The 69,613-nt window shown below is 32.2% G+C and overlaps 3 protein-coding genes across 3 annotated transcripts in view; all 3 read left to right on the forward strand.

The window, feature by feature from the left end:
- Nucleotides 1–11,352: 11,352 nt before the first annotated feature.
- LOC123219609 (dihydroceramide fatty acyl 2-hydroxylase FAH1-like) lies at nt 11,353–13,838 on the forward strand. Its single transcript, XM_044641612.1, has 7 exons — nt 11,353–11,437; nt 11,762–11,846; nt 12,075–12,167; nt 12,689–12,885; nt 12,969–13,074; nt 13,322–13,468; nt 13,572–13,838. Exons 2-7 carry the CDS (start codon nt 11,790–11,792, stop codon nt 13,662–13,664), a joined length of 693 nt encoding a protein of 230 aa, XP_044497547.1. The 5' UTR covers nt 11,353–11,437; nt 11,762–11,789; the 3' UTR covers nt 13,665–13,838.
- Nucleotides 13,839–38,056: 24,218 nt separating this feature from the next.
- LOC123218441 (dihydroceramide fatty acyl 2-hydroxylase FAH1-like) lies at nt 38,057–42,157 on the forward strand. Its single transcript, XM_044639900.1, has 7 exons — nt 38,057–38,292; nt 38,944–39,014; nt 40,088–40,180; nt 40,298–40,494; nt 40,650–40,755; nt 41,442–41,588; nt 41,796–42,157. The coding sequence occupies exons 2-7, from the start codon at nt 38,964–38,966 to the stop codon at nt 41,913–41,915; spliced, it is 714 nt and encodes a 237-aa protein (XP_044495835.1). The 5' UTR covers nt 38,057–38,292; nt 38,944–38,963; the 3' UTR covers nt 41,916–42,157.
- Nucleotides 42,158–66,547: 24,390 nt separating this feature from the next.
- Nucleotides 66,548–69,613, forward strand: part of LOC123218735 — a 7,922-nt gene continuing 4,856 nt past the window's right edge. The window contains exons 1-5 of the mRNA XM_044640326.1: nt 66,548–66,738; nt 66,817–66,872; nt 66,961–67,075; nt 67,670–68,694; nt 69,314–69,613. The exon at nt 69,314–69,613 is cut by the window's right edge and continues 1,304 nt beyond it. Of these exons, the coding sequence (XP_044496261.1) occupies nt 66,819–66,872; nt 66,961–67,075; nt 67,670–68,694; nt 69,314–69,613 (1,494 nt within the window). The 5' untranslated portion in view covers nt 66,548–66,738; nt 66,817–66,818. The remainder of the gene's footprint in view (nt 66,739–66,816; nt 66,873–66,960; nt 67,076–67,669; nt 68,695–69,313) is intronic.

Here is a 69,613-nt window from a genome sequence, read left to right on the forward strand (position 1 = left end):
AAAAGTTGTGAAAAGTTATAAAAGAGTAACATCGAAGAAATAGACCATGGTTGATTGTGCCACAAAGATATCGAAGTAGATGTTTGACCATAGACCAATGTTAAGTTATAGGACAATGTAGGAATTGAGATAACTTTTTAACATTGAAGACAATATTTAGTTATGTGAAGGAGAGATATTGTAAGCCATCAACTAAAAATCAATATTCCTTTTCAATAGTTAGAGAGGTACCATCTCAAAGCTTAGGTACATTGTTTAGAGACAATGGTGTATGGATGTCATTAGCATTAAGCATTTCCACTTTCTCCAAGAGATCATGTATGTATTTTCATTAAGGCAACAAGATTTTAGTGGATTGAGGAAGTACTTTGATGCCAAGAAAATAAGAGAGATCACCAAGATCCTTTATGGAGAACTTAGTAACAAGTTGAGCAATGAATTTGTCAAAAAGAGTTGCATTATTACCTACAAGGATGAAGTCTTTGATATAAACTAGAAGATTTATGGTCAAGTGCTTTTGTTGAAAGACAAATAGTGAAGTGTTGACTTTGTGTTGACAAACTCAATTGATAATAAAAACGGGCAAAGTTTATTATACCATACTAAAGATGCTTGTTTAAGTCCATAAAGAGCATTCTTAAGATGACACACATAGTTAGGATTGTTATTATTGATGAGTTAAATAACCATGAAGAAAAGCATTATTAACATTCAATTGTTTGAGAGGCCAACCACATGATAAAATAAGACTAAGTGCTAGTCAAATGGTTGTAGGTTTGATGACTAAACCAAAAGTCTTGTGAAATTCAACACCTAGTCATTGATGGAACCTCTTTACGATAAGATAGGCTTTATAGTAAGCAATAAAGCCATCTAGGTTCCTTTTAATTCGAAAGATCCACCTGCAACTAATAAGATTTTGAGTTGAGTTAGGAGGAACTAAATCACATCTGTCATTACAGAGAAAAGAATTAAACTCATTGAACATAGTCTTATGCCATTCTTGGTGTTTTAGGGTTTGAGTGATGATATTAGGTATGACATCGATAATAGGGTTATGAAGTGTAATAAGGTTGAGTTTTTACATGGGCTTGTGTATGTTATTTTTTGCTTTAGTCTACATTGGATGAATATTGGCATGTGGTGATGAGAGTGGTGGATTAGGCAAATTTGATGATTTTGAGCTTGAGGATGACTACGCTTAAGACAGCAAAGGGGTCGTAGCATCAGGGGCACCTTGTGAGTGGCTCAAAGAGGGAGTCATTGAAGTAAATGCATCATTGCCATCCTTGGAATGTATAGTCGATTGTGGTTGAAAAAAACTTGGAGTAACTATGTGATTAAGAGAATCAATCGAAAGATCAGATTGGGTAGTGAAATAATATTCTAATATAGTGTTTATGGGACGAGAGAGATGTAATTATTGTTGTAAAAATAGAAAAATTGACTCAACAAAGGTGACAATAAAAATGTATGGTTGAGAGTGTTGTACAAGTTTGTGAGAACTATATGGGTGAATCCAAGGATAAAATGGCACCTAAAAAATTTTAATTTGAGATAGTTTGGTGTACGCTCTAAACATTTTTCAAAAATGACATTATGGAGAGATTGGTCTTAGGCATGCGATTGATAAAATAAACGGCAGTGCTAAAAGCATAAAATTAAAAAGTGAGTGGCATGTGAGCATGATGGAGAAGAGTAAGACCAATTTTGATTATATGATAATGATGACATTCTGAGAAGCCATTATGTTCAGGTGTATGTGGTGGAATGCTAAGATGAGATATTCTATTTGTTGACTCAAGGAGTCATTATACTCCTATTTATTTGCATATGAAAGCTCACTCAAAAACTTATGTTCATATCTTTTACATCTTTAGTTAAAATGTCATTTTTCAAACTTACTGAGTTAAGACAAATTTTTATTAGATTTTAATAACTTATTTGAAATTATAAAGTTTTGTGGACTAAAATTTCATATCTCAAAGTTAGTTTTGAAAGAGTTTTCCAAAATGGGTTAAATTTTCACTTTTCAAAGTTTTAGGAGTGAAAATCAATTTTTAGAATTCAAGGGGTAAAATGTAATAAATTTGGTTGACCGAATTTGATCAGCCAATTTTTTTTATGGCAGCTTTCGAATTATCTAAAAGTTATGTATTTTGGCTTTCAAAATTTAGTTGATCAAATTCTTTTTAGGCGATTGAATTATGTTATGAATTTTCTAATAGCTAGTGTCACGTAGATGCTACGAAAGTGTCACATCACATCTGGTTGACCAGATTACATCCAATTGATTGAATTTTATGTTTTCTAAAAAATTAAAATGTCTAGTTTTTTGCACAACAGTAACTTTTCTCATTTTCCCTTATATAAACCTAATCAAATCCACTTGGAAAGGACTTTTGCCACTAAGAACTTTCATATATTTGAGAGCAAATCAATTTTCAGCTATTCATTTTTGCAAATCCTTTTCTTTAATCAAAATTCTTTCTTATACATTTTCTTAAATTTTTGTATTAGGTTGTACTAAGTTAAAACTTTGACAAACATTCTTTGAGAGAGTTTTTGAGTCTTGTCTTTTTATTAAAAGAGTGAGATTCACTCTTAGTGAGACTAGAGATTTCTTGAGAGAGAAAGTTGACTCTAGAACTTGTAAAGTTTAATAGCACCTTGGAAGTTATATGTATTGTGAAGAAAAGTTTGGTTGGGGTTTTGTCAACTAAGGGACATAGCTTAGAGGAGTGGACGTAGGTTGAGTTGCATCGAACCACTATATATCACTTGTTTGATTTTCTCATCCCTTAAACTCATATTTTGCATTTTATGTTGTTTTGTTTGTGTTAATTATTTGGAATATATCTTGACATTTTCACAAATTGCATTAAAAATAGTCATTTTTCATTAAATTGGTTTAATTCATTAATTTATAAAAATTGTTTTAAATTGTCTAATTCATCCCCTCTTAGGCCATTTGATCCTTCAATTGGTATCAGACTGAGGTTGCTTATTTTCATAAACTTAACCATTTAAAGCAATGGCCATGAACCTAGGAAAATCTTATACCGTTAATGAATGGTTTGCCTCCAATAAACCACTATTGTTTGATGGCACTGGATATACCCATTGGAAAAAACATATGCCTATTTTCCTTCAAAGTGACTATGAGTTGTGAGAGATAGTGCAAGATGGACCTTTTGTTTCTATAAAAGAAGTAAATAGAATACAAGTGTCTGAAACTAAAGAAGAAACAACTTCTTAATATAAGAAAGATATTGTCATTAATGCTAGAGCTATGAATGTTTTGTAATGTGCATTAAATGAATATAACTTTAACAAAATACAAGTTTGTACCTCGACTAAAGAAATTTGAGAATTATTGATGGTGTCAAATGAAAGAACTTCACAAGTCAAAAAGACTAAAATTAGCATGCTCCCATATGTATATGAGTTATTCAAAATGAATGAAATGAGACTATTAGTGACATGTTTGATAGATTTATTACTATGATGAATGAATTGAAAAATTTTGGTAAAGTTTACATTAACTAAGAAAATGTCAAGAAACATCTTAGGCGTTTGCCTCCTTCTTAGGATCCTAAAGTAACGATAATCGAAGAAGCAAAAGATGTCAAGACTTTACCTCTTGAAGAACTTTTGGGGTCACTTCTCACTCATGAGCTCACTATGAAACAATAACAAATTAAAGTAGAAAAGAAAAAAAAAAGCATCACCTTCAAATCAACCATCAAAGAGAGTGAAAAGTTTCTAGAAGAATAAGATGAGATATCAAATAATGAAGATAAAGATATTGCTCTCTTAACTAGGAAGATTGGAAAAGCTTTAAGATATAGAAAACTAAGAAGAAATGGAAACTTCACAAAAAGGGACGCTACTAAAGGTGAAAGAAGAGAAATATAAAGGAGAGAACAAGTTGTGTGCTATGAATGCAAGAAGCCAGGACACATCAAATATGATTGTTCCCTTCTCTAAATTGGTAGATCGAAAAAAAATGCAATGAAGGCTACATAGAATGATAATAATGAAAGTGAATCCTTAAAATAGGATAATGAAGTAGCCAACATGTGTCTCATGACAATCACAAATAATGAGGTAATTAACTCTAGCTCATCTAATGCATTTGATGATTTAGATAATATAGATGATGAGTAGATGAAAGCCCCATATATAAAAAGTTAGAAGATACATTTGAAGAAAGGAATAAAAAATTTGCTCTTTGTATGTTAAAAAATGCAACTCTTAGAAAGTAAAATTTAAACTTAGAAAAAGAAATGAGTCTTTAAAGAAAGAAAATGAATTTCTTAACTAAAAAAATCTTTAAGTTTAAGGGAAAAGAAAGTTAAGAAAACAAGTGCTCCTATTTTGAAAAAGAAAAACAAAAGTTTAAAAATGATCTTTGCATAACTAAAAAGGAAAAAGAAACTATAGAAAATGAAATTAAAGCTTTAAAAATATGAGCAAAAGATTTAAGTGAAATAGTTTAAAATTCAAAAATAGAAAGGATATTTTTAGTAAAATGCTTAGTATACAAAGGGAAGTTCTAAACAAAAGAAGACTTGATTATAAACCTTTTATCAAAGCAAAATATATAAAAAATTATTTTGTCAAGGCCTCAACCTCAAGCGCATCAAATATAACTTGTAATTATTATAGCAATAAAGGTCACATTTCATCATCTTGCCTAATTCAAAAGAAACATCATATGGGCACTAAGAAAATGTGGGCTCTTAAGGAAACAAAAACTAACCTCCAAGGACCCAACATGATTTGGGTAACTATGACGAATTTTTTAATGTCTTATTGTGTTTAGAAATGGAAAAACAAAAGGAGGAAAAGCAAATGGTACCTTGATAACGCTTACTCAAGACATATGACCGGAGATATTTCACAATTCTTAACAATAAGCAAAAAAGATGGAGGACATGTCACATTTGGAGACAACGTGAAAGGTAAAATTATTGGCATTGGAGATATTGGTAACAACTCTCATATTATTACTAAAAATGTTATTTTAGTTGATAGTCTTAAACATAATCTTCTTAGCATTATTCAACTATATGATAAAGGATTTAGATTTATTTTTTAATCAAATAGTTGTATTATAGAAAATATGAATAATAGAAAGCTAATTTGTATAGGAAATAGAGATGAAAATGTTTACACTATAAATGTAGAAAATACATCTCCTGAAAATCTATGTTTCTCCACATTGCACAAAAATAGTTAGTTGTGGCATAGAAAATTAGGTCATGCTAGCATGGACTTGATTTCAAAAATCTCCAAGAAAGAGCTTGTCAAAAGTCTTCCAAAAATAGATTTTGTTAAAGATAAAATTTGTGATGCATGCCAATTTGACAAATAAACAAAAGTTCTTTTAAAAGTAAAACTCATATTTTTACATCTAGACCTTCACAACTTCTTCATATTGATCTTTTTGGTCTTTTAAGAACTACAAGCCTAAGTGGAAAACATTATGCTTTTATTATTGTTGATGATTTTTCAAGATTCACTTGGGTAATTTTTCTTGCATCAAAAGATGAATCCCTCTATGCATTTTCAAAATTTGTCAAGAAAATACAAAAAGAAAAAGAAATGCATGTTACTTGCATTAGGAGTGATCATGGAGGAGAATTTCAAAATCATTTGTTTGAAAACTTTTGTGATAAGGATGGTATAAAACATTAGTTCTCTTGTCCTAGAATTTCTCAACAAAATGGTGTAGTTGAAAGGAATAATAGGATAATATGAAAAAACTTAACTCAATATTTTTGGGCAGAAGTCATAAACACCGCATGTTATGCCTTAAATCGTGTTTTAATAAGACCACCCTTGAATTAAACTCCTTATGAATTTTGGAAAAACAAAAAGCCAAATATTGGTTATTTTAAAGTTTTTGGATACAAGTGCTTTATTTTAAACACAAAAGAAAATTTAGGAAAATTTAATTCAAAATTGGACATTGGCATCTTTCTTGGATATTCATCATCTAGCAAAGTATATAGGATGTTTAACAAAAGGACACTAGTAGTTAAAAAATCCATGCATGTTATTTTTTATGAATCTAATCCTTCAACTAGTTTGCAAGTTGATATTGATGATGATCAAGTTAAAAATGAAGACCAAACAAAATTTCATGATTCACCAAATAAGTTAAGGATGAGACAAAACAAGAGCCAAAACATAAAAAAGATAAAGATCTCCTTAAAACTTGGAGGTATGCAAATGTTCATCCTAAAGAATTGATAATTGGTGAGGAAACTCAAGATATTAAAACTAGATTATCTTTTCAATATTTGTAATAATTTTGCACCGGTAGCTAGACTAGAATCTATTAGGATGCTTTTAGCATTTGCATGCAATTTTATTTTATATCAAATGGATGTTAAAAGTGTTTTCTTAAATAGATTTATCATGGAAGAAATTTATGTTAAACAACCTCCCAGGTTTAAAAGTCAAGATTTTTCAAACCATGTTTTTAAACTTTAAAAGACACTTTATGGTTTAAAAGAAGCACCTCAAGCATGGTATGAATGATTAAGCAAATTTTTGCTTGAAAAAGACTTTTGCATTAGGAAAGTAGATATCACATTCTTTATTAAGCTTAAAGAAAATGATATACTCTTAGTTCAAAAATATGTTGACGATATCATTTTTTGTTCTACTAATATCTCTTGTGTGAAGAATTTTCTAATCTTATAAGCAAAGAATTTGGAATGAGTATGATGGGAGAACTCAAATATTTTCTTGGACTTAACATCAAAAAAGGCAAAAAAGGCATCTTCATCAACCAAGCATTATACATTAAGAACTTATTAAAGAAGTTTGGCATAGAGAGAATAAAAGCCTTAAGTACACCAATGAGTTCAACTATCAAGCTTACCAAAGATGACCAAACATTGATATCAAAATGTATAGAGGTATGATTGTGTATCTTTTATATTTAACTGCTAGTAGACCCGATATTATATTTAGTGTGTGCTTATGTGCTTGATTCCATTCATGTCCCAAGGAATCTCATTTAAAAGCCATTAAAAGTACTAGTGGTACTTGTCATTTTCTAGGTCATGCATTAGTTTTATGGTTTTCAATAAAACAAAATTTTGTAGCTTTATCGACCATGGAAACAGAACATATTGTCGTAAGTAGTTGTTGTGCCTAAGCCTTATGGATGCAACAAACCTATAAGGATTATAAAAAAATTTCACAAGTGCTTTGAATCTTATAAAAATGTCATGAACATCAAATTTTTTCTTTGGGTTATCGAGCCAAATGTAATGAGTGTGATGATCTATAAATATCACATGGTATTTAACTAGTGAAATCCAAACATCAAAGTGAAGTAATTCTAGAATGCATGAACTAGTAAGAGATGAGGAAGAAAAGAAAATTTTGTGAGTTTTATTGCAATGACATGAATTATATGAGAATTTAGATAAACTAGACACTAACATAGGTAACGTTTTGGTTGACATAAGATGACTCAAAATGGAGAATGATGGATGACCCAAGTGATGATGTCATTGGTTAGTTGAAACTTTAAGAAAGGAAAAGGCTACAATTAGTTGTGTAGATGGTGAAGAATAAAGCCACTTGTAGACACCATCCTTATTTGCCCCTTGTAAAATGATTGCCTCCATGCGAATGTCCTTCACAAAAAAGATGTAGGTGAGAATTCAACAGAAACATTATTACTTAAACATAATTGGAAAATAAAGATCAGGTTTTGTTTCATGGATGGAACACAAAGAACATTATTTAAATGAAGTAGTTTAGAAGATGAAGGTAAAGATGTAGAACTGACCTGGATGATTGGAAGATTAGTACCATTTCCAATCACGATGTTGTCATGGGTGAGTAGTTGGTGTGAAGAGACAAATTTTAAAGATTAGAGGTGACATGATGAGATACACCAAAGTTGGAGAGCCATCCAATGGTTGAGGGTGTGGCATGGGTTGCAAAGTGGGTTTGGGGAGTGTAGGCTAACGAGGTTTTGGATTGTAGAGCATGATTCCAAGGCATATATTTGTATGTAGAGCATCGTTTTGCAGAATGTCCTTGTTGGCCACACAATTGACATTTTCCAAGGTAAGGTCGAGGGTTTAGGTTTTGTGGGTTGGACTATGGTGACTTATATGGGAAGTGAGAAGTATAGTGTTTTTCTGGGAGAACTGGTGATTTAACTTGTAACATTGTTGAATAAACCAAACTATGATTTTTTACCTTGTATCTCCTTATCCGATAGCCTATCCACAATACACCTTGAAGTTGTTCTACTAACAGAAAATGCTTCATCATCTAAATGTGAGAATGAGTCTTGAGAAGCAATTCTAAGCTCTAAACATCCTATAATAACCAAGTCAAAAGCTGGTTCATTGCCACCTCCAAGAATTTTTGCAACCAGTCTAATGTGTAGTGAATTATTAGAGCCAAGAATGTCGTTGAACCTTTTAATAAACCTCATTGGTTTCAGGTAATGAAAGATGAGTTTGAAGTTTTAAAGAAGAATCACACACATGAGAGTTAGTCCTATTACAAACCAATATGAGTGTAGTTGATAATAAATGAGTGTTCAAGACAAAGCTAAAAGTAGACAGATCATTACAGAAGTTTAAGGCTAGATTGGTTGTAAAAGTATTTCAATAAACTCTTGGCACTGAAGACCTTTACACTTTTAGTTCAGTTGTAATTAAAACCTGTGACTTTAAGGATTATTTTCACACTAGTTGTCTCTTTAAATTGGTTGATTCATCAAGTAGATGTCAACCATGCTTTCTTGATTTAAGTTTTAAAAGAAGAAGTTTATATGACTCAGCTTAGAGGTTTTGGTAATCTTGAAAAACGAGACCATGTATGCAAGTTAGTCAAAGCCTTATATGGTTAAAGATATGTTGTTGTTGAAAAGTTTCAAGAAATCTTTAGCAAACATCAGTTTGTTTACATAAATCAAGAGGTGATAGTATATATCTTGCTTTATGTAGATGATATTTTGTTGACAATAACATATCAAGAGTGACAGTATATATCTTGCTTTATGTAAATGATATTTTATTGGCAAGAACAAATTCAAAGTTCATATAGAACTTAGTGGTTGACTTAAATATGAGTTTTGCTTTGAAAAACCTAGAAGAAGTAAACTATTTTCTAGGTCTAAAGGCACACAAGAATGAGGCAGGTCTAGTGTTATGTTAGGCTAAATATGGGCATGATCTTTTGGTGAAGACAAATATGTAAGATACCAATCCTTTTACTACTCATATGGCTGTTGGGTTAAAATTGTTTCTAGAGGACAATGAATTTTTTGAAGAAACAACAGCTTATAAGAGTACTACAGGAGCTATTCAATACATGCTAATGATTAGGCCTGATTTATCCTTTGTTGTCAACAAACTTAGTCAATTTTGAAGGCTCCAATAGAACTACAATGGCAAGCATGCAAGAGAATATTGAGGTATGTAAAAGGTACCTTGAATTATGGGCTGGTGTTCAAAACTGCGTCACTTGTGTCAATTTGAGGCATATGTAGATGCCGATTGGATAGGAAATTTAAGTGATAGAAGATCAACTAGCGAATATTGTGTATTCTTTGGAAGGAACTTGGTGCAATGGAGATCAACTAAAGCAGAATAACAAACAGTAAGTCAAGCATCCACTGAGCTAGCCTGGATAAGAAGTCTGTTGGCAAAAATACAAGTGCAGTGAATAACTCCATCTGTGGTATGGTGTGATAATTAGGGAGCAAGGTCTCCAACCTCAAATCCTATGTTTCATGGAAAAACAAAGCACATCAAATTGTATGTGCAATACATTAGAGAACAAGTGACAACAAAGTAGTTATTAGTGCAATTTGTGCCCTCAGAATTTTAGGTGGCAAATATTTTAACCAAGTCTATGTCTACTAATCGTTTTTTATATGTTGCCAAACAAGTTACACCTAGAAGATTACAAAGGACAGGATGATCAACAAGTGCAAGCAAAAGAGACATAAGAGGTGGAACAAGAAGCAGAGAACAACCAAATTGTAGAGTCTGTGGCTTGTTAGCTTATTATCAGAGAACAAAACAAATACTGTCACTAAGGAAAATTTTTTTCTATTTTTGTTATACTCGATGTGCTTTTTTTAAGGGAAGAGTTGTTTTGTTTTTTCCTTATTTTCTTGATACAGATTTATTTAACGGAAGAGTGTTATTTTTAGTAGTCAGTTTATGTATCTCAGCCAAACAACAAGGAAAGGCAGGGAGACTTATGAGTAGCAGTCTACTGATTGATTTTTGTTTTATAGCATTAACTTTCTGGTGTATATTTAATTTGAGGGAAGATGTGAAAGTCAACACTGCAAAACGGTGAGTCTCATGGTCTAATGAAACGTTGTGCTTTGGGAATAAAGGGATACGATGTCGTTCAAAAGTAAGAGTGTTATCGCTTGAATAAAAAATGAACAAAAGCAAGAAAAGGGCATTTAATGAAGAGCAACTATTCCATTACCTTTGGAAGGAACCTAGCTGTAGCGGAGAGATCCAATGATGACTAAGATCGAAGATGATATTGCTAGACGAATTTGTGAACGACGGAGAGTAATGAAAAATAGTTGTTGACAGCAGTCAAATCATTGTAGTCTATATATATCTATATATAGGGAGCACATGTAAAACTTCTGATTTTTTCTTGGTTTTTGAAATATAACTCTGAGGAATATTTAGTATTCTATCTTGCATGAAAGTTTCTTTAGTTGTTGTGTTTATTTCTCAAGTTGGATCAAGTTTTGGAAGCTCAACTTCTTGGTTTACGGTTGAATAAGAATTTGTTGTAATTGTTTGAGGAGAATTGAGAGTAGAGGTTTTTAACAAGTGAAGAGGCATTAATTTCTTGAGTTATACGTGAGAAATATTATGTTGAGATTTTGTGCTAACTTTGAGTGGAAAAAGGAAAAGGATGATTTTGAGATTGAAAATCAGATTGTAATGACTGGAATGAATATTGTTGCTGACTATATAGGTTACACAACTAAAGACTTTTAGCCTGGAATAATCTGGTTTTTTAATGAAAAAATATTTTCACCATTAATAAACCCACCCCAACGAGCATTTAAGAAGGAAAACAATATTTTATATATATATATATATATATACACACACGTATGTATTTCTGTATGTACACGTGTAAAATTAAATTTCGATAATAATTTTAAGAAATAAAATTCCAGTCTTAGGAAAGAGAGAAGTTTGAATAAAGAAGAAGAATGGCTATTGGTTGGCATAAGCGGCTAAAAATAAGTTGTGAGGTGTAGCAGCAATTTCGAAAGCAAATGCAACTCAAATTGGGAACCGTGAAATAACATTAATAATGGAAATCCATCATTTCTGTAAAGCTTTTCTTTGCCTGAACATCTCGCTGCTGGGTCTTACTGTCCATCGCCTCAAAGGTTTATTTCAGTTTTTCCATTAACATGAACATTTCTACTTCTCATTTCCATTAACATTTTATATATTTCATGTTTGAAATTATATAAGAAAAGTATATTTATATCAGGCCAATTGATTTAAAAGTTCAACATTTGGATCTTTATCGTTCCATTTCATTTGAAATAATAAAGTAGATAATGCAATGCATATGTCAATTGCTAATTTACAATAGGAGGTATTGGCTTCATGATCCTGCATGAGTGTTGATGTTATACATTCGCTTAATTTCATGCCTTATTTTGGTTCTAATTAATTATGTTTCCTTTGCTTGTTTGATGGATTAGTAGCTAAGTCGCGTCATAAGTTGCTAAGATGGTCGCCAAGGCTGAGCCTTTCGCTGTGGATTTCAATAAGCCTCTGGTTTTCCAGGTCTGGTCTCATTGTTTCCGTTGATATCTTTCTCCTTGTCATATATTACACATTGTTTAATCATTCCCTTGATTCTTGCTTATGTACTTTATTATAATTGATTTCCCAGATTCATTGGTGCATTTCAATAGAATTTTGAATTTCTTAGATTTGTCAAACGGCATATTTTGGCAATTTATTCGTAAGTTACACCAGTGCTTTGATTTTTCTTCTGTTTTCTTTGGGCAGGTTGGTCATCTTGGAGAAACTTATGACGATTGGGTTCATAAACCTATTACTAGCAAAGAAGGCCCCCGATTCTTCGCTAATGAGATTCTTGAGGTGTTGTTTCAATTCTTGTGCTTAAAGTTTTCCATACAGCTAAAAAATTCTTATACATAGAGTACCAATGAGGAAAAAACAAAACATATGAACAATGTAATAAATATGTTAAGCTCACTCTCACCTCACACCTCTCACCTGTCATAACAATAGAATTATATTCACTCAATTTTGAGTATCAAGATAATATGTCATTATACTCAATCATACGATAATAAATCATCTGAATATCTAATTAAATCTTCGAAATTAAGTTCAAATAGCATTGCTCTTTGTGTATTTAATTGTGTCCAACAGTAAGACGGTGAATAATGTTAATAAAAGAGAGATCCGCATTTTGACTCATGAGCTAGATTTGTGAATTCCATGTTAAATGTCTCAATCAAGATGGGTACACAGATGATATTACACCTCTTTTATAATGATTCAGATATTGTCTTTTGCCATAACTTTTCTTTTTTTTTTTTTTTAATATGAATAAGAACTGGGTCAAGCTTTTTTTTATCCTGAACCTGAAACAGCTCTTGACTCGCACAAGATGGTGGGTGATTCCAATAGTTTGGCTACCGGTTGTATGTTGGTTTGTTTCCATCTCTCTCCGGAGGGGCGTTGCTCCTCCCCAGGCAGCCCTCTGTGTAGTTGGCGGCATCTTCATCTGGACATTGCTCGAGTACACTTTGCACCGCTTTCTTTTCCACAAGAAAACAACAACCTACTGGTCTGCTTGCTCTTTCCTTCTCTCTTCTGTGTATTTTCACAAAGTAGCATCACAGGCTAAAACTGGCCCCACTATTTGTGCAGGGGGAACACTTTCCATTACCTTATTCACGGCTGCCATCACAAGCACCCCATGGATGCACTACGACTCGTTTTCCCTCCTGCTGCCACTGCAATTCTATCTTTGCCAGTATGTTATATTCTTTTTGCAGTTTAATAACCTAATTTGTCTATACAAATAAATAAGTATACACTTATATATCATCATATAATTAAGTGTATTCTTATTTCAAAATTATTTGATTACATAATGACACATATTAAATATATGTTAATTTATATATTTAAAATAGATACATATAACGTTATTATAATAATTATCCGACATTGGAACCTAACCCACCAAAATAACACAATCTGAACGTATTTTGCTTTAGGTGTGGACCTTGTTCAGGATTTTATCACCTCCATCTCTAACTGCAGCTCTATTTGGAGGCGGCTTGCTGGGATATGTAATTTATGATTGCACGCATTATTACTTACACCATGGGAAACCCTCAAAAGGCTTCAGTAAGCATTTGAAGGTAACAGTTCATTGAATTATTTCTCTTTTCTTCTTCCTTGAATAAACATGGATTCCAATGAATATTTTTTCACAAATCGGTTTATGTTTTTTTTTTTTAACAGAAATATCACTTGAACCATCACTTTAGAATCCAGAACAAAGGATTTGGCATCACTTCCTCCTTATGGGATGTGGTGTTTAGATCGCTTCCTTAACAAAAGCTGCAAGTAAATAGTTGAACCTACTGGTTATGGAAGAGTTAGAAGAGAATCTATGTATAAGGACAAACCTGCCTTACATTACAGTGAGATTTTCTAGTTTTAGTTCTATGGATTCTTCAGGTTTTGAAAGTTACTGAGAGTTCGGAACTTTAAAACTAATTATTTTTATAAACGCAATATTACACTTTTAATAATTAATTAATTATTTTAATAATTTGTCATTTATTTTAGGGAAAGGACTATTTCCCACCCAAGTTTTAGCCCTCTCTCAAAAGTATACTCATCCCTAATGAAAAACTCAAACACCCACTCATCTCTAGATCGCCATTAAGTTTTTCGTTAAATATAGGGGTAAAACCGTTATTTTATTGTTTACATTCAAGTTATATAATTTTATCTATTTTCCCCCTCTGATTTTAAAAATTAACTTTTACCCCTATTCTTGAACTTTGAAAAGTGACTTTCACCCCCCTAAATCCCTAATTTTTTTTTTTTTCAGTTTCCCTCAGGCTACGAGTGACTACGTGGTTGGAGGGAGAGTGACAAGCATCGTTTAGATCTGGACGACACTCGTTCACCTTCACTGGACGACGAAGCATTATCCATTCTATGGACAACACTCATCGTCCATTTTGAACGACGAAACGTTGTCATGTTGTCTAGAATAGACAACTCTCCGTCGTCCAAACTAGACGACACTCGCCATCCAGAATGGACGACGCTTCATCATCCAAAGATCTGGATGACGAAGCGTCGTCCAGAATGGAAGATGTTTTGTCGTCCAAAGATCTGGATGACAAAGCGTAGTCCAGATTTGGATGACAAAGCGTAGTCCAGATCTGGATGACGAAGCGTCATCCAAATCTAGATGATGCTCATCATCCAGATCTGGACGACGATTGTCCTTCTTCGATGATGATCGTCATTCAGAGGTAGTCGATCTCTGGATGAAAACTTCTCTGCCGTCGCCAGAGAAAGTGGTTGTATTTCAGAGGGAAAAAGTGAATTTTTTAAAACTTAATTTAAGGGACAAATATTAGTTTTTCAAATTAAAGGGAGAAAATGAGATAAAATTTTAATTATTTAATATTATTGATAAAATAACAAATTTGCCCCTTAATCTTAACAGAAAATATGTGGGTGGGTCTAAACAAATTAAATTTTGGATAAGTATTTAGGTTTTTCATCAAGGATAGATATATTTTTTAGATAAGATTAAAACTTGGGTGGGACATAGTCCTTTTCCCCTTTATTTTAAATTTCTTTATATATCAATATCTGATTGTCACCATGACAATTTCCTAAACGTCTCTTTGTGGGAGGTGATTTTCTCCGCTGGTAGATTAATACAATATTTTACATTAACTCAATAAAGAGACAGTTTGGTCTAACCATTGGTAAGACCAATGGCCAACACTATAACCAATATTAAATTTAGGGATAAAATATTTAGATATGATTTTAATATCGTCTCAAAATATTATTTTTAGAAATAAAATTAAAATGATTATTTTCAAAAATAAAATTATAATTTTGTCTCTAATAAGTTAAGATTTATTTTTTAAAATATTTTTAATATCGTCCCAAAATGATAATTTTATAGACAATTTAATTGTTGTTCCATAATGATAATTTCCAAAAATGTAAGATTTACTTTCATAAACGATTTTAATTTTGTCTTAGAATGTTAATTTTATGAATTATTTTATTTTTATCCCATAATAATAATTTTAGAAGATGAAATTAAAATTTTATCCCAAAAAACATAAGATTTATTTTTAGGAATGATTTTAATTTCGTTCTAAAATGTTATATTTATTGATAAAATCCTAATTTTATCCCCAAAAATATAAAATTTATTTTTAGAGATGATTTTAATTTTGTCTTAGAATGTCACTTTTAAAGACAATTTTATTTTTGTTCCACAATGATAATTTTAGAGGATGTAATTAAAATTTTGTGTCCAAAAATATAGGTTTTATTTTTAGGAACGATTTTAATTTCATCCTAAAATGTTACTTTTAGAGATAAAATCTTAATTTTGTCAAAAAAACATAAGATTTACTTTTAGGGACGTTTTTAATTTTGTCCTAGAATGTCATTTTTAGAGACTGTTTTATTTTTATCCCAAAATGATAATTTTAGAGGATAAAATTTTAATTCCATCTGAAAAAATATAGGATTTATTTTTACGGATAATTTTAATTTCACCCCTGAATGTTACTTTTAGGGATAAAATCATAATTTTATTCTCAAAAACGTATAATTTATTTTTAAAGGTAATTTTAATTTCATCTCAGAATGTTATTTTTAGGGATAAAATCTTAATTTTGATCCTAATAAGTTAAGATTTATTTTTAAAGATATTTTTTAATACTATCCCTAAATAATAATTTTAAAGATGATTTTATTTTTATCCCAGAATAATCACTTTAGTACATGAAATCTTAATTTTGTCCTAAAAAAGTTAGAAAAATTTTTAAAGATGATTTTAATTTTGTCTTAGATTGTTACTATTAGGGAAAAAATATTAATTTTATCTTTAGATGATTATTTGAAAGAACGAAACCTTAATTTCAATCCTAATAGGTTAAAATTTATTTTTAAAAATATTTTAAATATTATCTCAAAATAATAATTTTATATTAGAAACTATTTCAATTTTAAATTTTAATTGCGTCTCTAAATAATTATTTTAAGATCTCAAATAATCAAATATAAAAATTCTTTAAACAAATATAATAACAATAAAAACACTTACGTGACTGTCACTTGCTTATTTAACTTGTTGTGATCTCCTGACCACGTGTCATCCCTACATGACTCACTTTTTATTTGCCTATAATAATAATAAAATATATAAAAAATCTTTAAAAGTTTAAATAAAAATTCAAGTGCTTTCTCCAGGACCATACTCTAGAGCCTCTCGAACCATTCCATTTTTCTTTCAAAAGCAGCATCATTTTTGTTCATGCCTTGTCGTCGTTAAGATCTTCAGTTGATTCTTTCGTTTTAGTAGATTCTCTTTTACTATGTTTTAGTAGATTCTGTTATTTGAAACTCTTATTCTTTTGTTTCAGCTAATTCGTTTAATAGGGTATTTCATGATATTAGGTTTTTCTATTATCCGCTTTAAATGCTCTCTGAATCGGCTCATCCTGAATCTTTGCACTCAAAGCCTTTTTATGACTTCCCTCTATATTTGATTTCTTTTTTCAGTAGCTTCTTGCCTGTTTTCTCCTTGATATTTGTTCTTTAATTGGCTAATTACAGATTTTCCTTGATCAATGGATATCTTAGAATAAATGTTTTTGTTTTTTTCCTTTCTATAATATTGTACATTCAAGTAATAATGGCAAACAAAAGTTGAAGAGAATTCAGTCATTTTTCTTTAAATTATTATGCTCTTTTATTTCATTCATTAGTATCGCTTATTTATTCTTCTTCTTTCTGTTTTTAATTCTTTCTTTGATTCTACAATGGTACTCAATCTTTACAGAAATTAGATGTTAACACTACTGATTGTCAATATGTGAAGTGCGTCTAATCCTTCTCTATTCTTTTTGTATCCAAGCAACGTCACCAAAGAAAAATAAGTATCTTGCTATATCATTTGCAGGGATAAGGTCTTCAAACAATAAAAGATTCTTAGTTGAGTTCTTAATCTTTTTCTCTCTAAATTTGCATGTTTCTTTGTATAATATAAAGTGGGTAGTTACATTGATTTTATTAGTCCTTTATTTTGTTAAGTGGTTTTATTTTTGTCACTTAATAGGTATTAATCATGGATAAGACTCGGTAAAAGAAAAAAAAAAGGTCTAAAAGATATGTGGAAGCAGTGAGATCTTTTATGAAATTTGTGGGAAATAATTTAGGTAGAGAATGTAATATTAGATTTCCATGCACAAATTGTTTGAATTTATACATCTAAAGACAAAATGTTTTTTGTGATAACCTACTTATTCAAGGGATAGAGACCGACTATAGTAGATGGATCGATCATGGTGAGCGCTCTAATTTTGATATAGGAGCTAGTTCTCATTCTAATGGTTATGATAATGAAATGGAACATCTAATGATGATGAAGAGGATGATGGGATCCATGAAATGTTAAATGACTTTGAGATATTAAGAGATAATTGTATGGGAAGTGGTTCTTGTGGCAATGTTCACAGTGAGGCAGTAGGACATTCATCTACAAGCTTTGGCATTGTTTCATGCCAAACTAATTTTGTTTGTTGAAATTTGCATTTTCTTTCCTTTCTTTATAGGTTTAATCTAGATAGATGTTAATGTTTTTGTGTTTGTGGAGATCACGTGTGTTGGTTTTTTATGTTTTAATATTCTTAATTTCCGTGTGATTGATGAAAACAGTTAAATTGCATTATTCCATTGTTAAGTTTTGTCCACTTAATTGTTGAGAAATTGAGGAAAGTAAGAATAAAGTAACATTTGATATTTTAGTTCTGAAAATAGACTTTTGATTCTAGTGGTAAGTTTTCTATTTTTGGTGCATAAACAAATATTCAATAATTATCTTTTGATTTATTTAATGCTTGAGTTATTTGTTGTGAGACATATTGATAAATTGTTGTTTTTATAATTGGTTTAGCAAAGCCAACATGACCCAAGGTAATTGAGAAGCTCATATGATGTAAGTACTGTAAACTATATTTTTTTAATTGTTGAGTTTGCATCTTTTGGTAGTTTCATGTGGTGTATAATTTTGTTATTACTGTTTTATATTTAATATTGTTAAAGAATAGGTAGTCTGACAAGATAATTACTAGTGTTTATTGCCATTGCATTATAATATTTCCCACACATCTTCTCGAATAGCATATGGAGTGATTGGATGTGCCAGTAAGTATCCCCTTCTTTAGGGGTTGTAGAGATCAACTAATGATATGTGGCTAAATCATGACAAACTATGCTTACTAAATAAGTAAATAATATAATGGGAACACACTTTAAACTTTCCTATTTTTGCTTCAAGTTGTAAACTGGTATTGATGTAGAAGAGATTAGCAATATTTTAGCTTCTCCAAAACATTTATAGATTGCTATTTGTATATTGCATTCAAAGATGAAAAAATTGTCATCGACTTATTGTACAATTAAGAACACAAAATTTTGTATATAAATGTGTGTTTTCTGAGACCAAATAAAGTTATTTTGGATGAAAATTAATTCTTTTATAGACAAAAAAATATTTGTCCCAAAATGTGTACAATTGAGAGTTTTGCTACCATTATGGGAAGACACTGACACATTGTGCGATCGGATAGAGAGCTCTTTTGCTTTGTTGTTCTAACCATAAAAGAAAACTCTATACATATTATAAGCAATAAGGGTTTATCAACTATGATTAAAAAAATTAAATCATACACGTGATCAATACAAGAGTAAACAAATGGCTAATGTTACAGTATAACTGAATAATTTAAGTATTTAATCTATTTTTATCATAACAAAAAAAGGGTCATATCTTAGTAATATCTCACAAAAACATCATGTTAACTATTGATATATATAATTGTCACTTTTGGCATTAATATAAAATTGAGTAAAATTATGTATACTCCTTTTAAATATATAAATATATATATATTTATATGTGTCATTATTTGATTGAGTGTTATTTTATTTTTAATTCAAAGTTTTTTAATCATATAATAACACATATAAGTATGTATATATTTTTGTATGTAAGATAAATATAGATAATTTTATTGTATAAAATTATTTATTTCTTATCATAATTCTAACAAGGCCAAAAGACTTATTCTCATCCAAAGTATAGTGAAATGTCAAACTTCCATTCTCCAACATTCAAAAATTCAAACACCCACCCATGAACTAAAATTTGTTAAATTTTCGGTTAGAGTTAAAAATAAAACCGTCATTTAATAATAATATTTTAAAAGAATAAAAGCTTATATCATCTTACATCCATAATTTGGAAAACTAACTATTTTCTCTCAAAATTAAGTTTTGAAAAGTGGCATTTCCCCTCTATCAGGAGTTTCAAATTTCGTAGATCAATGGCAGTCGATCTCTCTCCCTTCTTGTGTTATCTCACCCTCCAACATTTTCCCTTTGACTGATGATAAAGCCGACTTTGTCTAAATGACAAAGATCCAAACGAAGAGCTACTATTTGTCTAAACTGCATCTAGATTTTGTCGAATCCAAATGTCATCGATCTAAGGGAAAGCGTCAGAGAGAGAGAGATCAGCAATCGTTCACCGAAAATTCACTAGCAAATTTTGAAACCCTAAGTAGGAGAGAAAATATCACTTTTCAACATTTAATTTAGGAGAAAATTGTTAATTTTCTAAATAAAAAGATAAAATGATATAAACTTTTATTTTTTTAAATATTATTGTTAAATAATGATTTTACTCTTAACTCTAATTATTAAATGATGATGTCAAGAGACCTTCAAACAATTAGTATTCGAAGATTATGAAAATCTAGAAACAATGAGACACAACACTTTGCCGTTTATGATAGAAACAAATATAATAAATGTTTAATCAGTATTTTTCCATAAGATTTGGTGCAAAAACACTTTTCACCTGCAGTTGGTATTAATACATTTTTATACTTAAATTATATCTCTATTAACAAAAAAAGTATGATAAAATATAGAATTACCATAATGCCCTTTTTAGTTGATTTTTTGTTATTACATATTTTTATTGATATAAAATTATTTAAATGCTCAATTTATAATTCACTTACTTAATTTATTCTTATTTATTATGTATTTTTTTAGTTGATTAAAATTAAAAATAAAATTTGATATATGAAGATAATAACTAAAAATAAAAAAAAGTTTAAAAGTAATATATTATCTCAATTCTGAATTGCATTAACATTAAAAAAAAAACAGCAAAATTGAAAGAATTTCATCATTTACAACATGACAACAAACTGAAGAATAAAAGACTGAAATCTTACATTGATTCTTAATGATATAATGTTTACAAAAATTACTAACAAAAATATGTGAATTATATCAATAATAGTTTCAACTATACAATAATTTTTTATCTCAGAAGTTAGCTTAGGTGATGTAAAACATTAGCATTTGACTAACATGATCCCCCTCTTATATGAAAAACCTAGACTGAATAATTTGAAACCGAATAGTAAGTTACTACAACAAAATAAAACTCTGAAATACCTGGTGACCCTTAAGGTGAGTGCTTATAGGATAAAATGTCACCAGCAACAAAAACTTAATCGGGAAATAAAACAAACACCTTTGGTGCAAGAAACAAAAAGCTCCTCACTGATTTATTATCAAATACCCGGTATGCACAGAATCAAGACAACCCAATCAGCTTTTCCGATAATAATCAAACTCCAATTGACCACATATATAACAATCAATTCAACTTCGTTCTACATTCAATCAAACAAAACTTAACTCAAACCCAATTAACACCAATCACCAAATACAAATGGGACTTCATAAGGGCAGCAAGTGGAAGGTGATAGGGATGACGAGTATTGATAGTGGTGATAGAGATGATGACAACAAAATGCAAAAGTCTATATAACAATGGTTTCAGTTTTACTAATCAACCCTTTATTGACAATGGTTTTCAACAAAAATATGCAACTCATGGGTGAGTGTTTATAGGATGAAATGTGAGTGCTAGAAAAAACTTAATCGGGTAATAAAACAAGAGAAATTGAAAATTTTACCTTTATTTTAATTCATGTATACAAAAATGTCACTCATTCTAAAGCTTAAACAAATATACCACAACAGTAATCAACTTCCCTCAAATACCCCTATCTAATCTTTCATACAGAGATTCTCTCTTTTCTTCTCTATAACTTTTTTCTCTTTTCTTCCTATTCTTTCAAAGTGATAAAGAAATCATGCAGAGAGATCTTCTCTCTTCTTCCTCATCTTCAAAAACAAAAGAAGGAAAAAAAACTGAATTCTTCATATTAAAAATTCTTCAAAGTGAGGATATAAAAAAAAGAGTAACCAACAAAAACTTAACCACATCCATTTTATACCCCAGAAGAAATTACGATCGAAAAAGATCATTTAGTAGGATTTAACTGAAAAAAAAAAAGATTGACATTTAACTAAAAAAAAAAGTAAAAAAGGGATGGAGCGTGAACTGGTAATAAGGGTTGGTGTTGGCGTTAACGCCAAGGGTTGGCATTGATGCCAACCCTGAATATATGTACATGAGGGTTGGTGTTATATGATATATAATATTATAATATTATAATATTAATATAATATAATTATATAATTATAATAATATAATATAATTAACGCCAAGCCAACCCTTATTATATATTATATAATTATAATTATATTATAGTATAATTATAATTAAATGGTTGACGCCAATAGTAATTTACTTCTCCAAAATACCTCTCTTGAAATGACCTATACAGAGAATCTCTGTTTTCCTCTGTAACTTGTTTTCTCTTCTTCCTCAACTGAGGAAGAAATCCCAACAACATGACAATAAAATATTGGTATTAATGGAAGGAAGAAGACATGTGATTGCATAATAAAACCCATGAGAAATCCATTATAAAAAATTCAACTTGGACATAAGGGAGGGAGAGACGAAAATTGCTAAATTTATTAAGAGAATTAACATCTGTTGCAAAGACTTCATAGCAAAATCATCCACGTTTAGGTGAGTATTGACTTAACCCTGTATGTTATGTGTTTTATTTATAAATAATTGAAAATATAATAAGTATGGTATATTCATGTTCATAATAACTTCATGTAAAATTTAACTTTATTATGATTTCATGTTGTTAGATTGTTTAAAGTTATTATTTCATGTTGTTTCTATTGTTTAAAGTTGTTATTATTGTTTAATGTTGTTGTAATAGTTATAAAATACCAAAATACAACCCAAAAAAGATTCTAGATGACGCCAACCCTTAGCGTTAACACCAAGCCCCCTGGTCCTAGTGAGTTTATTTTTTTTCTTCCATTGCACTCAATTTTTTTATTTTTTATGCTTGTTTATTCCAATTTGGAGTTTCTGTGTGTATTGTTTTCCTTGTCTTGACAGAGAGTTACATAAAAAATTATAATATTGCCACTGTCATTTTTTTCATGTTTTTTATTGTCTTGCCTTGATAAATTTTTGTTGATCAACTAATGATATGATAGTTTAATGTGTTGTAAATACGTATATATAAAGCTTGATTGCATTGGTATTGCATTTGGGGCTTAATTTGAAAAAATGGTAAAGTAGTGTAATTTGGAGTTTTTATGTTTTTTAGGTTTATTTTTAGTCAGGATGGAAAAAACTGCATTTAAGATTCACTATGGGGGCCAATGGGTTGAAGGTGATGATAATGTCGCAAGATATGTTGGTGGGAATGAGAAAGGGATTTGTATTGAAACAAATGTTAATTTTGAAAGATTTATTACAAGAATCAGCTATCGTCTAAGACTCGATCGAAGTCAATCAAATGTGCGCATATTTACACTAGGTGATATGGGTCCAATAGAGATTGTAGACGATGATGATATGGAGTTTTTTATGGTTGTAGCAAGAAGTTCACAAGGATACATAAAACTTTTTGTTATTGAGAGTCAAATTGACGGAAGGGACAATCAACAAGGTGAAGATGTTCATGAGGAAGAAAGGGAAAATCATCTGACAGATGAATGGGCACATCCACAAAGTTTTCAAGAGTTTGGTAGGAATTATGGTATTGATGATGATAATGATGACAATATAGATAAGGATTATAAAGTAGAAAGTAATAAGGAGGAAGAGGATGATGATAATGATGATGAAGACGAAGAATTCTCGGGGTTTGATGATGACATATACGATGTTCTGAGCCAAGACGTTAGCAGAAGTCAAAGTTATGTTTGTTATAATAGGGTTGAATGTAGCACAAGACGTCATGGCTTTATGAATATTGGAGCATATCTAAGTCACATCCATAATCCAAATCCATTTCAATGGGTTCATGAGCCTGCTGTTGATGTTGAGAATGCAGGTATTACTAACCGAGCAACACAAAGAGGCAACTATTTACAAGTAATGGGTTTTTATAACTCCAAGGTAGAATTGAGAGCATTATTTTGAACGTATGCCTTAGAGACAGGAATTCAATAAAAAGTTGGTCACTCCAATAACATACGGTATGAGCTTAAGTGCGTACACCCACAATGTAAATGACAGGCACAAGCGACGAGAGAGCAAGACAGAGACTATTAGGTCTTACGACGTATGGATGAGACCCACACTTGTTTGCAAGATCAAATATTGCCACATCACAGGCAAGCTGGTGTAGAATCGTTAGGTAACATACTTAAGTCAATGTTTGTGGTTGATCGTATTTATCGTCCAAAGGAAATTATTTCAAACATGGTAGATAGGTATCGAATTGACATATCCCACACGCAAGCATGGCATGCCAAAACATATGCAATAAATGCACTACAAGGATCTTCGGAAGAGTCTTTCAATATATTACGTACGTACTGTCATAATTTGGAGCTTAAGAACCCAGGAACAATGGATCAAAATAGTTGAATAGAATTACCTCAACATATATTTGTTAGCCTATCAATTTTATGTTTATATTTGAATTTTTTCCCATACCGTGTTTCAATAAAACAATAATAAATTCACTATACAAACAATAATAAAATGACATCATTCATACAATAATAAAATACACCATACAAAAAATAATAAAATGACATCATTCAAACAATAATAAAATACACCTTTCAAACAATAATAAAATGACATCCAATTCATATGCATGCCCATCCATCTATGCCTTAATCGAAATCCTCAAAGTCTGCATTTTCACAATCCAATTGAATTTAATAAATACAACCAATTTAGTAAAGTTTGCTAACATATAAATAAACTCATAAACACTAAATACTTACTGAGGGCCCTTCCTTGGAATATGGTTGTAGCCACGTGCTTTCTTAAGCTCCTGGAATGTGTCGATGTGAAATTAAATGGCTAATCTTGGGCAAGGTATTCCATAAACATGAGTAAAAAAATGCCACAGTCTCTACTTTCAACATCCTGTTTTGGCACATCACAAGTACACCTGTATTGTAATGTCAGTGGAGCATCTGGTGGTTGAATTCCCTTTAATGTATAGAAATTACTCACCTTCATTAGGTGTGTCAGTGTCCCAAATGGCATCAATAACTTCTTCACCCTCTCTAAGCTATTAGTATATTGGGTAGAGTTGTATATATACAACTTCCAATCATTGATATCCAATATGCCACATACCCAATGTTGGTTGTCAAAGTTGAGCGGAATGAATACTTGCCGACCAATGAAGAGAAATAAGTACCAATAATCAATTTTATCCTAAATAACTTACAGTTGTACACCACCTTGTCAACACTACTCTATGGCCAAAATAATTCAATTGTCCGAAGGCATGAGATACCATTAATTTGATCTAGAAAAAACATGGGTCATTCCATATTTGCACCCAACTGTTTAAACTCACTGTAACACTGTGAAAAAGTCTAACAAACTGGGTTGAAACAGTCATCTAGTTACCATCTGGATAAGATTTACAGAGTATACCCATAAAAGCTTCGATATGCTATGTACACAAATAAATCACATCATAAGTTGAACGTGATAACTAATATGAATAAATACAAAGGAATGGTACATACCGTGTTTTCTAACCATTGCCCCAGTGTTACAATTTGGGTCCACCATGGTTTGGGCATATAGGCGATCGTTTCGGATGGTCCCCTAAGGAAGACATGTCGAGTCTCTTTATCTGACGCTTGATGATACTATAATGTGAACTCTAAATAGGACTAAGCCAATCGCGGGTATAGATGACGACATTCAGTTATGGGCTATTTGTTCTTTTTTCTCTTATTTGAATTTGTGAATAGACTTACCAACTATTTCCCTTTTTGTAGTACACATCCGAAAGCTGACACTTTTTAGTTGTCATCGGCTTCTGAACAATTGTTGGTTACTCCTGCACTTGTTGTTGGACATCATCGTCTGATGATTCGTCTAACTGGAAAAAGTTAACAAATTTATTTTTATCATTATTTTATAATTAAGCAATTGAAAATAAAAATTAAGTAATACAATTAATTGAAAATAAAAATTAAGTATGATGGATAATAACTTGTACTAATTCTGATGTTTGAACATAAGAATCCTCAAGTCCTACAATTCGATTATTTAATGATGTCATTTTTTCCTGCATCTCCCCTCGTAGCTTCGATGTTTGTTATTGCCATTGGTCTTGCATCTCCCCTCAAAACATCGATGTTTGTTATTGTCATTGGTCTTGTAACTTCCCTCGAAACATCGATGTTTGTTGTTATCATTAGTCTTGTAACTCCCCCCGAAACATTGATGTTTATTATTGCCATAGGTCCTATAACTCCCTCGAAAACGTCAATTGTTATTGTTGTCATTGGTCTTGTATCTCCCCTTGAAACATCGATATTTGTTATCACCAATATGATTGTATCTCCTCACAAAACGCTAATGACTATCGCTCCCACTTCACGCGTATCATTGTACCGTGCTGGTCTAATTATTACTACATCTGAGAGTTGATGCCTCTTCCATGTTCCATTAATATTTGTTGAAGATGGTCGTATAAAACACCACTGTATGATGTTTCATAGACCGTCTTACAGGCTTGTTTATCTAGTGCTCTCGAGAATGGGAGGCATAGGAAGTAGACCTCCGTGGTAGGGAAATAGGTATATTAGGTGTGTCCCTATGTGACTGGTGAGGGTATGTTGTGCGGGAAGATGACACCTATGGAAGAGATGTATGTCCAATATAAAACGTCCTAGGAACCATGGGTCTAGCACCTCATGATAAAGAAATTCGTACGGAAGTACTAGAAGATGATGAAGACCCTCTGAGGGCTGTCTGAAAGACAATAGGACGGTTCGACTGGATGGCATCATCATCGTCTGAATGCATAGATGGTGTGTGTTCTTTCATAAACTCCAAAGATCAAATATACCACTCAAAGTAACGCTCAATCTCGGTCGGATGTAATACAGTTGTAATATCCTCCTAGAACGTGAAAGAAATTTATAAAATTTATTGAAATACAAAACAGAATAATAAAATATAAATTAGCAACATACCAGAGAAGCATCCCAAAGTATCGATATGTCATCCCATGTAGGTAGTACAATTGTTTTCCATTTTAGGATACGGGGGATTCAATCATTTGTTTCCAAACGGATATAAGGCGATAGATTTTGAATCGTCTTATAAATCCAATACTACACAATGTACAACATTTATGGTTAGTATTTACAATACTCAATATAAATGTAAACTTTATCTATTATATGATACTTACTTGAAAAGCAATTGGGTATCCCAAAATAATGTAACTGAGAAGTGGGAGCAGACTTGTGTACGGTGGGTAATGTTCAACACAATATTGATATTTGTTATGTATACCTTTTCGTATCAAGTCAACTGTTTTATTCCATGTCAGTTTTTCCCATGGGTATCGACTAAATGCATCTAAATTGTTCGCTAAATGCAAAAAATGATCAGGTACTTTAGTTTTGTTGTCTGCCCCTAATAATCTTGTAAATGCGTAATACAATACCGCAAACTTCACTATGTCATCATCATTGTCTCCCCAAACTTTATTGTCAAATGCTTGCTCGATCTCCCCATAAGACAACAACTTGTGAATGTTCGGGAAGTATTTCTCTCTCAATTGAGGCGTATCCGTGCAATCAACGTAATTGGACACGTCCATGTTCTCCCCGAAAATCAAACCAGTCACGAGTGCAAACTCAACAGAGCTAATTCAAAATTCAACACCATTTATTCTAATCCACATTTCCTTGTCTGGGTTCCCGCAGTTGATCATACGTAATAACATTGCTTGAATAAAAACGACACTGAATCGTGGCTCCGTCAAATCTAATAAATGTCCAAAACAAGTTGTCCGAAAAATGGCTCTTTGAGTAAATGTTAGTTTATTCCTAATTATAGTAATAGTGTCCATTTTTGTCCAAAGTGACATGTGCACAAGGAATCTATATGCATCGTGGAATCTATACGCCCCCTCTTAATGGTTGATTGCAAATGCCTAAAAATATATATTAATTCCTTAAAGTACATTAATGAAAGGTTTTATATTAGTCATAATTAAACATATGTATCTTTAGAAAATGCACGCTGAACGAACTTAAATTTCATACAACTAAAGTCAATCAAGAAATAATTTATATTCTCAATACAGAGAGAAAGAATAATTTAATTCTGAAAGAAAAATAAAAACTAACTAAATGCAAAATTCGAACCCCCAACAAACTAACTTCATTTTCCTCAAGCATAGACACAAATTATAAAATTGTTTCCTTAGCTTAAACCATTAACTAATTTACTTCTGTAGTGAAACGAAATCAAAATTCATAAAATTCCACTCAAAAAGGAAAAAAAAAACCATTAATAAATAAATAACTAAACTAAATGCGCCAAACCCACAAAAATTGTTGTCAATGAAAAATGAAAAAGGACAAAATTGGTAAATTATGCTAAACTACATAATCTAATCCACAAAAATCTTTGATCATATTAATCCAACCCAAAAAAAAAACCTTTGAAAATATATATTATTAAATTTGATATAACGAATCCTAACCTGTCTTCCTGCCATTACGCTGATAGTATCGATGTTCGATGAAGCTATTTGCTGGATTTTCTTCTGAACGAGAAAATAACCTGGACCAAGCAACTAAACACTTTTGTGGGAAATATTGGAAGCAAGCAACTAAAAACTTTAATGGGAAAAAAATGAAAACACTTGCACATATATATTTCCAGTCAAGCAAAACGCTCCAGTGAATTATTGAGACATGGCAGCCAGTGAATTATTAAAGTAAATGCACTATTCATGTCAGTGAATTATTCATATATATAATTTAGGATACTCTACATTCATGCATTCCTTAATAAAATTATGTACTATTCATGTCAATAATTCAACTTTATGTCAGGATTCATTATTTCATCTGGAAATACTTTTTTAAAAAACTCTGCATAACAATAAAGATTCAGAAGAATAATTAAAGGGTGGGAAAAGGAGTTGGCGATCTGCAATAAAAAACAAATAAAAAAAGGGTTGGCGTATACACCAACAATCTCTTAATTTATACAAGGGTGGGCCCACCCTAAATTAAAGCTAACACGCCAACCTTTTTTTTATACCAATTTTCTTTTAGCTTTTACAAGGGTGGGCCTACCCTAAATTTTTGCTAAATTTTATTGTAGAAGCATGAAGGAATATTGCAGTAGAATATTGTAGAGAATAAATTGACTTGCAGGGATGCATTTTAGCAATAGTATTCACGTGAAACATGTCTTAATATTATATATATATATATATATATATATATATATATATATATATATATATCACATCTATCTTAAACATACCACAAAAGAGAGATCTATACTTTGCACGAGAAAAAATTTTATTGAGCAATTGGCTGACGAAACTTGTTGGATTTGCAGAGACGAAATAATGGTAGGACAATAGGTAAGGTAGCATAAATGTATGTGTATTGTATTGTACCAAAATTATATCAATTTGGATTCATTCTAAATCACTTCAATTAATTTTATCGGAATTCAATTAAGTAAATCAACATATTGTTAAATATTACAATTTTGATAATATTGTTGATTAGCCAATTGGTTAAATTTTAAAATAGAAAAAACTGTTAGAAAGCTGATTTTGGCTGGAAAGATTTAGAAAAAATAAGGGGTTGGCGACGCCTTATTATTGAATTTTGGCTTAATTTATTTATATTTTAAAAATACATTTTTTATTTTGGCTTAACTTATTTATATTTAAACAAAAATATATATTTTGTTTAAAGTAAATATTTATATTGTTTTGCACATATTAATTATTGTTCTCTATTTGTTGGTCATCTATAAGGTGAACATGTTGACTAAGGACTACTATTTACACTATAAGATAAATCTAGTGCACAACCTTTTCACTCATCTTGGTGTCATGCATGAGAGATATTATGATTTAAAAGACAAAGACATAAAATTAACTAAAAATGAGAAGATATCTGGATTACTAAGGTCATTACCAGATTATTGGACTTCAATAATTTTTTATCTTGTCCGACATAAGAAATTCAAAAATTATTGACAATGTGTGGATAAATTACAACTTACTGAAGAACGCAGAATTGTAATAAATATAAGAAAGTCAACATCTCTCTCTATTTTCCCAAATCAATAAGGTGTGAGACATGTAGGCTATTGCAAGCATTATAATAAATTTACCTTAGATAAAGTTACTCCTAATATTGTTAAAGATAGATAAAATGTTTTTTATCAATCTAATTGATAGAGATCGAATCCTTACAAATATGGAGAGCGTTTAATTATCAAAATGCTCTGTTTTAGAGCGTACAAATCTCAAGTCAATGATGATTTGGAAGTTGGTCGTAATAATTGAATTTCATGTCCAAACTATGAAAATGTTGAACTCCATGTTGATATAATATAATATATTTTATGGTTATTTGTGAGAATTCTAAGACTGGTGAAAATATAATATAATAATTTTATGTCCAAAAAATTATAAATAATAGTAAAAAAATGGTTGACATCCACCATTTAATTATAATTATATTATATAATTATATAATATATAATATATTATATTATATGGTTAAAATCAGGGTTAGCGTCAACACTAACCTTTGGCGTTGACGCCGACCCTTATTAATAATATATTATATAATTATAATTATATTATAATTACGTTATAATATATAATATATTATATAATTATAATTATATTATAATTATGTTATAATTATAATATATTATATTATATAATATTTATATATTTTATAATTATAATATATTATATTATATAATATTTATATATTATAATATATAATATAATATTATAATATTATATATTATAATATATAATATATAATGGTTAAAATAAGGGTTGGCGTTATTACCTTGGCAGCTTTCACGCCAATCATTTTTTTTTCAAAGTTAAATGCTAAGAATTTTTTTTAAGTTAAATCCTTAAATGCCAATTTTTTATTTTTTTTCAGTTAAATACTACTAAATGATCTTCTTCGATCATCATTTTTTCTAAGGTATAAAGTGTATGTGATTGAGTTTTTGTGGGTTGCTCTTTTTTTTTAAATCCTTACTTTGAAAAATTCTTAATCTGAAGAATTCAGTTTTTTCCTTTTTTCTTTTGTTTTTTAAGATGACGAAGAAGAGAGAGGATCTCTCTGTATGATTTTTTTATCACTTGAAAGAAGAGAGAAAAAGTTACAGAGAAAAAAAAAAAGAATCTCTGCATAAAAGATTAAAGAAGGGTATTTTGGAGAAGTTTATTACTGTTGTGGTATATTTGTTTAAGCTTTAAGATAGGTGGTATTTATGTATACACGGATTAAAATAAGGGTAACAATTTCAATTTCCCATAAAACAAACACCTTTGGTACAATGAACAAAAAGCTCCTCATTCACTTATTATCAAACACCTGTGCACAAAATCATGACAAACCAATTAGCTTCTTCGATAAAAATCAAACCATAGTCAAACTCCAACTGACCACATCTATATGTTAGACCTACAAAGAGGAGGAGATCAAATCCCAAGTACCAAGATTAAAGCCACAGTTGAAGCTCTGAAGATAAGGGATTGACTTGACTATTAGTCGTTACAAGAGATATTCCATTACAAGAGATATTGGTGCTGCTATTAAGATTACTTCATTTTAGGAATTCTAGGATATGGTAGACTTGGTTCAATTTGTTGAGAATAATTAGCATCGTTAGTTTCAATTGCTATTATAAATAGGTAGTTGTTGCTTTGTTAAAAGGGCAGAGAATTAATAAGTATCGTAAGGGGTTTTATCCACACCACAAGTTGGATAAATTTAGTAAAAATAAGTATATTCCTGTTTGATTCAGAACAAACAATCTTCGTTGCATATCATAGCCAGAATAAGTTTTATCACTATAACAACTCTGTTCTAATTTCAATCAAACAAAACTCAACTCAAACCCAATTAACACCAATCAATGAATACAAACCAGACTTCATAAGGACAACAAATGGAAGGTGATGGGGATGATGAGTAGTGATAGTGGCAATAGAGATGATGACCCAAGGTCACGAAGTGGTGGAAAGGATTCACAGTCATGAATCTTGAGGTGGTCGATTGTGACAAAATGATGATATTGAGTTTTATATGATAGATAAAAGGAAGATATAAATTGTTGAAAAAGATGAGTTTAAAGTTAGCAATATTAGACAGAACAGTCGCTGTCGTGAATGACAACCAGAATTTAGCAAGAAGGCCGGTTGGTAGGTCTTGTTTTTTGCAATTATAGAGAGAGAGCACGAGAGAGTTTGAAAGAGAGAATACCAAGAGAATGAAAGAATATTTTCATAACTAAATAAAAATATTTTTGTGCATTGAGCCCAAAGTTTGCAGAGTCAATTAATTTTTATTAGGCCAAAACACTTGATCCCACGAAAGATATAGTCAAATACCAAACTAATACCCTCAAACTTTAAAAAATCCAAACTCCTACTCATGAGAAAATTCCATTAATGGTTTCTATAAGGGAAAGATTGAAATGACATTTTTACCTCCTCCCAATTAAAATGGCAAAAATACCCTTCAATGCATTTTTATGCTGTTTTATTTGATTAGTTTATGATGGATTCCAGTACATTGGAAGGGCTAATTCTAATGAATTCTAATAATTTTGCAGACAAATTTTTACATATTACTTTATCCTATTAGAATTCGTGCAGAATTATGATTGGAAGCTGAGTCATGCAAAACACCTGCAGAATAAGCATGAAACCTATAAACTCCAACACTTGTAATAATCTGGAAGCTGTTTCATGCAGAACCAGAATTCTAGTTCAGAATTCTAGTGAATCTGGAAATCAATGTAATTGCATATATAAATATGCAAACTAAACACAAACAAGCAGGAACATGTTGATTTCAATAGAAATGTTACATGTGCTCACAATACCATAAACAACTTGAAGTCAACATGAAAATATGCAAAGTTCAAACAGACAAGCTAGAGAACATTTAAACAATAACAAAACCCAGACAGTTTGCAATTTACATAACCATCTTCATACTGGATTATGCAATAACCAGTTACACCAAAAAGCAATATCCAACAGAAGACATCACAATAACAATAACCAACAGATATCAACAGGTCAAATTCCATATATCAACAGTTACTAATAATACAGCACTGCAACTGCAATATAAACATCTGCAACTTTATTGATTGACATATCTGATAGTGAACAAAATAAAGACTAAAATTGTTATTGTACTCATCCCAAAACACTATAGTGTTCTAAGATTTTGATAGAAAAAAGAAACATCATCCATGGCAAAAAAAATGTACACGAGTAATGAACAAAAACATTAAAATGTTCAGTGGGCACATTTTTTGCTTCTCCACTCTTCTATTGGCTTGGATGGCTTGAGGCTTTATGCAATTATGGGTTGTTAATACCTGTGGAAAAAAAAATTGAAAAATTCAACCTATTGGTACAACAATTATAAGCCATCAAAATGTGAAAAAAGATATATATATGTGTGTATATATATATACACACACATATATATATATACACATATATATATAAAAGAGGAAGATGAAGATGTTTTGAGCTGCACATACACTTGGGTGTTGACTGGAAGATGAAGCTGGTGCAAACAGAAACCTTGCAAACTGACTTGTCATAGTGGGGATGGTCATTCTTTGTATACAGGAAATATTAGGGGAAAATTAGCAGCTTAAAAAAATTTGGGAAAAATTAATTATGGAAACAAAGGAACTACATGACATCAAATGCATGTAAAAAATAAAGTATTAAGTGCTAAATCCCTTAATAGATGTAGTCTGCATCGTCTTTCATGCTTAAACAACCCAAGGAATACTGGCACAGTTGTCGTCGATGTTATTGCTGGGAAAATCAGTGATAGTATTTCGTTTATGTTATTATCGTTCGTCGTTCTTTGTGCAAACACTACTTCGTTTGCCCTTGTAAATGTCATTGAAACTCTTGTCGTCATTCATACGTCGTTGTCAGCAATCATTCGATGAATCAACACACAAAACACTCGAAATCCACAGAGAACTCACTTGTAAAGCAAAAGAATAGAAACTTTCGTTCATTTTCCTGCATATTGCATTTAAACGTAATTCCACACGTGTCGATTTTTCATTGATTTTTTTCAACATCTTTTCTAATGACAAAACTGCCTTGCACGTGTCACTTTTGTATTGACTAATTTATCCTTTGTTCATCCGTGGCCGTTGATCTTTGCCCAAAAATTGTTAACCATTGATATCAATAATCATGGCACATTTAAAACCAACAGAACGCACTGTGTCCAAGTGTGGCAAAATGAGCCACCGACTTTTTTAAAAAACTTACACTTTTTCAATGTGTCCCATTTTGATTGTTCCATGCCGTCCATCAGAGATTAACGTGCTGCTCAAAGGCGCCAAAAACGTAGTTTGAATTTAAACACTTGACACGCGTCGTTTGCCGATGCATTGTATGTAAATTTACAGAGTGATGCATATTTAATTTTTTTCAGAATTTTGTTTTAATAAACACTTTTTTAATACATTTTTTAATTCCGTTTTTATTTTAAAATTAACGCGACAATTTTATTAAAATACCCCTTTCATTAATAAAAACTATTAAAGAAATTCGCTCATAGACGAGAGTTTAAATTTTCTAAAGTTAGAGGATATAACTTTAAAATTTCACTATATCTTAGATAAGAATAAGTTTTATGGCTTTTTTATGAGAAATTAATTAAAATAAGTAGTCAGTTTGTCGTGTAAACTTTTTTTGACAAAAATTTTTAGTTTTTAACTTTTACCTTTTTAAGCAAATCATATTTTTCATTCTAAAAATACCTCTTATCTTATATCTCAGCGTTTACAGTAGCTTTTATAGCAATTTTTATAGATTAATCTCTTATATTTTAGAGGATACGCATTAAGTTTAATTTTTTTGCAATAAATAAGATTAATTTTTTATATAATAATTTATTCTTATATACTTTTATACAATTACAAAATGATAGATATACTAAGTGTTTTCTCAAAACAGTGTGATTCTTCAAGCAGGTGTGAAAATGTACGAAATGGTACGTGAAAAGGTGCGGTACGTAGAAGAATGCAACAACGTTGACGGGGTGCGTGAACGGGTGTGAGTGCGTGGAAGGTGCGACATGTTTGAAAGGGTGCGTGAAAGGGTGCGGGTACGTGGAAGGGTGCGGGTACGTGGAAGGGTGCAAGAAAGGATATAGGTACGAGTGCATGAAAGGGTGCAACAATTTGAAAAGGGTGCGTGAAGGGATGTGGGTGTGTAGAAGGATGCGACAATTTAGAAAGGGTGTGTGAAAGGGTGTGGGTGTGGGTGCGTGAAGGGGTACGGGTATGTGGAAGGATGTAGCAATTTAGAAATGGTGCGTGAAAGGGTGCAGGAAGGGTTGCGGGTGTGTAAAGGGATGCGTGAAAGGGTGTGAGTGCGTGGAAGGATGCGAGTGCATGAAATATAAAAAATATATATTATATTATATATATATATTATATTAATTATATATATATATATATATAAATGCAAAAGGTATATAATATATTACATATATTATATAACTTCTATTTATATTATATTATATATTATTATTATTATTATTATTATTATTATTATTATTATACACATTTTTATATTTTCATGTACTCCTTCATATTTTTATATACCCCTTCACACTTTTACGCACCTCTTCACACTTTCACGCACTCTTTCACAGTTTTACGTACTTGTTTACAGTTTCACGCACCCTTTTACAATTTCAGACACCCCTTTATAGTTTCATGCACCCCTTTATACTTTCACGTACTCTTTTAGCGTTGCTGCACCCTTTTACGCACTCCTTCAGGTTATGACGCATCCTTTCAAAATGTTGCACCCTTTCACGCATCCCTTCAGAGGTTGATGCACTCTTTTAAGATTTCACGCACCCTTTAAGAGAATGACATATCCTTTTAAGATTTCACGCACCCCTTAAGAGAATGACGCACCCTTTTACGATTTCACGCATCCCTTCAAGTTATGACACATCCTTTCAAAATGTTGCACCCTTTCACGCATTCCTTCAGAGGTTGATGCACTCTTTTAAGATTTCACACACCCCTTAAAAGAATGATATATCCTTTTAAGATTTCACGCATCCCTTAAGAGAATGACGCACCCTTTTACAATTTCACGCACCCCTTTTGAGTTAACACACCCCTTCGGAGTTGACGCATCCTTTTACGATTTCACGCACCCCTTCGAAGTTGATGCACCTCTTTCAGACTTTTATGCACCCCTTCACATTTTCATACACTCCTTTACACCTTCTCACATTTTTACACTCGCTCGAAAAACGCACCGTTTTATGTTTATCATTCTGTAAAGGTATAAAGATATATAAATATCAATTATTACATCCTAAATTAATCCGTTTTTCATCTGTACATCTTATTTATTATAAAAAAATAAGTTTAATCCATATACTCTGAAATATAAAAGTTTAATCTATGAAAACTATTGTAAATAAAAAAAATAGGATGAAGGGTATTTTTGGAATAAAAAATACCATTTGCTCAAAAAGGTAAAAGTTGAGAAATCTTACCAAAAAAAAGTTTAAGTGGCAAATTAGGTGTCTATTTTAATTAATTTTCCCTTTTTTATTAACACAAAATTAAGTTTTCGATATTTTATTCAAAATTTTACATTAACAAAATTACTATTTAAATGAGAAATTATTATTTATACCATTTACAAGTGAAAAATTATTTTTGCATCAAACCTCTCCTGGAAAACGTTGATTACTCTAAATATTTTTGTGGATTACCTAAATTAAATTGTTTGATTGCGAATAGGAAAACAGTAAACACAATTAAAATGTGTTATGAAGATGTAAAACATGGCCTAACAAGTGGCTAACAAGCAATTATCGCCAATGACCGCTTGCTTCTACCATTAAATGTTGTCGCCGTATATATTTTTCTCTTAATTGATACACATTATATTATCCAAACTTCCCCGTCTTCACCTATACTTACCCGTATCACCTATGCTTACCCGTAATATATATTTCACTTCGCTTCTATTTCGCCAAATTGGGTTCAATTTATTTGAGTTGAGCTTCAGTTTTGCCTATGACATCTATAGTAGTTGAACATATAACATATTGTATATCAAAAATTAAATTTTTTATATTATATATCGAGTATCATACATATAATAGGATACATTTTAAAAAAATAATAACAAAAATTTCTAATTATCATATCATTATCTTAAAAAATATCACAAATACTTTTAAAAATTTAAAATTTTATATACATCTCTATTATTTCATTATTTTTCTAAAAAGATGGTCGATTTATATCAGTAATATATATTATATTTTAAAACACGTATCTTATTATATGATATTTCCATAATATTATATTGATTGATATATTTTATGATAAATATTATTTTTAACATATTTTATATTGAGCAATACTATGTATACCCATTTTGGGTACACAAATATATACACACTCATATGTGTCATCATATGATTGGTTATTGTTTTATTCCTAATTCAAAATCATCAAATCACATGATAACACATATAAATGTGTATATATTTATGTACCTAAAGTGGGTATACATAGTTTTATTGTTTTATATTATATCATAAGATATGCATAGTGTATTGTAAGATATTAACAATTATACTGACATCATCAATTCACTCAATCATGATTGAATTTAGTTCATATTATTCAAGTTCCATCCAAACATTTTTTTAATCTGAACTTGGAGCTAAATTAAAGTCATTTTGGATTGAACCATAACTAATATGGTCGAAAACACTGTCTGAGTTTTATTGGACTAAAATGATATTTGTACCCAAAATTTTTCCCGTTAGGCCGTTAGGTTAACTACTTTCAAGAGAACGAAGGAGGAGTAGCGTTGACTGCTGACTGTTCTCTACGAGGAATCGTCTACACGGTAGGTACCGTAGTCCTCCAAGAACAGAAACTTACGGCCCTTTCGTCCAATAACATCCCGCCGCGTCAGCTCGAAACCTGCTGACACGTATGACTTCCATTCACTCTGCTTTCCTCAAAATAAAGTCGATGTCTAGCTGTCTCTGAAAAGTGCCAGACTGGCAATTGTTAAAATCCAATGTGAACATCTGCTGGCTTGATTCTCTTAATTGATTCCGGATCCCCAAACGTCCTATGCTCGTTAAAAGTACAAGCACCAAATCACTTCTTCACTATTGTATCTCCAAAACTCTCATCCTAGGACTTCACTACTTCAAGAGAGAAAATCCTGTAGCGCAAACTTTCGTCTCTGACACTACCCTTGTCCTTGTCGCGGTGGCTTGACGGCGGTTGCGTCACCTTTAAAGATAACGAAGCTCTCGTGTTTGGATTCAGATCCGACCCGCATTGTACTCGGTTTGTTCATTTTGTCTGTTTTTTAATTTATCGTTGATCTACGTTTTGAATCGTTTCGGATTAGTTGTTTGAATTTGTTTCTTTTTAACTCCGTTGTTTACATTCTGTTTCGTTGGAAGTGTTACGCTTTTCGAATTCCATGGAACTGAAATGAAGATTTCGTTGTTCCGTGATTGAATGTTTGAATTAGGCAGAATTGAGCTGTAGCAGATGGTGATAAGCACTCGACACTAGTCATTTGTGTTTGAAGACAAATGTTGTGCAGTTAAATGTTCCTCATTGTTGAAGAGTCAATGTTAAAAGTTGTGTCACTGGAACTTTTAGTTTTGATTCCATGGGGCCACCGATCCATGAGAACTATTTAAATGGTCGAATGGATGTCTTTTTGTAGAATCATTATTTGATGGTATGCGTTGTTTTCAAGTAAGGTCTTTCTTTTTTAAAACAGGAAAAAGAGTGAACATTAAGACATACAATTTTAATCAGAACTTAAGTTAAACTTGCGAGTAGTCGGTAATGTCTCTAGGAGATTTGGAAAAGTGAAGTTTCATTGCATGTTATGCTAATGGAAATTTTTTTAAGGGGGTGATTTGTGTGTTGATTTTGCTTATTTTCTACTTAATCATTTGTGTTTTTTATGTGTGATTTCAGTTGTATAGTAAGTTGCCAAGATGGTTGCCCCGGAATTCATTGTCGATTTAAACAAACCTCTTGTCTTCCAGGTAGATTTGAATTGCTTTTACTTCTTTCTTGTAAAGTCACATGTCCTTGATGGTATTTGTTTTGAGCCAAATATCTATAACTAATTGTGATATATACTTGTATTATTGTGTTTTTAATGATTGATGATATTTATGAATAGAAATATTACATAATCATAAAAATTTTGAGGAAACAACTCTTGGATGGTTGATAATGATTTTATTGTTCATACTAAACGGTATGTATGTGTGTGGAAACACTTGTATACATAGAAGCATTAATTATAATGAGGAGCCTACAGGCTCGTGCTGTAGTGATTCTGCGTAAAAAATTAACTTACATCTACATCAGCTTTATCACCTATTTATCGCAAAAAGGAAAGATAACTACACTGAGCATCTTGTTTAACTTGTGATTAAGTTACCGTTACTGTGTATTTTATATTTTTCTCAATTTTTTATCATTATATCAACTATGAACCAGCCAAGTTCCAAATCATCTCTTTAATCATACTGTTGATTCACGTGCAAATTCAAGCAGGTTTAGAAAAAGAAAGAAATGCTTTTCAAAAGTTTAGGTCCGCCTATGCTTCAAAATGCTATATGTATTTGGAAGCTATTTTACTATTGATCAGTTAAAATTTTAGTATATAATCAACATCAAATGTAAGGAGTTATTCTTATGTGGCTGACTGTAACTAGCTTTAAGGTTTATTATTACCCTATGACCTTAGATCAAATTATACTTTGTTTCTTCAGTAATGTTATTTTGGATTGGAGACAGTTAAACTGATGAACAGAATTTGCTCTTATGGTCGCTGCTGTAGTTTACTAAAAACTGTTTGATTTTGTTAGTTTAGCTTCCTTTCCCTTAATTTAGTCCACTGTTCAGAATTAATTGTTCATTTTTCTGATTTCTTCTTTTCTTGGATTGGGCCTGGCCCCCTTCTTTTATTTTCTTTCGTTTCTTTTTCACTTTTATAGCATATCTATCTTCCATATGTTATTAACTTTTTCTTTGATGCTAAGTTTACTTTGTTGGTATTACACCTTGTTTAAGTACTGATTTTTATCTTTGAGAGAGCATATCACAGGTTGGTCATCTTGGAGAAGCATATGAGGAATGGGTTCACCAGCCAATTCCTACGAGGGAAGGCCCTCGATTTTTTGAAAGTGACTTTTGGGAGGTATAGCCTCTTTCTTCATACATAGCATTTTCCTACTTATGTTCATGCGCTCATTCATAAAATATAATATAATAATTCCTCTTCTGAAATAACGTATCTCACCTTTGCCTGGAACAGTTCTTGACTCGCACTGTCTGGTGGGCAATTCCAGTCATTTGGCTGCCAGTTGTATTCTACTGCATCTCCATGTCTGTAAGAATGGGCCATACATTTCTAGAGATAGCAGAAATGGTGATTTTTGGCATTTTTGTTTGGACATTGATGGAATACACTTTGCATCGTTTCCTTTTCCACATCAAAACAAAGAGCTATTGGTTGGTTTTTGCTCTAATTCTCTTTATTTCTGTGGCTTACGTATAAAAACTTTTAAATGAACTAATGCATTTTCATTTTTATTTTGAGTCACAATTAGGGCATTTATGCTCTGTTTGTGCTTTACCTAGCACCCTAAATTTGTTAGAACTTGCAGGGGTAATACTTTTCATTATCTTATTCATGGTTGCCATCATAAGCATCCTATGGATGGCCTAAGGCTTGTTTTCCCCCCTGCTGCAACAGCTGTTTTATGTGTACCGGTATGTAGTTTTTGCCTTATTTCATAATAATTATTGTACTAGGGTAAATTTGTATATTGTTGTTTTCTGACTATTGTTACCATGACTTGGATGACAACTTTTTCCTAATAATGTTGTTTGTTCCATGCATGACACTACCAAATGTATCACATTAAACCAATAAGTTGTTAAATGATTCTATTGGTATTTTAGTCTACACAAACCTTACCAAATGATGCAATCAATAGGCATTATGTTACCATATCAAAGGCTGTAGATCTTAGAATAGAACTTTATTAAACTTGTAAGGGTTCTCTTTGTATGCAAAGAAATTGTGTTAATACTATTAAAATGGTAAGAAATAAATATTATTTAGCTTTCTTCTTGACAAAGCCCTATGAATACATGTTAAGACTTGGTAACATATATTCTTTTACCATTTGAGGAATTCAATTCAGTCTCTATACTAAAATATGTTTCATAGAGCATATGATTAGAAAATTCCTTGAAGAACTGATCTTAAAACAGGGCAGGTACATTTATGATTTGCTATTTTTACTATCCTTAACATGAAAATCCACCCATAATTTAAATTTGTGTTTGAATTCCAATAATTGGAACATTGGAAGTAACTCTTTGTACATATATTAATGGGAGTAAAGTGCATATCTTTTGCTTATTTTCTCTTCATTTCCCATCCCTGCCAGTTATGGAATTTTGTAAAGCTTCTAGCAACTCCATCAACAACTCCAGCACTATTTGGAGGCGGTTTACTTGGCTATGTGATGTATGATTGTACCCATTACTACCTGCACCATGGTCAGCCCTCAAGTGGAGTACCTAAACACCTCAAGGTAAGAATGGTGCATATCTTGCATTGCTGAAAGATTACCTCTTGCCCATTTTAGCTTAAAATCACTCAGAATGAAATTAAAGGGTAGATTTTCTGATATTATTAAAGTCCAACCCTTGGTGTCTGTAAATGATCTTTTGCTTTTTCCTATGGCTCCAACTGCTGAATCCAAATGCATGATAATTTATCTATTGCTTGCATTTTGCAGAAATATCACTTGAATCATCACTTTAGAATCCAAGATAAGGGATTCGGAATCACATCTTCCCTATGGGATTGGGTGTTCGGGACACTTCCCCAAAGTAGATCAGCTGAGAAGAAGAAATGAATAAACGAAGATGGTATATATCAACTGTTCATTATTATTTGCCCATAACATGTGTTAAAACATTCTTTCTTCTGCTATAAATTTATACTAGGGTGGGTAGTCTAATTGATTGCTGCCAGGTCATGGGTGGTGTCAATATTGTGTAGTTTTTTTATCATCAGAAGTCATGTATAAATGTAACTGCTATTTCCTTGTTATACCCTATTTGTGAAAGAAAATTTCTTAAATTTAGTACCCGTTAAGTTAAAATTTTTGTTATATAGTTCTATATAAAATTTTCTATTGACAAAGTAATGTACATATCGTCTGATTCAGCCAATTGGACAAAAAAAGATAATGAAACAATCTCTTTATAGGACCAATACCTAGTTTAAGTATGAAAACATTGTTTAAAAAATGAGATAAGGGAATAATTATTCGGAACACCTTTTTTTTTGGTAAGTAAATTTATATTAAACTAAAAAAACGGGCCTACAAATGAGGTCCCAAAAACAAACTAAGTTCATCCTGTCCATTGGACAAGGATAGTAGACCAAAACTAGAGGAAAACACAAGCTCCACGCTTACAATTAAAATAATCTAATATCGACTCTTTTTGAATATCTATCAAAATTCCTATAATGATAGGGTTCAAGAGAAAGACAACACTCATTAATCATATCTACAAGAGAGTTAGTGTTCTAGACCCCATTATAAAGGCCATAAAGATAATTCTTTAAACCAATGGAAAAATCTTAATGAATTTCAGTCCAAGAGCAGAAGGAGAAGCAATCACCTATGACCAGTTGCACTGAGGCCAATTCCATGCCAAGAAGAACCTGAAGGCAGAATCTGGGAACTGAGCTAGAGAAAGCTATCAACCAGCAAGCGAGACAGATGCACCACATATGCCAGGGCAGCATCTGAATAATGCAGAAGGGGCCCAGCATCCAGACAGCAAGATGTAAGAAAGCACACAGAATGTCAGCACCTGTAGACAACAAGAAGTGAAAGAAGTCCAGAGGGGCTGCAGAAGCATGACAGGAGCAGGGAGGAGTGACACTAATTGCAAAACTCTCAATGTTCAGCATGCTGGAATTCTCTGCAAGTTGCAGCAACGCTTTGATGGGTATAAGCCATGCAGGCTGCAAGACAGACATGAGAAAAGAAGCAAACTTAATCATGAGGCAGGAGGAGGCCATTGAAGGATGAGAAGCCAATGAGAGATGGCACCAAGCTGGACAAGAGGGGAACAACATGAGGAGAAAACAAACTGCGGTGCCTAAGAGTGCAGAAGCAGCAGGAGCCAGGAAAAACATTTAGCCTAGAATAAGAAGCAAGAGTAACCAGGAAATTGCAATTTGAATGAGGCTGCAGCAGGAGCAGACAAGGCCAGGAAGACCAAAAAAAAAAAAAGAGCAGAACATAGCAGCAGACCATATTGCAGCCCAACTTCATCCAATGGCAGCTTCTTGGCTTGAATTTGCAGCCACAGTGGAAGGGATTCCAGCAACTGAAAATTATCAAATAAAATTCCCTGTAGCAACGTACAGCAGAGAAAGCCCAGACAACATGGTATTGAAGGAAAAACTTTCCCAACTGCACCTGCAAAACAGCAAACCAGTTAGCTAAAATAATTCTCCACAAGCTGAAGAAGAGCCTGGCCATGATTATGAAGACTTTCATGACCCAGAGGAGTTTAGCACACTGCCAATAGAACCAGGACAGAAGCATGAGACAGGCATTTTCTTGGATCAGCTCAGCAGAGGCCTTCAAGCAGAACCAGAGAGCCTCTCTAAGCTTGGACCATTCACAGGCATGGAGCCAAAAGAAAGAGATCCCAGCAGGGGAAAGGCAACTAATAATCCCAGGAGAGAGAGAGCCATGTAAATCAGCTTGTACTGGATCAGATAAAGGGCTGAGAGGGAGGGGCGGCTAGGTTCAATCCAGAGACTAGACCAATCCTTCTTACTAACTTTTGTTCTATGCTTATTGTTTAAAAATGCATTTTGGAAGGTTCCACCTCTTGGCAATGTTAGCATTTTTATTGTTGAGCTTGATGTTTGAGATTTTAGCTCCTTTATCTCTCAGTAATCTAATGTTCTCAACAATCCTCTCCTTCGGTTGCATTTTGGTGGAGAAGCACCTATTATTTCACTCTATCCAAATAGCATAGACACAAGCCCCCAATCTCATCTTAGCCATGATTTGTTGAAGATACTCCCCTTTCCAATCATTGGCAATAGTTTCAATATAGAAAGCCCATCTTTGATTTCTATGGTTCATAGAATTAATATCAAGTGTTTCCTTCCAAATATAGTTGCTAAAGTCATATTGGAAGAAGAGGTTTTCAAGGTTGTCATTACAATTGTTACAAACCTTGCATGTTGCATCATTTATCATTCCATACATTAGGAGCTTGGCTTTAGTGTTGAGTCTCCCTCTTATATCCAACCAAAGGATAATAGAGTGTTTAGGGATGCATTTCTTGTGCCAAATCAAGTCATGCAAGCTTACTTTATATCTTCTTGTCCTTAGCTCTTCCCAAGACGATTTGATGTTGAAAATTCCTTTAGAGTTAGGAATCCACAAAACTTTGTCTTCACCATTCAAAGGGCAAAACTTTAAGTTACCAATTACTTCAATCAAGTCTCTTGAATTGGTTACCGGCCAATTCCATTGATCTTCCTCAATGATGTCACTAACCTAGGTGCGCATACTAGGCCGTGAAATATAAACTATATAATTCTCATATTTCTCCATGAGAGACCCAAAGGGTGTCAATTATTGTGCTAAACAGAGGTACTTTGACTATTACCTATGTGGTTTTTAATTTTTCCCCTTATCTCTTCTCTAAGCTTCATGAGCTTCCTCTAATACCATGGACATTCACCTGTTACTTTACTTTCCCAAAGATTTTTCCTCTTCAACCTACTTTTTTAAACCTAATTCACCCAAATATAGCTACTATTGGGTTGAGCAAGGTTCCAAAGGTTCTTTGTTACCACCGCCTTGTTCCAATCTTTGCTAGTCATAAGACCCAAGTCGTCTTCCTTTTTTGGGGCACAAACATCTTCTCATGCGACTTTTGCTTTGTACTCACTAAGGTCTACTCTTACCCAAAAGAAAGTACTCAAGTTAGTATCAATCTTCCCAAGGATTTTTTAGGGAAGGATAAACATGGGGGACCAATAAACTTGCATACTAAAAAGAATATCTTTTATGAGCAAGAGTCTTCCCGCACAAGAAAGAGATCTATTCTTCCAAGATGTAATTCTAGCAAGGATTTGCAGTTTTTCATAGAGAGCTTGGAAGAAACCATAAGAACCCCAAGGTACTTGAAAGGGAGACTACCTAAATCAAACTCAGTAATGACACAGATTTTGGTCTTCTCCTCCCTAGAGATTCCAGAAAGAAAGATGTTGCTTTTAGTTTGATTCGGTTTAAGCCCAAACCATTTATGGAAGTTATCAAGACCCTTCTTTATCAACTTTACTACTTTGGCTTCAACTTTGCAGAAGATGATCAATTCGTCGACGAAGCAAAGGTGTGAGAGCTTGCTATCCTTGCATTTCCAATGAAACTCAAAATCCTTCTTGGTTTGTTACTATGTAAATTTGTATAAAAATTTTGATCAATGGTATTGTAAATCATTAATAAAACTAGACATAACAGTGGGTCATGCTAGGTTGAGCCAAGTCAGCTTTAGGGTAGCCCACTATGCCTGCAAGTTATGTTAGGACTAGACAGAATAGTATTGGGCCTTGCAAGTCAGACCAACTCACTAAAACTCTTAGGTCTATGACACAGTCCAAGGCCCCTTGGGTTGTGTCTCCACAAGCATTTAACAAGTTGGCCTATGGGTCTTTACTGGGCCGACCCATTAATTTTAATAAAAATAATTTTTTATTAAATAAATTTTTAAAATTATGTTTTCAAAGAATAATTTACTCTTGGAATGGTAGAACTATAACAAGAACATAAGTAATAAAGATGAGATTATCATAATGTTAAACAAACCCACTGAAAAATGATGATAGTTATCACATGTCGAAGTTATTAGCAAATAATTTGGTACAAAATATGGATACGTGTTGTAGACATGTTTATCAAACTGACCAGACTAGAGGATTTTCATATGGATTGTTACTCTAATGTATATAGAATCGATTCTTTAACTCACAAGTACATGTGATTTTTAGACTTGAGTTTATCAAATAATCTCGTGTAAGAATAAATATGGTTGATGCCACATAAAATGCCCCCGTAATAAGGATAGCCGTAAATGTGGTAACTGGCTATATCGAGATTTGTATAGAGACAATGATGGATCAATAGAGGATTTGTTACTCTTGAGCACATGAGAAAATGTCTAGAATAAGAACATTGAAAGATATCAATAACCATTTGAAATTGTGGCCATAATGAAATTGGGTTGTAACCCAATCCAAGTTATACAGTTATTGATTTGTATCATTTTATATTGGGAAATCACTAAGATAAACACACATTTATATCTCAACTTTAAAAGAGGTCCATTGACAAAGGAATCGTGTTGTGCATGATCATGAAGTTGACAAAACTTTATAGTTGTTTGTTAACACTCTATTGATTAAGTGGCTATGATGCTTTTTAAAAGCTAATCTTTGTCTATGTGCATATTCGACTTGAATACATACATTACCAACTAAATAAGAGACTATAGGTCACACGCATATAAAAGTTGATTTGAACTCTAGAGGTATAGGTTATTTAGTGATAATCTTCGAGCGTTTGGGTGGAGATGAAATTGTGAATAGACTAGGTTTGTCTAATAAAATTGAATTACTTGGATTTTTTATTGTTGCATGAAATCACCTTTGATTGGTGTCATTATGCTTTTCGAGGGTTATTGCTAGTATAAGATAGTCTTACATGTCATGTTGTTTTATCTCAATGAATGCACACTAGATTTAGGGAGATTTTCTTGTCATTACTTCACAATAGAACCAAGAAAATGCATTGTGAATGGGCATGCACACAATGACTCTTGACCATTCATTAGCGTATTCTATTGCCATGACAAGCGCAAAATCTCTCTAGCCGTGAAGCTTTTCATTGATGGACGTCTGTTCATCTAGCATGAACGCTTGTTCATTAGTGCAAATTTCACTCATTCACGTGGTTGTTTGTCTCATAATTCATGTGTATGGAATTTTGTCAAATTTTTTATATAAGATGATGGATGATTGTCCATGAAGATTTGTATGCTCATTTGAGGTGGAAATTGTGTTTTAATCCAATTTGTTAAATAGGGACCAAATTGTGAATTTTTAATCCTTTGGAGTTGAATTTATTATGCAAAAATTGAGGGACTAAAAATGATTCGACACATAACCTAATAATCAAAATTAATTTAATTTGATTTTGATTGTGATATATGTATGTATGAATGTATATGCATAATGTCTGGTGTACAACAAAAAAACCTATGGTTGTTTTATGTTTCTTTTGGGAATGTATGCTTGTAAGTTTTGAAGATAGGGTTTTCTGTGTCCTACCTTCTCTTATTATTCTAGATATACTTTTTTTCTCACTTTACTCCCCTTAAATGTAACTCGAGGCCTCTAATTTTATCAAATGTAAAATTAGTTTTATTTTATTATAAAATATGTAACTAGGAAATAAGGTCATTTACATTTTAAGAATGAAGATGAAGGAGCTTTGAAGACCAAAGAGAAGGACTTAGGTTAACCAATCAACGCTTCATAGCTTAAAAGGTTTGACTTTAGAATAAGTTGTATACCGACATGTTTACTTTATGTTGTAGGTGTTAGTGCTCTAAGAACTAATCGTGTTTTCAGTTTCAAGACATTTTATCTTGTACATATAATTTATATTAATAAAAGAAGCGTTATGTTTTCCACATGTGTATTTTGCTTCACTTTATTTATTTATTTTTTTAATACCGTGTATACATGTGAATTTTCTGGATGATACAAAACTTTGGAATATCAGATCATCAAAGCCTTCCTTACATATGTGAAGCTAATTGGGTAATAATATCACACAGTAGGCATGTTAAATGTCTCCGTTGACTATCATAAGATGATATTAGTATGGGTGATTGTGAAAGTAGTATCATTAGGGCATAAGTGTAGATTAATGGTTAGTGAATTGTTTTTAAACATGATTGATTTCAATGAATCACATAAACATTTAAAATTAATCAATTATTCATCGTAAGATTGTACTAGTGTATCATTGATCCTTAGACTTGAGATATTACAATTGGATCTGATATACATACGTATGTTTCATATGATGTATAAGTACGAGACTATTTATGTCATGTAGAATAAGCTGGATTGGTCATACGTTGTTCATATACAGAAATAAGTATAGGAAAGAAGGACTTCGTTGGCTCAAAATAAGTTAATTTTAAGTTTCTAAATGAATATTGATAAATATTGGAAATATAAATCTCTAGTTAGAGTATAAAGAAAGTCACACAAAAGATTGTTCGTGGTGACATATTTTAAATATATTGATCAATAATTTGATAAATGATTAAGGCTAGGGTTTTGACATATCATGAACCTATCCTCGATCAGGATATTCGACAATAGAAGGATTTTTAGTACATGGCATGTGCGATAAAAAAAAAAGGTTCAACAAAGTTCATCTTCATTATGGTTTAAGGACTATGACCTATGGTTAGATGTTTACCATAGTTAAGGAGCTTTCAGACATATTTTTTAAGAAATCAATTTTGAACTCACAGTTAGACAACAATGAGCCTAAAAGGTCACACATAAAACCTAAGCGATTAAAGAAAAGGTAGAGAGAAAATTGATTATCCAAAGATGACTAATACTTTCCAAGGGTAATAAAAGTCATTTCTTGTGAAATTGTTTCATGAATGTAAATATACATTTGAAGGTGTTAAAATGTTGAATAAATTAATACATAAACCAAATATATGAATGAGATTTATACCAAGGACTTTTTAAGAATAATTACTTTGTCTAAGGCGTGTAAACAATTTAGAAATTGTTCCATAAACTTTTTGTATAAAAAAGCAATTATTATATCATTTAAGTGATAAGTTCTCATTTGAAAAACTTGTCAAATTTGGTTCTCTCTCTAGTTTGCAAGGGTGTGGATTTCTTTTAGAGGTTTTGTGGTTTCAAGGCTCAACTCCACCCATACTAAAAGAATCAAGTAAAATTAGCAAAGGAGTAGGTAATTTTTTTCTCCACTTTCTTCTTGTATGCTTGGTTTTTTTCTTTTTTAATACAACTATAGCATAAATGATTTTCATCATTCTCTTTATTCTAAACCTTCAATTGAATGCATGTTTAGGTTTTACTTTTCGTAAAATATTAGCTCACATGCAGACTAAAACTAGTGAGACAATAATATTAAATCCCTAAATTAATATTAAGTTAAAGATTAATGATTGGCACCTCAAAAATATGAAACCTTGATTAAACCCCTATTTGTTGGAACTTTTTTCCCTAAAGTGAATGGTACACTTCTACCAAATGAAAGTGGTAATTATATTGGGTCTGACTTAACTAACGTATTTTGCTTATTCATCAAAGTGAATGTAAAGTGTGTTAGAGGTAGAGTAGAGATTGCATTTGTCGATGTAAGGTGATATATAGTATCCACCCTACTAATATCGAGAGTCACAATTGAAATTGTATTATCTTGAGATTATTGGCTTTTGTCATTAATTTTTAGAATTAACTAATTATGTCAATTTTAGCATGTTCACTAAAGCAAAAGTTGAGTTAATCTAATGGGATCTCAATCCACTAAGAATTCCACCATAACTTTCTAAGTCCAACAATAAGGGTTGTTGACTTGAGAAAAATAGTGAAAACATTTAATTTAAAATCCATAGTTAAAAGAACTAGTAAATTAATTAAATTACTAATCCTTTCAATTTGTTATTGTAGACAAACAAATCACTATTTCAGTAATCACGTTTCAATCAATTCTTGAAAAGGTTAACAAGCTCAATTGAGGCAACTTTATTAATTAGTATAGAAATTTGGTATGGTCATGATATGCTTATGATTGTTGCATACTATGACTATGAAATCTCGTAGATGTATGTCAAGACAATGTTCCTGAATGGTAATCAAGTCAAGGGTGTGTATATGACATAACCTTGTAGTTTCGTTCTTATTGGATAAGTCGATCATATATGTAAGTTGTAAAGGTCCATTTATAGACTCAAGCAAGCTTCAAAGAGTTGAAACATTTGTTTTGATGAAGTTGTACTCAAGTTTAACTTTATCAAAATGAAGATAAACCTTGTGTATACAAGAAAGTCAATGAGAGTATACAACATTTAAATCAATAACATATTGATTATTGGGAATAATGTACTGAACTTGCAATTGGTAAAAACTTGGTTATCTAAGGGCTTTTCCATGAAAAACATAGGAGAAGCAACCTATATCCTTAATATTAAAACCTATCGTAATTGATCATGTAGATTGTTTAGATTAAGTCAATGCATGTATTAAGACAATGTGTTGACTAAGTTTAGCATTAAAGAATCCAAGAAAAGATTTTTGTCCCTGTCCCATGGCGTATATCTCTCAAAATATACGTGTTCCTAGACACAATCTGATAGGGATAAGATGAGTCGAATCTCGTATGCATCTATAATAGGATTGATCATAAATATGTCATACTATGTACCAAGGTTAACTTCTTATATATCTTAAGCATTTGTAGTAGATATTAATCTAATTCAAGTAAAAAATACTTGATATTTATTAAAAATATCCTAAAATACCTAAGAAAGTGTAATACCCTCAGGTATGTTTCAGGGGCAATTATGTCTTTTGACCCTGTTGAGAGATATTTCCAATTGTATGTATGTGTTTTTAGATATATATATATATATATATATATATAAGAAAAAAAAAACACACACACATATATATAATAATATATTGAAAAAGTATGGAGATATATATGTTTGGGGAGAAAAGTCAATAAAGGAAACCTTTACCTTTTGCTTTTTCCATCATTCTCTCGTCTCTTCCAGAAGAAGGTAGTCTTATTCCTTTCTTTGCTGCATTTTTAAGAACAGTGAGTGATATTGGGAGGGTTTTGGAAGATAAATAAGGAAGGAGAATAAGAGGAAGCACTTTGGGAGCCTTAGAAACAAAACAAAGAGAATGAAGCCAACTTGCAAATATTTGGCTTGAAACAAGGTAAAGGGTATCATCCTTGATATGTTGCATGTTGATGATTTTGAAGTTGAGAAATGTTGTTTTGCCATTTGGGATGTCTATGTGTGTGATTTTGTTCATGGCAGAAAGTTGCATAATATTTACAGTTTTCATCACTGAGTTCGTCCCATGTTTTGGCTACCTTATCTGATGAATTATGAGAGCTATTATATCTTTTTAAAAATATCTTTGAATCCTCTTTCCAATGATATATAGCTTGTATGAATTAGAAATCATTTGGACTGTTAAACATTGTATGAACCAAAAGGACTGCTTTACCAAATAAACAGAGGAGATAGTTTTACCACTGATTTCACTCACGTTTTGACTATCTTATCTAAGGATTTATGAGTGCTATTATATCTTATTGGAAAGCTCTTTGAATTCTAGTTTCAGTGATATATAACTTGTATGAATTGGGGATCATTTGGATTGTTAAATATTGCATGAACCACAAAGACTGCTTTACCAAATAAACAGAGGAGGCAATTTTTGCTACTGATTTTATCTCACATTTTTATTGCCTTATCTATTGAATTATGAGTGCTATTATAACTTGTTGGAAAGATCTTTGAATTCTCGTTTCAACGATATATAGCTTGTATGAATTAGAAACCGTTTGGGCTATTAAATTATATGAAAAAGAAAGCTGCCTTACTAAATAACTGTTCTGTAAACAGTATTTCGTAGTTTTGGGCAAGAAAGAAAGCAAGAAAAGAAGGAGAAAAAGGAAATAAAGGAAAGGAAAGAAAAGAGAGAAAAAAAGAAAAGAAGAAAAGAAAAAGAAAGAAAAGCAAGAAAAAGAATTTGGGGCTCAAGATTTAGGGGTCGTCCCAAGAGTAATGTCTGGTGAGTTATAAATAAATTTAGATGGAAGCAAAATTAGTAAAATATAAGACCCGCATGCATACTATAAACTATGAGGGGGCACTTTACACTATATCGCCTGCAGTAGGGCATGTCCGCAGTAGGACACGTCCGTAGTAGGACATAGACCCCTACTAGGGTCCGCTCGTAGTAGAGCATGCTTACTGTAGAGCTTAATTCAGATTCAGAAATAGTGTAGTGAAAAAAAGAAAAAGAGCACGAGCTTAGAAAAGTGTCAAATCCCTATAGTTAGCTTCTATAAAGTATCAAATAGACATCAGATGGGACAAAGTATGACCCAAATAGTAAAAAATGAACTAGATTATCCTTTCGATTTCTTATAGGGGTTGTGAGTGAAGTTGAGTCCCGAGAGTGAGTTAGAACAGGAAAGGAGATAGTTTACTTAATTCTTTCCCCATACTGAGTGTTCTTATCACTCACTTTCTTTTCTTTCATGATTGTAGGTACAAGTGATCGAGGTAGCTGTGAGGTAGGGTTAGGTTAGCGTAGGTAGATCCGGCTGGAGTAGGTTATCTCTAGTTTATATTACATGCATACAGTCGCATGTTCTCATTGCTTTTGGACTTTTTGGGATGATTATACAGTTGTATATGATTACTCCATGTTTTCAGATGCTTTCAGATGAGTTTTTCATATGAGTATGTATATTTTTTATTTGTTTTCAGATTTTCAGATTTTCAGTTTTCTTAGAATACTTCTAAATACTTTTAGTAATGCAATCATTTTAAAATATTTAAAAAAAATAGAAGCTTCGGATATTAATTCGTAACATTTCTCCTTTGGTGGGTAGTACTTTTAGGGAGGGATGTTACAAGTTGGTATCATAACATGATTTTGGAACCCAAAAGATGTTTTCAATGGAGTAATCCAAAGTAACACAGAGATAGAATACCCTCAAGCCACACTGACCACCCGTGCAGCCGATCACTGTAAGTTAAATTTTCACTTATACCTGCTGAGTTTTATGAAACTAATATGTTCATTTTCAGGACCTATGAGTCAAACACCAGTAGATCCTTCTCAGAGGAGCTAGAGTGAAGGAGCAACCTCCTAGGTACCCTAGGGGGCACTCAATGCACATGATGTGCAAGAGATTTTTAGAGAGATGATGAGAGAGCATAGAGGTGCTCCTACACAGGGAAGTGAGACGGCGCATACGCCGCCAATCTAGGGACATGATATGAGGGAGGTTACTTCAGCATCTACAACAGCCTTAATAAGGACTCAGTTGCATCTTATTTTCAACCTCCTAAGTATGCACCAACCTCAAAAATTTGATGGTGCAAATGACCCAATAGCAGTTGAAGAATGATTAGAATCAGTAGAGAGTGCAATGACCCTATTTGACATGACTGACCAAGAGAGAGTGAGATATGCCACCTATCTTTTCAAGTCAACGGCAAGAATATGGTGGAACTTAGTCAGGGAGACAGTTAATGTCTCAAAAATGACATGGTCTGAGTTCAGGCGCCGATTTGAGGTAGAGTACAAGGGCACCGATGTTACTTGTATCAGGGCCCAAGAGTTTATTAATCTAGTACAAGGGACAAATTCTGTAAAAAAATATTCCACGAAGTTTAATCAGCTGTCCCAGTATGCCCCTGAGATAGCTAGCACATAAATGAGGCATATGCAGAAGTTTATGTACGGGCTAGATCCAGAGATAGCTCGAGATGTTATGACAGAGGCGCAACCACCCATAACTTATGCAGAGGCCCTTAATAGAGCTTTGAGGGTAGAGGCTTTTGTTAGGAGGAGGTTTGGTCAGACCACAGGGCAAAATGTTACACCTAAAGGTGTTCAAAATTATCCGATAATCAAATCGAACCGATTTTTAAACCGAAACCCTAACTGAAAAATAGGTTATTTGAAAAATCGGTATGGATACCGATTCAAAAATATATAAAAACCGAATTTTTGGTTCGATTATCGGTTTACCAAATTTTCAAAACCGGTTAACCAAACCGAATCGATTTTTAAAAAATCGAATAAAAATTTAATAAAATATTAATAGAATATTGAATAAATTTTCAAAAAATTAGAAAAAAATAATAAAATATGATGATTTTTTAAAATTCGGTTTAAAAATCGATTAATTAAAAATTCGGTTCGGTTAATTGATATTTTCGGTTCGATTCAAAATTGGTTAATTTTTAAATCGGTTCGGTTTCGGTTCATGATTTTTTTTAAACCAAAAATTGTTCGGTTCAAAAAATGGGCAAAACGATTCGGTTAACTGATTTTGAACACCCCTAGTTACACCTTTTATTGCCATGCCAGTTCCTCCGATGAGTAGTGGTATAGTTTCAGCACAGAGAGACCCTCTTCTAAACCAAGACAGAAAGGGTAAACAACCTCTTCAGTTCAGAGGCATGAAAAAGAACTGGAAGAGTGGAAAGAAACAAAGAGGACCTGAGATACTAGTTTGCCAAAAATGTGAGAAGCAACATAGAGGAGAGTGTTTGACAAGCCAGATAGTTTGTTTCAGATGTCGTCAGCCTGAACATATTGCTCGTTTTTGTACAGCTGCCTCAGTGAGAGTAGAGTAGCAGAAGCCTATTAGAGGGGCTACAACCAGAGTTTATACGATCACTTAGGGCACAACAGAGGCTAACCTATCAGTAGTTACGAGTCAGATTCTCTATCTTGATACTCCTATTTATGTTTTAGTTGATTGTGGAGCTATTCATTGTTTTGTAGCCAATAGTTTGCTTGAAAGGCTAAATGTACAACCAGTTAGAATAACCTAGAGGATTATGATCGAGTTGCCTGATAGGGGGTCAATCATTAGTGAGATGATGTTGTTAGGACAGAGTATTATGATTCAGAGTCGACAGTTACTAGTAGACCTGATTTTGTTCGAAATGTCAGATTTTGACATGATTTTAGGAATGGACTTTTTGGGGAGATACGGAGCTGAAATTGATTGTAAAAAGAAGAAAGTGAGATTTAACTTAGACTCTGGAGATCAATTCGAGTTCGATGAGAGTCATATCCGAAGTTTGATGATCAGTATGTTAAAAGATAGTAAAATGTTAAAAATGGGGTGTACAGGATATTTGGCTCATATAGTGAGCAAGGTTGAGTCAGACCTAACTATTGAGGAGATCCCAGTAGTACGTGAGTTTTCAGATGTGTTTCTAAGTGAGCTACCTGGATTAGCTCCCGAGCGAGAGATTGAGTTTAGTATAGAGTTGGCACCTAGCACAACACCTATTTCAAGAGCACCCTATCTAATGGCCCTTGCCGAGTTACAAGAATTGAAGAAGCAACTTCAAGAGTTATTAGATCATGGTTTTATCAAACCGAGTCATTCTCCTTGGGGAGCTCCCATCCTATTTGTGAAAAATAAAGATGGGTCCATGAGGATGTACATTGATTACAAAGAGTTAAATAAAGTCATAGTTAAGAACAAGTACCCGTTACCCAGGATTGATGATTTATTTGATCAGTTGAAGGGATCCATGGTCTTCTCCAAGATAGATTTGAGATCTGGTTATCACCAGGTGAGAGTGGCAGAGAAGGATATACCCAAGACAACTTTCCGAATGAGGTATAACCACTTTGAGTTTGTAGTGATACCGTTCAGATTAATAAATGCCCTTGCAGTATTTATGGATTTGATGAACAGGGTATTCCATAACTGTCTGGATAAATTTATTGTGGTATTCATTGATGATATCTTAGTATATTCTTGCAGTCGAGAGGAGCATGAACAACACTTGAGGTTTACCCTCCAGAGATTGAGAGAGAAACAATTGTATGCCAAATTCTCAAAATGTGAATTTTGGCTAGATAGAGTTACCTTTTTGGGACATGTGATTTCAACAAAGAGTATATCCGTAGATCCTAGTAAGATTGAGGCAATAGTTGAATGGTAGAGACCAAAGACAGTCAACGAGGTTTATAGTTTCCTGGGTTTGGCAGGGTATTACAGAAGGTTATGGAGGGATTTGCCAGATTAGCTAGACCTCTTACAACCCTCACAAAGAAAGCAATGCCATTTTAGTGGTCAGATGCTTGTGAAACAAGCTTCCAAGAATTGAAAAGAAGATTGAAGACTGTTCCGGTGTTAGCATTCCCAAAGGAGGGAGTTGAGTACGATTTATACACTGATGCCTCACACGGTGGTTTAGGAGTAGTATTGATGCAGCGAGGCAAGGTGATAACATATGCCTCAAGATAATTGAAAGAATTTGAAACCCGATACCCCACTCATGATTTGAAGTTAACAACGGTAATTTTTGCTTTAAAAATCTAGAGACATTATTTGTATGGGTTAAGATGTAATATTTATACTGACCATAAGAGTCTCAGATATTTCTTCACTTAGAAAGAGTTAAATATGAGACAGAGGCGATGGCTCGAGTTAGTAAAAGACTATAACTGTGATATTAAGTACCATCCAGGCAAGGCTAATGTGGTTGCAGATGCCCTCAGTAGAAATGTGATGATATCACAACTAACGGTCCAGAGAGAAATTCAGAGAGATATGGACCAAGAGCATATTGAGCTTGTGATTGGAGCCCTCGCTAGATTAGAGATTCAACCTACTCTCATAAATCAGATTCAAGAGGCTCAGACACAAGATGAATGGTGTCAACAGAAAATTCAAAAGGTTCAAAAGGGTCTCGAGACAGATTTTCAAGTATCAAATGAAATTCTCAAATTCAAAGATCGAGTATATGTTCCTCAGATGATTGAATTGAGACATATAATTCTTTCCACTGCCTACCCTGAGGGTGTAAAAATGTATCAAGATTTAAAAAGACATTTTTGGTGGTTAGGCATGAAAAGGGATATAGGTGAGTTTGTTACTAGATGTCTCACCTGTCAGCGAATTAAGGCCGAACACCAGAGACCTTCAGGGTTGCTTCAGCCTCTACCTATTCCAGAATGGAAATGGGAGCATATCTCTATGGACTACATCAGTGGACTCCCTAGAGTTCAGAATGGATGTAATGCTATCTGGGTGATTATGGATAGATTGACCAAGTCAGTTCATTTTCTGCCTATCAAAGATACTACTACCACAGATCAGCTGGGGAGATTATATGTTAGGGAGATTATTAGATTACATGGTGTACCCAAAATGATAGTATCTAATCGTGATACAAGATTTGTATCAGCTTTCTGGAAGAGTCTTCAAAGATCCTTGGGTACTAATTTGGCATTTAGTACAACCTATCATCCTTAAATGGATAGTCAGACGAAGAGGGTTAATCAGATTTTGGAAGGTATGTTAAGAGCTTATTGTCTAGATCATAAAACTACATGGGTAGAAATGTTACTCTTGGTAGAGTTTGCTTATAATAATAGCTACCAGACGACTATTCAGATGACACCTTATGAGACATTATATGGTAAGAAGTGTCATTCTCTTCTTCACTGGGATGAGATAGGAGAGAGAGAGATGTGTTATCCAACTCTCTTGGGCCTAAATTGACCCAGAAAATGATTGATGATGTCCAACTGATCAGGTAAAGAATAAAACAGGCCTAGGATTGACAGAAAAGTTATGCAGACCATCGACGCCGAAACTTGGAATTCAATGTAGGTGAATTTGTCTTTGTAAAGGTTGTTCCATTCAAGCATTTGATGAGATTCAGAAAGAAAGGAAAGCTAGCTCCTAGATTTATTGGTCCATATGAGATAATTGAAAAAGTTGGTAAAATGGCTTACAAATTGGCATTACCAGTGAGTATGGACTTGATTCATAATGTATTTTATGTCTCATCATTGAGGAAATGCCTTAGTGATCATTCCCAAGTCATGAATACAGATGATATTAAGTTATCAGAAGACCTTAGTTATGAAAAAAAACCGATTCAGATACTTGATAGGAGAATTAAACAACTAAGGAATCGACAGATTCCTCTAGTAAAGGTCCTATGGAGAAACCAAAAGGTAGAGGAGGCCACTTGGGAAATTGAGCAAACCATGAAGGAGAAGTATCCAGAGTTGTTTTTGTGAATTTCGAGGACGAAATTCTTGTGAGAGGGAAAAAGTTGTAATACCCTCAGGTATGTTTCAGGGGCAATTACGTCTTTTGACTTTATTGGTAGATATTTCCAATTGAATGTGTGTGTTTTTAGATATATATATATATATATATATATATATATATATATAGATAAAAAACACACACATATATATAATAATATATTGAAAAAGTATGGAGATATACATGTTTGGGGAGAAAAGTCAATAAAGGAAACCTTTACCTTTTGTTTTTTCCATCATTCTCTCGTCTCTTCTAGAAGAAGGCAGTCTTCTTCCTTTCTTTGCTGCATTTTTAAGAACAGTGAGTGATTTTGGGAGGGTTTTGGAAGATAAAAGGAAGCACTTTGGGAACCTTGGAAACAAAACAAAGAGAAGGAAGTCAACTTGCAAATATTTGACTTGAAACAAGGTAAGGGGTATCATCCTTGAAATGTTACATGTTTTAGGCTTTTGGTTCCTTGGATCTCTGTTATAAATGATGATTTTGAAGTTAAAAACTGTTGTTTTGCTATTTGGGATGTCTATGTGTGTGATTTTGTTCATGGCAGAAAGTTGCATAATATTTACAGTTTTTGCCACTGAGTTCATCCCATATTTTGGCTACCTTATCTGATGAATTATGAGTGCTATTATATCTTGTTGGAAAGCTCTTTGAATCCTATTTCCAAGGATGTATAGCTTGTATGAATTAGAGATCATTTAAACTGTTAAATATTGTATGAACCAAAAGGACTGCTTTACTAAATAAATAGAGGAGGCAGTTTTGCCACTGATTTCATCTCACGTTTTGACTGTCTTATCTAAGGATTTATAAGTGCTATTATATCTTGTTGGAAAGCTCTTTGAATTCTCGTTTCAGTGATATATAACTTGTATGAATTAGAGATCATTTGGATTGTTAAATATTATATGAACCACAAGGACTGTTTTACCAAATAAACAGAGGAGGCAGTTTTTACCACTGATTTTATCTCACGTTTTGACTGTCTTATCTATTGAATTATGAGTGCTATTATAACTTGTTGGAAAGATCTTTGAATTCTCGTTTCAACAATATATAGCTTGTATGAATTAGAAACCATTTGGGCTATTAAATTATATGAAAAAGAAGGCTGCCCTGCTAAATAACTGTTCTATAAACAGTATTTCATAGTTTTGGGCAAGAAAGAAAGAAAATGAGGAGAAAAAAAAAAAGAAAGGAAGTAGAAAGAAAAGAAAGGAAAGGAAAGGAAAGAAAGGTGAGAAAACAAGAAAAGAAAAAGAAAGAAAAACAAGAAAAGGAATTTGGGGCTCAAGATTTAGGGGTTGTCCCAAGAGTAATGTCTGGTGAGTTATGAATAAATTTAGATGGAAGTAAAATTAGTAAGATATAAGACTCGCATACATGCTATAAACTATAAGGGGGCACTTTACACTACACCGCCCGTAGTAGGACACGTCCGTAGTAGGACATAAACCTCTAGTAGGGTTTGCTCGCAGTAGAGGTCAATTTAGATTCAGAAATGGTGTAGTGAAAGAAAGAAAGAGAGCTCGAGCTTAAAAAAGTGCCAAATCCCTATAGTTAGCTTCTAGAAAGTATCAAATAGACACCAGATGGGACAAAGTATGACCCAAATAGTAAAAAATGAACTAGATTATCCCCTCGATTTCTTATAGGGGTTGTGAGTAAAGTTGAGTCTCGAGAGTGAGTTAGAACAGGAAAGGAGATAGTTTACTTAATTCTTTTCCCTTACTGAGTGTTCTTATCACTCACTTCCTTTTTTTTCATGATTGCAGGTACAAATGATCGAAGTAGCTGTGAGGCAGGGTCGGTCAGCGTAGATAGATCCGATTGGAGCAGGTTATCTCTAGTTTATATTACATGCATACAGTCGCATGTTCTTATTGTTTTTGGACCTTTTTGGGATGATTGTACAGCTGTATATGATTACTCCATGTTTTCAGATGAGTTTTTCATATGAGTATATATATTTTTTGTTTGCTTCCAGATTTTCAGTTTTCTTAGAATACTTTCTAAATACTTTTAGTGATGCGATCATTTTAAAATATTTTTAAAAGAAAAAAAATGGATGCTCCGGATATTAATTCGTAATATTTCTCCTTCAGTGGGTAGTACTTCTAGGGAGAGATGTTACAGAAAGAATAAGGACATATTCCTAATTTATAGAGGAGACCTTGAGCTCATTATAAAAAGATATAGTGATTTTAGTTTTTAGACTGATCAAGATAACTTTAAATCCTAATCGGGTGTTTTATTTGAATAGTGAAGTAATCAGCTTGAAAAGCTCTAAGTAAAGTACCATTATTGATTTTACAATGGAGTTTGAGTACATTGCCCTTTATGAAATCTTAAAGAAAGCTATTTGGATCAAAAAGTTTATCATAAGTCAAACCAATTGAGCTTTATTACGATAATAATGGAACTATTACTAAAGCAAAAGAATTGCAGTCTCACTAGAGGTCCAAACATATATTCAGACAATATCACCTGATTCAAGAGATTGTTTAGTGTGCAGACATACAAATCACAAGGTTGACATAAGTGACAATTTGGTAGCCTGTTGACTAAGCCTCTATCGTAGTAGAAGCATGATAAACATTTAATTGCATATGACTTAGACATATGAGTGACTAGTTATAGTGTAAGTGAGATATTGTTAAGGTAGTATCCTAGAGCCAATTGGTTTGTATTTGTATATTATGTAATTTTATTCATTTATTAATAAAATGTATCTATTATCCATTAACATTAATGTGCACATGATACGTTCATGAGAATAATATGCCCTTAGAATGCTAAAATCATGACGAAAGGATAAGATAACTGATCATGAAAACCTTATAAACATATTAGATGGTTATTCTATAAACGTCTATAATCCTGATATTACTTCAACCAAGGACACAAGTAATAAAGATAAAATTATCAGTGTTGAATGACCTTATCAAAAGGTGGCAACAATTTTTACTTGTCAAAGTTTTTAGCTAATAGTTTGGTGCAACACGTGGATGCATTTTGAATATATGTTCATTGGACTGACCCAATGAGAAGATTTTCATATGGATGGTTACTTCAATGTCTATGGAATACATCCTTTAACTTACAGGTACATGTGATCCATAGACTTGAGATCACCATATTATCTTGTACAAAGATCGATATGTTTTGATTACATCTAACGTGCCTCCGTAATAAGGGGTAACCACAAATGTGGTAATTGGCTATATCAAGATCGATATAGAGATTATAGCAGATTAACAGAGGATTTATCACTCTTGAGTATAGAAGAAGAGGTCTTGAATGAGAATACTAAAAGATATCAATAACCACTTGAAACTATGGTCACAATGGGATTGGGTTGTAGCCCGATATAAGTTATACGATTATTGATGTGTATCAGTTTATGTCAAGAAGTCATTGAGATAAACTCAAATATATGTCTTAGCTCTGAGAGATATCGATTGACAAAAGGATTGTATTATTCCTAATTGTGAAGTTGACAAAGCTTTGGAGTTATTGGTTGAGCTTTATTGATCGGGGTGGTTATGATGTTTTGTTAGAAGCCAATCTTGGTATATGTTTACATTTGACGTGAATCTAAACACTATCAGCTCAATAAAGAGCTTATGGGTCATATGAATATAAAGTTTGATTTGAACTCTTGAGTTATAGGGTTATTGGTGATAATCCTACAATGTTTGAGTGAAGATGAAATTGTGAATCGACTAGGCTTGTCCAATAAAATTGAATTAGCCCAGTTTGACTTTTTACTTGACCGTGAACAATAATTCATGTGCCATGAACATCCATTCATGGTGACATAGATTTGGATAAAACTTTATTCGAATTGTATCCGAATTTATGACTAGGAATATAGATAAATCATATATCGTATGAGATTAGAATCAATGATAAATGACCATGCGTCTTATAAATAAGAACGCAATTTTGTAATTTCACACTTGTTGCCATAATTCAAAGACAAACACCCATTCATCTAAACACTCTCCCCATTCACAAAGCCCTAATAGTCTCAAATAGACGTCTCTAGCCTCTATTTGTTTATGCTTCAGATGGATATTGAGACACTGCCTTTTAGTAGGTTGGATTGTGGCTTCATTGCCATGTAAAGTCAAAGGAGTCTGCAAATGCAGTTATCGTGTTTTTAAAACATTCTATGGTTGTTTTACCATGTTTCATGAAATTATCTTCTAAAACATAATCTTACAAAAATAGGTTTTCGAGCTGATTGGATCTTTAAATATATTTTGCTACCTTTGCCGAAAATTCCCTACATAGATTTCCTTTCATTTGTACTCTAATCGAAAACCCTGATTGAGAATCCATGTGTATTAATTTCCGATTGAGAATACAATCCAAAATTAATATATTCTATATTACTAGTATTTATTTATTATTTAAGTTGATTATGTTGTGACTAGACATTTGAATAATTACATTGTCTTTTATTGATTTTATAAAAAATATTTTTGTTTATAAATTTTTAGGTTCCAATATTTTTATGTGATTTTACAAATTTTTGTTTTGCTAGTCTTATGACACAACACATAAGTATCCCTACGGAGAAGTCTTAATCTTTAAATAAAAAATGAAACGTCTTACCAATAGTAATGTTAATTTTAAAAGTAAATGTAAAAGTTTGGGTGTTTAAACAATTAGAAACATATTTTGATGAAAAAATGAGCAAAAGGGCAATGTGTCTATGTTGCAATAAAACTCATGCATCTAGTAGTTCCTAGCATGGGACTAAAATTTTGAAGTGTCACATGGAACATTGTCTTAAACATGTCAACACTAATGCACATCAATAAACGTTGGATTTGAGAATAAATTACGAACTAAAAAGATTTGTCAAAAGACTTATCGTGAGAAGATGACAATGTAAATTATTAAATATAATTATTCATATTCAAGTGGAGAATGATTGAATTAGGGATGTTTGTTAAATATTTGAATCTTGAGGTTAAGTTTTACAATAGGAGCACTGCCAAGGCAGATTGCGTAAAAATATATAAAAGTGAGATAGAAAAGATTAAGCATGATTTTAGGAGGGTTCTTAGTAGAAAATGTTTATTTCTTATATATGGACTTCTTGTAAGATTGAAGGGTATATATCTTTGAATGCTCATTACATATATAAGAATTTGTTGTTACAAAATAAAATTCTCAATTTTTGTCATATTCCACCACTTTGAGGGGTTGTTTTGTCTAAGAAATTATTTGGCTTCTTAAAAAAAGGAAGAATTGAAAAGAAAATTTTTTCTATTACTTTAGACAATGCAAATAATAATGATAAGATGAAAGATATTATAAAGAGTAAATTTTGTGTGCAAAATACATTGTTATGTAAAGATGTTTTTTTTATGTACGATATTGTACACATATCTTGAATCTTATTGTTTAAGAAGGGTTAAAAGTTACTAATGTGGCAATACATGAGATTCAAGAAAGTGTGAAATATATCAAATGAAGTATGGGTAAAAGAATTAAATTTAGAGAACTTGTTCAAGAAAATGGTGTGATAAGTGCAACAGGATTGAGAATGGATGTTCCTCTAGATGAAATTCAACTTTTTTAATGTCTGAAAGTGTTTGATTATATCATCATGTCTTTGTTCATTTTTCTTTGATAGGTTATACTTATTGTCCATTAAATGAAGAATGGGACGTGAGGGAAAGGATATGCAAATTTTTGAAGCCATTTTATGATATAACAACTCTCTTTTTAGGTTCTAAATATCCCACTGCAAACTTGTATTTGCAAAATATGTGCAAATTTAGTTGTTTTTTAATGAAGAGATGAACAGCGAGGATAAAGTTACTGATGACATGACAATATAAATGAAACCAAAATTTGAAAAATATTACAATTCTTATAATATTGCATTAGTTATTGCAGTTGTTCTTGATCCTCATTTCAAGTTTGAGTTTGTAGAGTTTTGCTACAAAAAGGTTTATAACCCAACTATTACACAAAAAAAGTTGAAGGTTGTCAATCAAGAGTTGTATAAGCTTTTTGAAGCTTATGAGGTTTAATTTTATAAATAAGTTCCCACCGTCCCATTAATTGTGACTATTGGTCCTAGTAGCATTGGAGATAACATATGTCTAAGTCATTATACTTTATTATATTCTTGTAATTAATAAAATATGGATTATTATTATTATTGTTTGCATTTGAAATTTTTGTATTTAAATGGTGTAGGAATTTGACTACTATGTGGGTGAGTTTAGAGCTACTTCTACTAAAAAGTTTGAATTAGACTTTCATTTAGGAGAGTTGAAGTATGATATCATCAAGCAATACAATATGGATATCGTTGAATATTGGAAGAGTAATCGAAAATTAATAATTCCAAGATCATAGAAAATTTGTACCTGAATTGCAAAATATATGTTCTCTGATGATGTTTAATAATCCATGTCTCAATTGATAATCCATAACATAGTTTGCCCTTTTATTCTTTTTGTATTCTATGGGTTTGGTTCATAGGTATTTTGTTGTTTTGCAGGGAAGAAGAAGAAGTAGAGAGCCACGCAGAAGTTACGTAACTTCTGTGTTTTAGTATCAAGCGACAATTAGAATTTCAAAGTTTGAAATTCTAACTGTTATTAACTTCTATAATTGTCAAAGATAGAAAGACAATTTTCACTATTAGGGTTATTTAGATATTTCAACTCTAATGAATCGAGTCAATCCATCATAGGTAGATTGGATCCAACAGAAAAATATATTATGATTATTATCCAATACTTGTCATAATGATTCGTGGTATTATGAATATACCAATAACAATTGTTGCTTTGGAGTTTGCTTTTAGTATTGGTAACAAAATGCTCAATAAATATTAAAACTCACTTCAACCAGATAATTTGGAACCTTTAATGTGCACTCAAACCTAATTGCGTGAATATAAATTTAAAGGTAACATGTTAACATAATATTTCAAATATTTTGATATTTTTTATTGTTAATATATTGATATTGTTAATGCGATAAGATATTAACATTTTATTATTGTTCTTCACTTTATATGATGAAATTGATCATGGTGTTATTCTTGTGCCATTAATTAATCCAATGATTATAGAATCACAGGAATCCACCAACACCACAATTGTGCAATGAATTTTATTTGAAGTAATCACATTATCCATTTCTATTTATATTTAATTGCATTTATGATTTACTTTTCAATTTTCTATTTATAAAGCTAAAGATTTTGTATATGTTAAATTTAATTTTTCATGTTATAGATTACACCAAGGTTAAGACACTTTCATCAGAGCTTGCAAGTCACCACCAAATATATATTGCATGGTGGTTTAGATATGTTGAATTTTATTTAAATGTAGTAAATATTGATGTCTTTTTCTTTCTTATTCTTAGTTAGTTGTGAATGTGAACATGCATTTTCTTGTGATGGTTTCTATTGCTTGTTCCCACTTTCTTGCCTATAATCTTTCTTTGTTGAATGAAAGTTTATACTAAAAACGGGTGAAAAGAGTTCTTGGTAAGATGTTTTCTTTTGATAAAAACGTTGAACGAGTTCTCATTTTGTGTTACTACATATGAAGTTTTGTAAAATTAGTAAGAAATTTGTAGTTTTTTAATCTTTAAATTGTTCATATTGCATTGTGTGGGTTTATATGAAGATTGAAGAATAGAATTTATCATAGGAACTAATATATTAGATTCCAAGGAAGAAGATTGTAACTTATATATGAAATTCCAATGGAATTAATCATCTCATTTTGTTGCCTTTTTTTTATTTGTGTACAGGTGAATTGAGTTTTATAATGTTAAGTTTTTCTAGTATTTACATTAGCCATTAGGCAAAGTCTCTATTAAAATCTATCCGTGAGAGATAAGCCCCAAAAATTCAATTGACTAAAAAATTTGTTAATTATACCATACAAATATTCAATACTAATTTATATATATTAATGCATATCATGAAAAACCAATGCATTTTTTTATTTACAAATTTAAAAATAAAAAACTTCAATTATACTGATAATTATGGATTTACCCATATCTGTAGGATTGGATAAGAGTTTTCATATTTCTTACATATTTAAATTGATATTTTTTTTTACAAGTATTTATTTACTTGTATCCGTATCAATTTCATTTGTATTCAATCCAATTTCATCCGTTTGCTTGGCAAGTCTAATTTTAGACATGTATTATGTTAAAAGCATATCCATTTCAACGTAGACTTAGTCAACACACAAATTAATTCAAATAAACAATACATTCAATCAATCAACTAATTAAATAGGAAAAATACCCTAGATTAATTTTGATCCATAGAGTGACTCTCATTGATGATGGAGATTAGGGTTTTGTATTTTTGTTTCTGAAACGGGACAAAAAGAGTGAACAATGGACCTTTAAATATTAATTCTTCAAAAAAAATAGCTTCTTTACGGAGGCCCGTAATAGAATTCCTAACATAACTTTCACCGAAGCCCGTTAATTTGAAGGAAGTGATCGTCAATTTTCAGGCCCAGGTTTTAGACCGACTATGAGTCCAACCTGACCCGACTAGCTATTCCTTCCTAGGGTTACTCTTCCCTGCAGTCTGCTACACACTAAAGTCTCATGTTTACTTCTTTCTCCTTTAGTCCAGAACAGAGATGGTTAGGGTTTAGGGGTTTTACGTTGATGAAAGACTAACTGCAATCAAGTAAGTGTTTTTCTTTTGATGTTACGATTCGGTTTTTGATTCCGGGTTTTAGTTTATCTTTAAATCTTCTACTTGTAGAAATGGCAGTGGAAGGTTCAGAAAAGCAGGCGCCGGTGAATCCCTGCTGTCAATTGGTATGATTTTAGGGCTTTTGTACTTATATTTATTTTTATTTCAGGATTTTTTTTGAAATAATATTAATTGGAGATTGATGTATAACAGTGGAGAAATAGGTGCTCTCAGCTACAAGAGAAGCGGAGCGCATTGCGCCAAGCTCTGAAGCTTTTCGAGCAACAACTTGATAAGGTTCAAGCTGAAAATCTCTCTCTCAAGAAAGGTAAGTGGGATCTAATATTGCATTAAGCTGGTAGTCTCTCCATGGTATGGGCATTGTTATCAAGCTTATAACATATGATTTTAGTTATATTTAATATCAGTCTGGTTATTAAGTATGATTCGGTAGTCTGAAATCTTTGATTTGATTTCAGATCATGCTGATGCTAGTATTTACAAATGTGAAGGGTATGTGTTAAGTTTTTTCTGCCGAGATGTTGGACACATCTTTGTTTTAGCATACGTAAAGCTGATTTGGATGAGCCTGGTGCTGCATTTCATGTATATTTTCTGTTTTAGAGTTTCACTTGGCAGTGTTTGTTCATATGTGGATAATTTTTCTATATTGATAGATAGAAAACGTTGCTTTATAAATATTGTGAGTTATTCAAAGTACAAAATAGTTAGTAATTGTGATTGAAAATGGAAAAATTAGTTAGGTCACACAGGTAATAAAAACGTGAGTTTCAAAGAAGTAGCCTAGTATCATTTATTGAAGCTTTTACCCAAACATCCAACTCACTTCCGATTTTTTCCTTTGTGGATGAAAGCACACTTTTAAAAAAAAAAAAATTAATTTGTAACTTTTCTTTCTCAGCATGTGAAGAAGAGCGGGCGCGTGCAGAAGTTGAGAAAGTGGGAAGAGAGCAAGAATTGGCTGCAAGAGATTCATTGGAGAATGAGATATCTGCCTTGAAGTCTGAAATTTCTATATTACAAAAGAGAGGAAGATCGCATGCTGAAGATAAGAGTGAGGATGTGAAACTCCTGCAAGTTTGTATTTCTGACAGGGAAAAAGAAATAAATCGGCTGAAAGAGCTGCTTGAGAAAGAGAAAAAAAGGGCAGATTCTGAAAAGAAGAATGCTGAAGCAGAGAAGAAGAGAGCTACTGAAGCATGGAAATATGTTAAAGTGGAAAAGAGTAAAGCTGATGAAGAAAGGAAGTTAGCAAATACTAAAGGAGAGAAGGCTAAGGAATATAGGTTACAGTTGGAGGCAATGAGTAAAGAGGTTGATGATACTAAAGCGAAATTACATTCTGTGACATTAAAGTTGGCTGAGGGAAACAAAAAACTTGAAGCTGAAAAACAGAAGGCAACCAAAGAGAGAAAACATGCAGATGCAGAGATGAATAAAGCACAGGAGCTAAGAAAGCTAGCAGAAGCCAATCGGAATCAGGCTGAGACAGAAAAATGTCGTGCTGAAAGTTTGTCTCTGCAGTTGGAAGAGACTAGACATAGAGTTCAGAAAGAAAAATGCTTGTCCAATCAGCTTTCCCAACGGTTAGAAGAAGCTACAGGAAAGATTGATGAATTGCAGAAGCAGATATATGTCCTTCAGTCCTGTAGAAAAATGATCAAGGCTTCTGCTGTTTCACCTGAAAAGCATTTGAATGCTGACTCTGGGAAAATGAAGCTTATGAAAAAACAATTGAAGTTTGAAAAAATGCAAGTAAAGCATGCCAAACAAGTGGCTAAGTTGGAGAAACGACATAATATTATTCTGCGAGAAGTACTATGTCGCTTGAAGTTGGATCTTGTTCAATTTTCTGATCGCCTAGATTTAGTGGATAAATGCTTCTCGCTCAAGGCTGAAGGTATAGATAATCTGGTAAAGGAAAAGGTTAGTTTGTCACCCTACTAGCTCTTTTTGCATTCTCTTTTTATTTTTGCTAGCATACAGGTGTTGGCATTTGTTGCTGAACTTTGCTACTGATTGATTTTTCTCAGAAGCATGATTACTTGAAGCCGCTTTAGTGTAATGACATATTGGGTAAAGCATTAGTTTGTATTTGGTACTTTGTTGTGTGGACAGTTTTAGACTTACTTGCAGACCACCGGTGGGCTATACAAATTCCAACAAAAAATGAGAATTTCTTCCTCCTTTCTCTTACTAAGTATATTTAGATTGAAATGTTCTATCTCGGTCATGTTGGCATTTTATACTGTCTCATATATTTTTGTAAATAAACTAAGTGTTTGTTTCAGCTGTTTATAAGCAGTTACTTTAATATATCTTTAAATGGAAATGTTAGAACATTAGTTTTTGGAATCATTAGATCAACTTCTGATTCATTTGCATGATAATATGTAGGAACATTTTTTTTTAAATTAGATATCAACTTTCGGTTTATATTTTGATTATGAGTCTATAGCTTCTCATATTGCCTGCTTTCCTTGTCCTCAATCTGCACTAGCATCTGCTTCTGCTTTTTTACTGAAAGGTTTAATGCACTGTGCAGGTTATGGAACAACCAAACATGCAAACATTGAAGGAAGAAGTCATTGGTGTAGAGCCATTTCAGAGTTACCTTCAAAGTGAAAATGAACTTCTAAAGCCTTGTTACCGGACTAGTGCTGCCTTTGGTCCTCTTAGGCAAACACTTCAATGTCTTGTGCCATCACAGTCCTTATCTGGAGGGAACTGTTGTGAATCCTTTTCAGGTATTGATTCTAAAGATTCTAAATTGGAGTCTCTGGTTGGAGGCTCTAGCCGAAAAATGTTACAGAGTTGTGCAATAAATTCCAGTTCGGCTTCTTTT

The sequence above is a fragment of the Mangifera indica genome, chromosome 6 (assembly GCF_011075055.1).
Source record: "Mangifera indica cultivar Alphonso chromosome 6, CATAS_Mindica_2.1, whole genome shotgun sequence".
Classification (NCBI taxonomy): domain Eukaryota; kingdom Viridiplantae; phylum Streptophyta; class Magnoliopsida; order Sapindales; family Anacardiaceae; genus Mangifera; species Mangifera indica.

Coding starts and splice junctions, on each gene's coding strand:
- LOC123219609 (XM_044641612.1), top strand. CDS start 11,790: ATGGTCGCCAAGGCTGAGCCTTTCGCTGTGGATTTCAATAAGCCTCTG. Junction 12,168..12,688: donor TCGCTAATGAGATTCTTGAG/GTGTTGTTTCAA, acceptor AACCTGAAACAG/CTCTTGACTCGCACAAGATG. Junction 13,075..13,321: donor CTGCAATTCTATCTTTGCCA/GTATGTTATATT, acceptor ATTTTGCTTTAG/GTGTGGACCTTGTTCAGGAT.
- LOC123218441 (XM_044639900.1), top strand. CDS start 38,964: ATGGTTGCCCCGGAATTCATTGTCGATTTAAACAAACCTCTTGTCTTC. Junction 40,495..40,649: donor ATCAAAACAAAGAGCTATTG/GTTGGTTTTTGC, acceptor TAGAACTTGCAG/GGGTAATACTTTTCATTATC. Junction 41,589..41,795: donor GAGTACCTAAACACCTCAAG/GTAAGAATGGTG, acceptor TGCATTTTGCAG/AAATATCACTTGAATCATCA.